At 37.7% G+C, this 72,089-nt stretch overlaps 4 protein-coding genes, 1 long non-coding RNA gene and 1 pseudogene across 7 annotated transcripts; 4 read left to right on the plus strand and 2 right to left on the minus strand.

The window, feature by feature from the left end:
- Positions 1–3,207: 3,207 nt before the first annotated feature.
- Positions 3,208–6,387, plus strand: LOC149831257 (BTB/POZ and MATH domain-containing protein 2-like). The gene is made up of 4 exons (XM_090012973.1): positions 3,208–3,587; positions 4,974–5,313; positions 5,770–6,046; positions 6,293–6,387. The coding sequence occupies exons 1-4, from the start codon at positions 3,208–3,210 to the stop codon at positions 6,385–6,387; spliced, it is 1,092 nt and encodes a 363-aa protein (XP_089869099.1).
- Positions 6,388–12,327: 5,940 nt separating this feature from the next.
- On the plus strand, positions 12,328–18,683 carry LOC149831258 (cationic amino acid transporter 1-like). Its single transcript, XM_090013771.1, has 3 exons — positions 12,328–12,593; positions 16,275–16,751; positions 17,203–18,683. Exons 2-3 carry the CDS (start codon positions 16,361–16,363, stop codon positions 18,558–18,560), a joined length of 1,749 nt encoding a protein of 582 aa, XP_089869897.1. The 5' UTR covers positions 12,328–12,593; positions 16,275–16,360; the 3' UTR covers positions 18,561–18,683.
- A 5,017-nt stretch (positions 18,684–23,700) lies between these two features.
- LOC149831259 (cationic amino acid transporter 1 pseudogene) lies at positions 23,701–25,910 on the plus strand (annotated as a pseudogene).
- Positions 25,911–28,698: 2,788 nt separating this feature from the next.
- Positions 28,699–39,809, plus strand: LOC149831260 (accelerated cell death 11-like). Of its 2 annotated transcripts, XM_090013772.1 has the most exons (5): positions 28,708–28,898; positions 31,300–31,472; positions 38,761–38,817; positions 38,906–39,051; positions 39,515–39,809. In XM_090013772.1, exons 1-5 carry the CDS (start codon positions 28,713–28,715, stop codon positions 39,619–39,621), a joined length of 669 nt encoding a protein of 222 aa, XP_089869898.1. In that variant the 5' UTR covers positions 28,708–28,712; the 3' UTR covers positions 39,622–39,809. The 2 variants fall into 2 exon arrangements, with proteins under 2 accessions (XP_089869899.1, XP_089869898.1); XM_090013773.1 differs by lacking the exon at positions 38,761–38,817 and having other exon boundaries at positions 28,699–28,898.
- Positions 39,810–41,111: 1,302 nt separating this feature from the next.
- LOC149831261 (small ribosomal subunit protein eS12-like) lies at positions 41,112–42,249 on the minus strand. Its single transcript, XM_090012021.1, has 3 exons — positions 41,854–42,249; positions 41,440–41,505; positions 41,112–41,366 (listed from the first exon to the last, which is right to left on the minus strand). The coding sequence occupies exons 1-3, from the start codon at positions 42,169–42,171 to the stop codon at positions 41,307–41,309; spliced, it is 444 nt and encodes a 147-aa protein (XP_089868147.1). The 5' UTR covers positions 42,172–42,249; the 3' UTR covers positions 41,112–41,306.
- A 9,310-nt stretch (positions 42,250–51,559) lies between these two features.
- Positions 51,560–62,455, minus strand: LOC149831262 (uncharacterized). Of its 2 annotated transcripts, none has more exons than XR_016433002.1 (4): positions 62,374–62,455; positions 62,229–62,275; positions 51,911–52,025; positions 51,560–51,816 (listed from the first exon to the last, which is right to left on the minus strand). It is a non-coding gene; the product is annotated as an uncharacterized LOC149831262 (long non-coding RNA). The 2 variants fall into 2 exon arrangements; XR_016433001.1 differs by having other exon boundaries at positions 62,229–62,283; positions 62,374–62,451.
- Between the last annotated feature and the right edge of the window lie 9,634 nt (positions 62,456–72,089).

The following is a 72,089-nucleotide window of genomic DNA, read 5'->3' on the forward strand; positions in this document are numbered from 1 at the left end:
AAAAATGTTTCCGCTAATGTTCTTGATAAAAAAAAGTTTTTAATTTTCATATGTTCCATATGTTAAAAATCTTGGGACGTTACAAGTGGGATAAGTTTTTGGCTTATGAAAGGCTTATCCAAGCATATCCATAGTTTATGGAAGGTTGTATAAGATAGGGGCTAAGAGTATAAGAAAAATGTTTAGGTTCAAAGAATCTACAAGATAGTATCTAAGGCTACGTCATCGATTTAAAAAAAAGTTTGTCTATTAAAATCTAGGATTTTGGCAAGTCATGTGATCCACAAAATCCTTCTCTAATGGTCAATTTGGTTATGGCCAACATAAATATTAGTTAAACGAGAATTTTGAAAATAAAAATGTGCAATGAAAATATTCAAATTTTAAAGGATGTGTTCTTTTCTTCAAATTGTGATATTTTTCTGAAAAATGCTACAATCTTTCAGGATAATAAAGGCTCTTTTATTTTTTAGGATAATAAAGGCTCTTGAAAGCATTGACGATAAAATCGCGATATGCTGAAAGTATCGCTTTCTGCTTGTTATGTAACAGAGATTTGCTGTGTCCAATATGGAATTAAACTTCTTAGAAATCAGAGTTTAATTAATATGCATTAAGTAATGTGCATCGTTTTAGGCTAAATAATTGTAGTTTTAATATGATTGGTACTAAATAAATTCGTCACTTCATTAAGCCAGAGATGGTTTTCCATAAAACAAACTTTGGAAAGTAGTAACTCATTAATAAAAGAAAAAACGTTCAAAATTCGTAGCCTTGGGAAGTGGAACTTAATTACTTTGATTGAGAGTTTTCAAGTTAAGCCTTTAATATTGTATATAGCTAGGTTTTTTCTTTTCCAATTTCGCCTTTTATGTTTAATTACTGCTGCTGGTGATTTTCACTAAAAGAACGTGAGGATTAATAAAATTATTCAAAATTCACCAGAAAAACTAGCTAGGGAAGTCAGTGAACCGGGGCGGGGCGGGGGCCAAGGTCTCCACCCCCTCCCCGTTACAAAATCTGGACCTCCATCCCTTCACGGGTTTGGAGTTTAACCTCCACCCCTACCTTCATCCCTGTTTTAAGTCCTCCATCTCCGTTACAAACGGGAGCGAGGCGGGGCCCCGTTTCTCCTTGATCCATTGCCGTCTCTTAGAAGGTTTGGGGATGAGGCGAAGCGGAGCGGGGGGAAGCGTAAGTCCATCCCCGCCTCCATCTCCACACGAGTTTTGATTTTAACCTTCATTCCTCTCCTCATGTCCTTCATCTCCAAACGGGCCGAGGAGCCCCATTTCCACCGGGTCCATCCATCTCTAAGAAAAGCACGTCAAATAATCTAGTTTTAAATTTTTGTCACTATGACGTACGCCTAAACTTTTTGTTATGATCAAACTTTAAATTCCAACCTAGTTTAACCAAAGCTCAGCCATATGATTATGGAAGAGCCATTGTCTACTATAAGTAGAGGTGTCAACGGGTTGAGTTTGGTTCAGATCCAGAACTGATTTGAGATGATTATACAAGGTCTGGATCTGGGATCAATTGAATTACATGAACTAGACCCGAACCATACACCGTAAAATAATATGTTTTATCACTTTTACGTTGAAAATTTCGGATCTTAGTCGGAACTCAGGTCGGACCTTGTTTAGTGTGAAATTTTACAAACGATATCCGGATCCGTATACTAATCAGACCCCTCAGGTCCGACCCAGATTCTAATCGGTCCTTCTCATTTACTACCAAACCCGGACCTTATAGTGTTTGATAAGGGTCGGGTCCGAGTCAAACTCGACCCATTGACGACCCTAACTATAAGTAATTATCAAAAAACTGAAAAATCCTTGATGTGATGGCCAAAGTCAAACTGGCAGAGATAATGAATCAATTGCACTATTGACTGTTCAATTCATGTCAACCAAAATTTGACCAATGAGAGGCTTCAAAATCGGGTCAGGTATCCGATCGACCTGAATCCATTTAATTAGTTTTGCTAGAAAGTTTCAGATCCGATTCTCGTAGGCAGGTATATCTGTGCTGCATGGGACTTTTCACTTTTTTCCAAACAAGTTCTTGAGAATTGTGGTGGAAAATAAAGGTCTTGATGGGTTTCCAACAGTAATAAATTTCAACACATGGGTTTTGATTTTAACCTTCATCCCTGCCTCGATTTTTGTTTCACGTCCTTCATCCTCGGTCTAAACTAAACAAAGCGGGGCGAGGCTCCGTTTTCCCCGGTCCATTATCATCCCTAATTTTGGGTTGAACTGGAATATCTTTTTTGCAAACCGATCCAGAACTGAATTTATTGGCATAAAACTCTAAGTCCCCTGGTTGACCAGAAAACACACCATGCAAGCATTAACCTGGCTGCAATCCTGTGAGTTTTGAATTCGTGATATTCTTACAACTTGGTAATGATGCAAGGTTTATGATATTTGGATATCTGATCCTATCATATTCAGTCTTAATCTGTTAGCTTATATGGGTACGTACACAATTTTCACCCATACCAAGACCCAAACCTGAATCGAGTATGGGTCTAACTTTTAGACCCAATTTGAATTCGGGCCTGACAGAACGTGACTTGAAACCAACCCAGTCATGCCCGTAATGCAATTCATATACATGAGCTCGTGAACTCTCCCCAAACTAAGTTGTACCGTTCTGATGGAACTCCTCTTAAATTCTTTTGAGTAGGGGGTGTGAAAGGTTCGGGCAAGGTTCGGACTCAGGTCGAACCAGGCTGAAACTATATTTGAGATGATGGTATCGAGTTCCGCTGTGGGTCTAATCGGACTCACCACAAGAGAATTCATCCCCAGAAAAATAATATTTTTTATTAATTTTTATTATTTTTACATTGAAAATTTATGGATCTTAATCGGAATTCATGTATTAATCGAATCTTTTGAGTCTCACCCGAATTCTAATGGGTCTTCTTATTTATCACCAAACCCTGACCCTATAGGGTTCGGGTCGGGTTTAGGTAAAACCTAAATCGTTGACACCCCATCTTCCAAGGCAAATCCAACCCGTTTACATCCTGACTCTATTAGACTTGGAATTTGAAATTCATTTTTGGAAGTTCCTTGCCCAAGTGAAGAAGAAGCTCCCCAGAAAGCCCTTTGGAACCCACAGTGAAGAAGAAGAAGAAGAAGATACCCCGATCTTGCTTCCCTCTACATCGTGGAGGGATTTTTCGATATGGGAATTTTCGATTACTTCTGGGCCTCATCCTCCTCCACTCCCCTCACCACCTCCACCTATCTCACCCACACCATCGATGGTTTCCACCACTTCAAGATCAACGGCTACTCCCTCTGCAAGGGCTTGGGCGCCGGAAAATACATAGCCTCCGAAACGTTCACGGTCGGCTGGTATTCCTGGGAGGTCCGCTTCTATCCGCATGGGCATTCCCCCGAAGAGAAATCGGAGTTCGTTTCCTTCTGCGTGGCCCTCGCCAGCGAGGGGACCGACGTTAGTGCCCTGATCACATTGCATCTGATCATGTTACCGGACAGGAAACATGAGCACACAGTGTTTGATGGGAGTGACGAAATACAGACGTTAAAAAATCAAGGAAGGTTCTGTTATGGCTCTTAATCTGTCGTTGGTTCTTCGCTTATATGCAAATTTTGATCCTGAAAATCTTTTCTTTTTTCGTCACTACTGTCAATAGCAACGAACTCCAGTAACTTATGGGTCATTAAATACTCATTCTCTTCTTCTTCAGCATAATCTACTGGATCATCTTCTGGTTTTGGACCACAGACAAGATGATTCGATTCATTGATTTGTTTTAACTGTATGGACTCTTGTGCATGATCTCATTCTCTGGGGTTGGTATAGTTACACCTTGTCGCCATCCAGGATCACTCGTGTAAGAGTGATCAGTGGGGAAAACAACTTTGATATGGATTTCATAGCCAACCTCGCCCTGCCGAAAATAAATGGGGGCACCCCTCTTCCTCTCCCACGATCTGATTCGTGGGAGAGGAAGGGGCAGCACTTTCAAAAAACTGTACACAAGTTTTTTGAAAGTGCTGCATCCCCCGCACCCAAGTTTTTTTAAGGTGCTTCACACCTGCACCCGCACCCATGTGACATAGGGACCTTTAGTTATTTGGTTGCATATTTTAAATATAAGTGATGATGTGTTTTAAATATATAAAAATTTGTATGTCTTTATTTGTTTGTCATAAAAAGAATAATATAAACATGATTTATCTAAGCCCGACCATATGGATTGGCCGTTAATTATCTAATATGTATAATGGAAAAAATATATATGACCATAAAAACAATAATGTATACTTAGTGATTAGGTGGCATTTAGTGACATAATTAATATCCAAGTACCAATCGTATGAACTATGGAAAAGTAAATTCATTTTTTACGAGTATATTTAGCATTACAATCAACTAATTAATATGATTTATAAACTTCGTTTTCACTAAAGTGTTGTCAGTTGTGGAATTGACATATTGATAATTCGTCAAGATTATCAATGTAAGAATTTTAAAACTTAAAACAGCAAATAATAGTAGCAGGATAAGCAAGATGGGGATGAGTGAGAGTAAAAAATTTATTGTCTAGATATTTTGTACCAAGAATATGAAACTTTTCGCCTACTTTCCCTAATGTGTTTGTAGACTTCTGCTCATTTGGAATGCAGTAATTGCATCAGTTTGACTGCCTTGACCTTTGCAAAATGTTTACATCTTTCTGATTGTCTAAAGGGTCATTCTGTTTATGACTAAATATTTTGTATTTGATCAATGTAATATTTATTTCTCTTTAGTTTTTAATATGTTTCCTTGATTTTATTTTTTATTAGCCATTTAATATATTTCCTGATATTTGATGTGTCAGGAAAATTGTTAATCCCTTGCTTGTAGTATACATGAAAAAAGCCTCACATGGTTTCTTTGTGCAACTAGTCATGATGAGTGTGCTTGGTAATGTGCAGCTGCCGCCCACGTTCGCTCCTGAGATCTTATTTAGAACAGTCGAAGTACATTCAAGATGATTGCCTTTCATTTTGCTGTAGTATTGAAGTCGTTCAATCACCCACAAAGAGAGTTACTATTTCAGTACCACCCTCTAACATTCGACACCAATTCGGACAGCTCTTGGAGAGTGGAAAGGATGCAGATGTGAGCTTTATGGTTGATGGGGAGACATTTGCTGCCCACAAGTTTGTACTTGCCACACGTTCACCTGTATTTCGTGCTTTGCTTTTTGGACCAATGAGAGATCAGAATACAAGTAGTATAGAGGTTAAAGACGTGCAAACACCAATTTTCAAGGTTGTCAAATGTCGTTTTAGAGTCATGTTTTCTTTTATTAGAGACTTTTTTGGACTTTCAATCAATTTCTAAGACTGCTATCTATCTATCTAAGTACTTTGGTGGCATTAATGGTTTCTTTATGTAAAATTTTTAGTGAACAACTCAATATGGTTCTTTTTGTTGTGGCTTTTGCAGGCTTTACGCCATTTTATATACTGGGATAAGCTTCCTGCTTTTCTTTTTGGACCAACGAGTATAGAGGTTAAAGACATGCAAGCACCAATTTTCAAGGTTGTCAACTGTACTTTTAGAGTCATGTTTTCTTTCTCTTTTACTCGAGACTTTTTTGGACTTTCAATCATTTTCGAAGACTGCTATCTATTTATCTAAGTACTTTGGTGGGCCTAATGGTTTCTATATGCAAACTTTTCTGTGAACAACTCAGTATGGTTCTTTTTGTTGTGGCTTTTGCAGGCTTTACTCCATTTTATATACTGGGATAAGCTTCCTGATATGCAAGAGCTCGCGGGTGTAGATCCAAAATGTGGTTCAACTTTAATGGCACAACATCTGCTAGCAGCAGCTGACCGCTATGACATAGAGAGACTAAGGCTGCTTTGTGAATCTAAGCTCGTTGAGGAACTCAGCATAGATACAGTTGCAACAACTTTAGCCCTGGCAGAGCAGCACCATGGTGCTCAGCTTAAAACAGCTTGTCTCAAATTTATTTCAGTGTTGGCAAATTTGAAAGGTACCTAGACCCCTAACTTATTTTCTCTCCACTTGATTTTTGAATGTTGAACAGAGACCAGTCCAAGGTTTCACAACCTGGATTGTCACTAAAAAGTTGTGAATCAGTTTGATTCACTGTGGATTTTGAACTCAACAAAATAAAAACTGGAAGATGATAAAAAAGTAGTTCCAATTAACCATTCTTTATTTTTATCCAGGACTGCAATACTAATGATATTAACATGTTTTTATCATAATGTTGCAGCTGTTATAAAAACTGAGGGTTATAAGTATTTGATGAAGAGTTGCCCATCTATTTTGGCTGAACTCTTGGAGCATGTCGGAGAGCATTCAAGATAAGCTGGATAGAAGTGATAACAATGGAAGAAGGTTGAAACCTTGAACAATTATTTGCACTCTATTTTATGAAACTGTTCAAATGTTTTGTTATTTCTCCCTTTTTTCAACGCATTAATTTTCAGTTATTGAGCATATTCTTCGTGTAGTGGGGGTTTTGGCATTAGATCTTCAAGCTTTTCGAAGTACCTTAACTGCAGTACTTTTTTTTTTGACAAATATATCTAAGGTTAGGCAGACCCCTACCAGTTATACAACCATACCATTTGTTATTCTAACTTGCAACGTCCCAACACAAGGTGATGTGCATTATCTGCTCCTGCTAGACAAGCGGAGCCCCTGTTTGTTTTTAAACCATATCTTTTTATCACCATCTAAACCATGAAATATGTATTGTACACAAGTCTGTTCTATCCCAGACATTTCATAACTCTCCATATGCACACCTAGCTATGGCAAATGCTTATAACAGTCTTCCTAGTAGGAGTCTGACACATGTAAAATTCGACACTTCAGTTTCAGATATCCTTGTCATCATTTAGTAAAGATCAGCAATTGAAGGCCGTAATCCAAAAAATGCTGGTGTTTTTGGCAATTCAAAAATCAACGGCTGAAAAGTATTGAAAGGAACAAGATCCAAGTGTAGATTCCTATTATATCAACTATCTTAAATCCTACCAACAGGGCCTCCCCCTTGTTTGCCTAACCACAGCTTTCTTCAAAAAATTGCAAGTTAACAATTTGCATCAATGAGATCCTATAGGGAATACTATGACAGGAGATGATATAGGAGATGAATGAAACCGTGATTATACATGGAGCCAGGTATAGTTTGTAAAATTTTATACTAGACCCGGGCCTGACCCGAGTTCTGATTAAGATCTGCAAATTTTTAATGTAAAAATGATAAAAAGTTATTATTTTACTGGGTATGGCCTGGTCTGATTATCGGGTCCAAGTGTGGTTTCTCTTATATTGGGTGCAATTAAACCCAATATATTGGGGACAGTTCTGGTTTTACCTGGGTCCGAACCAAACACGACCCGTTGACACTTCTAATATATTATTGTTTCGCTGAGTGCATGTTTAAGTTTTTGCGTTCTTGACATGGCTCTAACTATATGCCTAGCAACATACAAGTCAAACATTGTTTTTGAGAAGCTGGTCTAGATTTTGGTCAACAAATAGGATCGATATCACAAATAATGGACACAATTAGTTATGGTAATTAGTTTGTCTTATTTATGGCATCATGTGTTTTAGCATATTATAAAAAAAAAATGGTTGAGAAACAGATAATTAATTTTCACCTACCAAGTTCTCGTGAGAATTTTAACATTGGGTAAGAAAGAGTCTTTTAGGGTATGTTTGATGCACTGTTTTCAGCATAATTTAGACGGAAATCTTATTGAGAACTGAGATTTCCGACAAATGTTGAACGCGGGGAATGGCTGGTAAACAAACAAAACAACTCATCACTCGACTCATCCCAAGATCGTTTGTGTTATGGTCAGCCGAGTAAGAGATTGTTCATTATCAGGAGTGGAGGTAAATATCAGCCAGGTTGGGCAAGTACCCTTACCCAAATGCTGTGCCCCCCAAAAACTTACCCACCCAACTATAGATATATAAAATAATGGGTATGTGCTAAATGAAACATCCTAAATGAGTTTTTCATTTTTTTTGTTTTATTTTTAAATTCACTTATGTACTTGATTTTATACTGACTTCTTGAAGTGTTAGATACGACACATTGGTGTGTTTTTATGACATTAAAAAAATCAATGGTCTAAAATCTTTGTAAATTTTTGAGGCTCCAAATATTTTTTTTTCATCAAAAACACATGGTCCATGTTTGAATTCCTTGCAAATCGATCATGCCCACCCCTCACTTTTTCATGTTTTTGCTAGTATCAGTCCAGATGCCAACAGTTACATGAAGCAACAGGCCATGTTTGGCAGCCTTGAATTGGAGGTTGTGTTGTGGTTTCCCCCATGCTCTCATACTCTTTTGTTCTTTGAAAGCAGTGGCTTTGCGAAACAATGCATTGAAAATGGTGTTGGCATGCAGACTCCCAACACCGCACTTCAACACCATTCACAGAATCACAAGAGGTTTTTTTTGGCAAATCCATCTGTCAACATCACTCACTGGCAAAACAATATTTTGGCGACACATTGAAACCATGTTTCCATCCCAATGCAAGGCTCTCAAACATAGCCAATTGCTCTACACTCAAATGTTGTAAATAGTTCCAACTCAGTCAGATCCAGATGGGTTTCAATCTGATCCAAATATCGGAATTAATGTACCTGGATTCATGTCTCTGTAGTTGAATAGTTTATGACCTGTAGGTCCCAGGCCCTTTAGTCTCGATGGGATGGCTTTAAGTTAAAAATTTTATAATATTACCAACATTTTGAAAATTACTTTGTTGATTCCACCACTAGTTTGAAATATATCCCCGAAAACCATCATATTATTGCAAGGTTTTCGAAACCACTCTATTTCTAGCATACCACGATATTATTGCATTTTTTTATATATGGTAGTTAAACGTTTAAATTTTTTGCATGATCTTTGTTATTAGTCTTACATACTAAGAATCTTGGATAGTTTCTTGAGAAAAACTAGGGGCCCTTAATTTCACTGCAAGGTGAGGGATGGGAAAAGGCTCAAATTTCATGGAAATCGGGGGTGGGGGGAGCTGGGGCCCATACCTACTTGCATGCACTTTCTATCTCTTTAGTTTGGGTGTTTGCTTCACCCATGGTGAGAAAAGCTGGGGGCTTTCTTGCCAACGTGGGCTGCAACAAATTATCACAAGTTTTTTCTTTGCTGACAAAATCCCAAGGTTTGCCATAAGGTTACATTTATACATACAACTTGCAAAAGTCACCAGGTTAACAGGACATCACAAGCACGAAACCTACGGGTACCATCCCTTGCTACAAGGTCGAAGCTGGGTGTGTTCGTCGGTCGGCGGCGGGATGCGCCTCATGGGTTTTACAAACCGGAGGCCAGCCAGTGTGTGGTGGGTAATTGAGAGGAGAAAGGGGGGAGGGGGGGGGGGGGGGAGTTTCCCTTAGACTATGAAAAGGAAAAATGCTGTTGATTAGGAAAAAAAATCCTTTCTATAATTATAATATTTGTGCAAGATAACACCAGGGCCTGTTTATTTCAAGGCATTTGAAGGCAAAATCCTGACCTAGTGGGAAAGTGCATGCCTTTTATACATTGCTGAAACAAGCACCAAAAGATAGGTGAGAAGTTTTTTTTTTCCACAGTGAAAGCTGGAGTTAGGCAGACCCCTACCAGTTATACAACTATACCATTGGGATTCGAACTTGCAACCTCCCAAAACACACACACACACACACGAGACCCATAAAGAATGTGTATTAGAAGGCCAAAGAAACAAGAAGAACTCAACACATTCAACGCATCTAAACGAAGTTCATGCATCCTTCGGTTCTCTGGTTAACAATGCAAATGGGTTGGATTTGGTTTGGACGTAGGATCTGACCTGATCAGATTCAATATCGGTTAAGCTACACTTTTACGAGTAATGGATTTTATATGTCAAAATCAGATCTAGATTCGGTTTCGGGTTCGTATGTACAACTCTAAAACTGAATCTGACTTGTTTAGTTAATCGGATATGAAACGCTTTACCGTGTCCGATTAAACAGTAATGTGTCGGCAGGATATTCAAAGTTCAAACCAAACTCAATAGTCAACATTTCGGATCGGACCCACCTAGGTCCACACTGGTTCTGACCATTTTTCAGCCGTTTTTTTAAACCCCACCACAGCCCATATTGTGGGCTCACCCAGTTTGGTTATACCAAAGTCTAAGTCACGAGTCATGACTACGTGTAGACGAGCTCATGTACCTTTAATTATGTTGCCCCAGAGCACCGTTTGATCTTATTTTTAAGGAAAGTTTTCATTTTTTTTATTACTTTCTTAAAAGTTTGACGGCCAGATCTTGGGCTTTGCCTCAAGGTACATGAGGACAATGCTCATGTAATCACTACTCTTCTAGTCTTCTTTGTGGCCTTCCATCCTCAAGATTGACGGTCAAAATCGTGCTATCGGCATTCACATCTCTTTATTATCTACCAACCCACCATGCTCCACGTCATTATTGTCCGTGTGCATTTATATGTATCTTGTACGCAAATGACTTACGAGATGCTTCCGAGATTCCGTTTGAGAGAAAGATGAGCTTTCACGATTTTACCAAAAAGCCCACTTGCTTGACCAAATACAACAAGGCTGCCAAGAGTCAACGACTAAAAAGTTGGACCCCCTTCTTGACCTAGGCCATGTCACATTGGTCGTTCACTAAGGCTTCGTGGGTGGAATGAGATTGCTGGATGTTTAGGTCACACTACCCTAACTGTGGGGTCTTGGGTTCGAATCCCAAAAGGGGTTATCGCTCAGCTTTGACTATCACAAAAGACCTTCAGGTTAGTTGGTCTTCTTTGGTGATTAGACTTGGGTAGAGTTTCGGTCAACCGTCAACATACTTCACATTTTACTTGGCTTTCATCTTTAAGTTTGTCCGGTGGTTAGCCTTAGTAGGAGCCATAGTGACAAAAGTTTTAAACGGCAATTTCTCCGGAGATTTTTAACTTTCTGCATATATTTCTCAAGTTTTTTTTGGCAAAATCTTGAAAAAATATAAAAAAAAATCAAATAATTTCTCAAAAAATCTAAAATCACAATATTTTGTAATCTCGCAAAAAATACCATTTTTAACTTTCAAAATATAATTCGTAAATCTCACGATATTTATCGCTATGGTCGGAGGTTGAGTCATTTACAAACATAATTGAACTTTTGTTGCACTTGAGTGTATCAACTTATAAGTCTTTTTTTTTTAATCTTTATTTGCTTCTCAGGAGCTCATTTTGGTAGAGTGAAACTGAACCTTTCTCGGTTATGAAAATTTATGAGAAGCTTGTTTTTTATAATATGTCAAACTTCCTTGATATTGAAATGATTTTCTTTTGAATTTATTTTCATTTTGAAACTTGGTAGAATATTATTTTCATTTTGAATTTATCTTTTATTGTCAACCTACATATCAATTGTGTGCTTAAAAATGCCTAAATTTCAAATCAAAACATTCCATATACTTTGTATAATCAGGGCTTTGACCAGGAGGTAGTATTCTCTCAAGAGCAACTGTGACTTTAAACAAGACTCAGACCAAGACCAAGTTGACTTAGACCTCACCTAGACAAACCCCATCAGAGTCAAGTATGACACTTTGTTGTCAAGCACCCTGGACCAAGATTAGTTTAGAGAGTCTTGGATAACTTGCCCAAGCAAATTTATTGTTTCTTGTAACCCGGCCGATTTCGAGCTCTCGATGGCTTCTCATCTGCAAACTAAGTCGAGTCCAAACCTGATTTGGATCAGGAATGAGTCTGACTCTGACTTGGATCCTGCAAATTCGGGACTGATGTGAACATTCGAGACCAAAATCTATATCCAAGGTCGGGACTTGCCATATAATCGGGTTTATAACAGTTCAAGGTCCGACCCGCACGTAGCAGGCAAACACAGGTAACCTATCGAGGACAATGGTAGTTTAGTAAATTCTAGGGGCACGAAGGGCAAATGTCAGTCCTCAGTCTCCAGTCAACAAAAGTCGGAAACAAGAGCCGTCCTATTGGTGTGAAATGGATGCTCTGCCTATCTGGCAGCAGTAACCCATGGCGTCACGCTCTCAGCCGTTCGATCACAGAAGGACCTTCGATAATCAGACGTGGCAAAATCTGATCCGTCGGACTCTCGGATGTCGTTGATCTTTGAGTCAACTGGTAGCCAGAATCTTTGGCTAAGTGGGATGCATGCTTCAGCTAATTACAAGCCGACACGTATCAAGAAGAGATATTATATATATAGTTCGCCGGTTTAGCTCTGGCACCGCAAAGAACGGACTCGTGTTCTCCGGCAAAGCGCGAGAAGATCCGAGCTCTCTCCGGAGACGAAATATACCAAAAAGACAAATTTCCGGTGTTATCTGTATATCTTGCGGCATACATATTTCCGTTTCTGGCGTTTATCAAAGAATTGCTCGATTTTCCGACCAATTCATCACCGGATTCCGGTGCGATCGGCTTTCCCGGACGTCGCTGCACCTCCCGGATCTCCGTAGATCGCTCATATCGGAAGGATAGGATCGGCTCAGGTAAATCTCTCGATCTCTGACTCTTGAGATTCCATCATGTAGTTCTGTTTTAGTGCGAATTTATGCTTCTGCCCTTCATTGGCTCGTGAATTTTCCATCTTTTCCGGCAAGAATTCGACGTATATCTTTTGAATTTAGATCAGAAATTTTAAAGGATTAGTGCTGGTTATTATTTTTTTCTATATTTAATTTGATAATGGAGTCGTTTTCATCATGTTGTTCCATTCGGACGTTTCCGCTTCCTCTGTTTCTAATGCAAATTACTTGTAGAAGGTATGAACCGAAGAGAAGAAAGGAAATTTAAATATTTAGAGGAAAATGTATTAAATTAGTTCTTCTAGAGGTTTTCCTACTCAACTTGTTTGGAAATTATTAGTTTTTCTGGGAGAAGAATGGAGATTTTGTGGCTATAAAGTTGCTCGGTATTTGGTTGAGAGAGAGAGAGGTCTCTGTTTATGCTTGGTGCTTTAGGCTTCTCGATGGAGAAGTTCGGTGTTTTGAGGTGTTAAAAGAGGGTTCTGCACGGAGTTTGGAGTTGTCACGGTAAACACCGTGAAGATTTGGGCGAATCATTGTCACACATATAAGAGATATTTTGAAAATATCGTGCTATGTTGAAAATCACCTCAATAGGGAAAATATCATGATATTCCCAAGATATGGGAGATCTGAAATATCGTGATAGTACCACGATATTTTCAGTTCCAGTTACCCTTTATTCCCTATTTATTATGTTTCTTTTTAAAAAAGTTCAATTTCTTTTAACTATCCAGATTTTCTTAGAAAACCTCTAATTTTCAAGATATTCACTTTGCTGAAAATTATCCAAGATTAAGGCTTGTGACTATTGAATCAATCGTACTAAATATCTTTCATGAAATGAAACAATCTCTCTCTCTCTCTCTCTCTCTCTCTCTCTCTCTCTCTCTCTCTCTCTCTCTCTCTCTCTCTCTCTCTCTCTCTCTCTCTCTCTCTTCTTTTGGATCTCCATCTCTGAGAAGCTGTTGGAATTCGGTTTTCACATGACTTGTTGTCAGATTATGGTTTAGTTAATTGCGTTTAGGACTTAAAACTTCCTTTTTCCTGTTAGTTCGTTACTTTTCTTTATATGATCTGGAAGTGGTTGGATACACATGCATATCCAGAAACGAAGGATACAATTTTCTAAATTATCCTACTGTTATTGGTAAGAGATGCCAACCTTTTTTTTTTATTGTTACACCGAGAAACCCTGACCGCGGTGCCAGGTAGATCATAGAACACCCAGGGGTGAAACCCCGAAGCTAGGACCCTCGCTCCTTGGAGTGTCAACGGGTTTGGTTCGGACCCAGGTGAAACCAGACTTGGACCAGATTTTTAGGTATGGTATCAGGTCCGAACCCGGGTCTAATCAGGTCCACTATAAGAAAACCATACCCGGATCCGATAAAAACTACATGAACCATACCCGGCAAAACCACATTTTTTTATCATTCTTACATTGAAATTTTGTGGGTCTTAATCAGAACTCGGGTCGGGTCTGGATCTGGTATAAAATTTCACAAACTATATCCAAGTCCATGTATTAATCGGACCTTCGGGTCCGGACCCGAGTTTTCTTATTTATCACCATACCCTATAGGGTTTGGTTCAAGTCGGGTCCAGGTAAACCATGCCCGTTGACAACCCCTACTCGCACCCAGAGCCTATGCGTCACATAGGCCAAAACGCCAAACTTATCAGTATACTTCAGGAAAGCATTTTATGCTAACAAGGTCAAGGGAGAAATTGGTTGGTAGACAACAATGGCATTGCAGACTAGGGATGCAAATAGGTCGGATCCAAGATGGAGGTTTTGCAATTTTTTGGCTGTTCGGAATCGGACTCTCCATAAGTTTAGCTGTTCTGAATCCGATCCGTTTGCGTTTCTGTTGGGGACCAATGTTGTGATTTATAAAACCTTTCTAGCTTGCAGAGTATGCGGTTTTTCCCAAAATTTCCTCATGTCTTGTTAATTCTAGAAATACTGAGCGTATGCAACTGGGACATCACGTGAAACAGATCTCGACTTTTGTGCTACAGTCCGAGTCCTCAGTACTCCTCATTTACTGGATCTCTGAATTACTAAGATTTGACAAGTAATTTCAGAGTCTATGGAGTGTTAAAGTTTTTTTACTGTGACCAATTCATAGTTCTAAGGTGGATCCAGAGTCAAGCTGCTGGGTCAAAACTGGCCTCACCTATTATTCGGCCAGGGTCTCAAACGGAGAAAGGTTGACCAACCAGCGAGCAGCGTGTGTAGCCAGGAACAGTTAGTTGTCACACGTGTTGCATTTGCATTGCCCATTACCCGAAAATGAGTTTGTTTCAAATCATGTGAGCCCAATGAACCGATGAAATTACGACAATTCTTCCATTCCACATAATTGTGAGAAATTTTTTTTTTCAAAAGGCAAGCTGGGGTTAGGCAGACCCCACCCGTTATTATTCAACGTACCACTGGGTTTTGAACCTGTGATGTCCCACCACATGGAAACAGACGTGCACGGACAACTCCTACCTACCACGCGGAGCCCCATTTTTTTTTTTTTTTGTGGCAGAGGGATTCGATTCTGGGCCTTGAGCTTGACACAGGACCCTGCTTACCTACCACGTGGGAAACCACCGGGTAACCACTTAATTGTGAGAACTTCGTCGCGCACAAAGTGGTCCCAAAATCAACAGGACCTCTGAATGAGGACTGCCAATGGGTCGAGTTTACCTTGGGTAACCGACTCAACCGAACCTGAAAATTTGAGTATGGGCATAACAGAGTACTGATCCAAATGTTATTCGGATTGACTCTAACCCAAACCGTATGGAAGATGTCTCTTGTGTAAAAGAAAATCGGTATAAATTGAATGCTCCGAGAGAAAAGAATAAATTATGTTTCCATAATATGCCTCCGTTCCCCTTCCGACCAGGAATCATAGTCCAGGTGCACGTGTTTTTGTATCCTCAAGGATTGAGATAAGGTGCAATGTGATTGCACACTTTAAGTGTGCTGCTGCACCTTATCACGCACCATTTGTTGGGCTCCACAGCTGATAGGCTGTACCCCCAAATATGGTGTGTGGATATGATGCGTGATCAGCAGCATACTTAAAAGTGTGCAATCCGTTGCACCAGATCTTCCCTCGTGCTCACCTCCGGCCCGCTATTTTTGCGTCTCTGTGTACCCTGTTGTGTAATAGACCATTTAACAAGGGAGAAGTGTGCTGGTAGCCCTACTTTCCCTTGTCCCTCTATGATCTCTCGAGTTATTTTTTCTTCCTTGCATAGAAGAAATCACTTCCCTGTTGCGAACTATTTTAATCTTTCTTCTTTCGTTTGTTAGCCCTCTAAGGAGGTCTCCCCAGTTTTGCTTCCTCAGGATAGCCTTTTTTCGACTTGCATCACTTGAAAAGATATTTTTCTCATCCCCTTGTTTGGTAGGTATAGCAAGTCTCTCTCTCTCTGGAGGTTATTTACAAACAAGGGACTTGGAATCTTTCAGAGCAAAATATTACCGTTTTGAATTGAAATATTCATGTTGGTATCCCTTTTACATGAAATATTTGTTCTTTCCCTCCTCATCTTCCTTCTCTCCAGTACAAACAATTGTGATCCTCCTTGTTCAACCTCCTCCTCATTCTCTAAACACACTTCTGTCTTGTTATGCAGGATAAGTGAATCAGCAACACCGTGAAGAAGACTCTCAACCATCTCCTTTAATCAAGGGGAAGAAGAAGAAGAAGAAAGAAAAAAAAATGGTGGTGGCAAAGAGGAAGGGCTGGTCGTGCGGCAAGGATGATTTCTTCCCGGAGGAGTCCTTCAGCAATTGGGGAAGTTACCTCAACGCCCTCAAGGAGACGAAGACCCGGCTGACGGATCGGATCATGACTCGGTCCCTGGACCAGACCGAGCTCAACGAGGTGCGGGCCAGGAGCCAGCATGACATGAAACGGACCCTCACCTGGTGGGACCTCATCTGGTTCGGTGTGGGGGCCGTCATAGGCGCCGGCATATTCGTCCTCACTGGGTTGGAGGCCCAGTCCCAAGCAGGGCCCGCTGTGGTGCTCTCCTACGTGGTCTCCGGCATCTCGGCAATGCTCTCTGTCTTTTGCTACACCGAGTTCGCCGTCGAGATTCCTGTTGCAGGTTTGCCCCTTTTTCTTCCTCACCCACTTATTTCTCCCAGTAGATCCAGTGATAGAGACCGAGTACTTTACAAAGCACCCGGGCCACACAAAACATAGAAAATCGCTGCACATGTAACGATTTTCTGTATTTTGTGTTTTACACATAAATTTGTTGCATGCATAGTGATTTTTCGTATTTGGTTTTACACGTAAAATAACTGCACTCTGATTGCAAGATTCGTTTGGTTCATCCTTTGCCATTATTATTCAACAAAGGCATTTTTTTTCATCAACTTATGGGCAAGAATTCTTGCAGTTATAAGCTTATAGCTTCGAAAAATAGAGCAATAGCAGTGAGATATATCGTCCTTATTGACCTCCATCGATCCTTGTAGTACCCGAGTACTTTTAAAAGTACTTGGGCCTGCTCACATAACCATGCCTCGCGTTGATCTGATATGTCTGTGCAGGTGGTTCCTTTGCTTATCTTCGAGTTGAACTTGGAGATTTTGTAGCTTTCATTGCGGCTGGAAACATTCTTTTGGAGTATGTAATTGGCGGAGCAGCGGTAGCTCGGTCCTGGACATCTTATTTCGCCACTCTTCTAGGCCACCAGCCTGATAAGTTCCGGATCATCACAAACCTCGCCACAAACTACAACAAGCTTGATCCCATAGCTGTTGGAGTCATCATCATCATCGGCATCATCGCTTCCCTTAGCACCAAGGGAACTTCGCGCTTCAACTACATTGCATCCATAATTCATATGCTAGTAATTGTGTTTATCATCGTCGCCGGCTTGACGAAGGCCAAAACCAGCAACTACTCAGATTTCGCCCCCTACGGCGTTCGTGGCATCTTCAAGGCCTCTGCGGTGCTGTTCTTTGCATATGTGGGCTTTGACGCGGTCTCGACGATGGCCGAAGAGACCAAGAACCCGGCTAGAGACATACCAATCGGTCTAGTGGGCTCGATGACTATCACAACATTTTGCTACTGCATCATGGCCGTGACCCTCTGCCTGATGCAGAACTACAAAAGCATTGATGCTGATGCACCCTTCTCAATTGCATTTGGGAATGTGGGAATGAAATGGGCTAAGTACATTGTAGCATTTGGTGCACTGAAGGGGATGACAACGGTCCTTTTGGTGAGTGCGGTCGGCCAGGCCCGGTACTTGACCCACATCTCGAGGACTCATATGATCCCTCCTTGGTTCGCGCTCGTCAACGAGCGGACTGGTACACCGGTTAATGCAACCGCCGTTATGCTAGCGGCCACTGCTATCATTGCCTTCTTCACCAGCCTCAACATCTTGTCCAACCTGCTGTCCATTTCAACCCTGTTCATCTTCATGTTGGTGGCGGTGGCTCTGCTGGTACGCCGGTACTATGTGTCCGGTGAGACGACCAAGTCTAACCAGATGAAGCTGATCTTCTTCATTGTGTTGATACTTGGGTCCTCTATTGCTACTGCGGTCTACTGGGCTGCCAGCACAAATGAGTGGATTGCTTACTGTATCACTGTGCCCATATGGTTCTTGGCAACACTGGGCCTGGACATCTTCGTGCCTAAGGCCAGGGCTCCGAAGCTGTGGGGTGTTCCACTCGTGCCGTGGTTGCCGTCAGCCTCGATCGCAATCAACATTTTTCTGCTGGGCTCGATCGATTCGAAATCGTTCATGAGGTTCGGGATATGGACTGCATTCCTTCTGGTGTACTATTTCCTTGTGGGTCTTCATGCATCTTATGACACTGCAAAGGCGTCGGAGCCCAGCAAGTTGAACTCAGTGGAAGAGGGTCAGTCCGGCTCGGCAGGACGTAGTTGATAGTTGGTTGCTTCAATTGTTCGGATCTATTTAGCCTAGTGATTGCTTTCTTCCTTTCTTGTGCTTTCTGTTAATTATGTCTGTTGTATATGAAACAGTTGATGAAGGATTTAAAAGTTTCAATCTCTCTCTCACTCTCTCTCTATATACATAGTAACATATATATTATTTATGTGTGACTGTTGTATAAAAAACAGTCGATGAAGAAAGGGTTTAAAAGTTTCAATCTCTCTCCCTATATATATATATATATATATATATATATATATATATATATATATATATATATATATATATGAAAACCTACATATGTGTTCACAGCATGATTGCTCTACTAGAAAAGGACACTTGGATCATGCATTTTGAATGAAAAAATGGTATTTTGAGCCGGAATACCATTACTAGAAATGGACAGCATGATTGCTTTACTAGAAATGATTTTTGAAACTTTATAAAAACATATTCATGCATTAAAATCAAATGTTCAAAGAACTGATTCCTTTGAAAACAACTGCATAGATCACATCTGAAAAAATATTGAAAATCTAATAAATATTTCTTATGTAGGGTAATGGAAACCTACCCACTAGAAAACCTATATCAACCCTACCACTAAGAAACATGCCATTGGATTTTCGAGGTTTCTTCAAAATTCTAACCTTACATATATGACCTATGTGGTTGTTTTCATAGGAATCAGTTCTTGGAGCTTTTGATTTCAATGCATGGATAAGTTTTTATAAGGTTTCAAAAATCAATGACTTCAATTTTCATAAAATTTTGAGGCTTCAAATACCATTTTTTCATCCAAAATGCATGGTCCAAGTGTTAATTTCTAGTAAATCAATCACGTTGATCACATTTGTAAGGTCAAAATTTTGAAAAAACACCAAAATTTTTAAAATGTTTCTTAGTGGGTAGGGTTAGTAGGTTTTCTACTAAGTATATATATAGTGATGGGTAGGTGCCTGACACTTTCTGGTGCTTATCTCGTGCCTACCAAGCTTTGGAAAGATTGTTTCTAACTTTTTTTTAAATCTGACCATACATATGTGATATACATGCTTGATTTTGTGGGAATCAACTTTTGTATTGTCCGATTCTGACACCAAATTAGTTTTTATAATATTCAAAAATCAAGGGTCTACCCATTTTAAAATATATTCAATGCTTAAAAATTATTTTTTCTCAAAAAAAATAATCCAAATGTTATTTTCTAGCAAATCAATCACGCAGAACACATCTATAAGGTCGGATTTTTTGAAAAACAACTTGAAAACCCCTATCCAAGATAGGTAGGCACAAAAAGCTTCAGGCACATTCTAATTGGATTTTATGTATTTTCTACAATTCTGACTCCACAAATGTGTTTGAAGTGGTCTTTACTAGGACTTGACACCTAGATCATGTTTCTACGATAAAAAAATATTTGGAGCCTCAAAATTTTACAAAGATTTTGGATCATTGATTTTTCAAATCTTTTTTTTTTTTCGACAGAAAAAGCTGGGGTTAGACAGAACCCTACCAGTTATACAACCATACCATGGAGTTCGAACTCTCAATGTTCCAACACAAGGTATCCTGCACTAACTGCTCCTACCAGACAAGCAGAACCCAGGCCCGTTGGTGATTTTTCAAATTTTTATAAAAACTTACTCATGCATCAAAATCAATCTCCAATAGCTGATCCCTCTAAAACCAAGTATGTATATCACACATCTATGGTAAAAAAAAAGATCCTGAAAAATCCTTTTAACATGTTTCACTTAGCATGTTCTTGTCACTCGTGTGTGGTGTGAGCATGTGCACTGTGTACGTGTATGAAAGTATCAATTCAACAAATGAGGTGCATTCTGTTTTTTCCGTTTTCCTTATTTGGATATCTCTGAATCTCTTTCACTCTTTTTCCGTAATTATAGATTCTGATTGCCGTTACATCTGGATAAAGATGTAACGGCCAGTTTATATTTTTCACTTTTTTCCATTTCAAACTTCAATAGGTGAGAACTAAGAATTTATTGACGACCTTTTTTTTCTCTTCTTTTTTTGTTTTGTTTGATTCTACTAACCGTTGATCTCCCAGATGAAGGGTATTCAACCAATGTGATAGTTTTGCTCCTTGTTGACGGCAACCACCATGCCAATTATGAACCCACTAGACTTTGCAGGAATTGCACAAGCATCCTTTTTTGTTCTTGGGGTCTCAGTCACTGAGTTCATTGGGGTAAAACCTGGAGGCCCCTTTTGCCCACAAGAAAGTGTGAAAAGATCAAGTGCAATATGATTGCACAAAATTTGTGAATTAAGCACCTGATCACCCTTTGGGGACAAGCCTGTCAGTTGTCGGGCTCAAGTCCTATGGAGGGGGATCAGGTGCTTAATGCACAAATTTTGTGACATGTGATTGCACCCAATCCGGACTCAAACAAAGTACATTCAACCTTGGCCTCGCAGTAAGGGATGCACACTCATGGGTTTTGAACTTGTGATATCCCGTCAACTCGATGATGTTCATGAGTCGCTCCTACCAAATGAGTATAGTGCTCATCTTACACCCTCTCATCTTTTTTAGAGAGAAATTGACTATATTTTTGAGATGTTTGAGATTTCCTACGTGCAGCTGATTGAGAACATAGCAATGCCATCATGAGGGATCAAGCAGTGACAAATTTATTGCAAAAATTGATGATACCAACTTCAAGCAAATGCTGTTTTAGGTGGTTAGTACAGCAATTGGTTCACGTACAGTCCCTTGGTTTAGATCAAGTTCCATCTTAGAAATAGCCAAACAGGTATCTCTCTAGCTAACTCAGCCGACCAAATAAACCTAGCGGATACACTAGATGGGTCCAGGCGTTTTCTCACCTATAATTGGATGCGGGTCCGAAGCCGGACTTCGAAATCCGGCGAACTTCACATTTAGCGGCCAGGATGCAATTTCCTTGCAATGCATGTGCCCTTGATTACCAGTGGAAGCCCACAATGCTTAGTGAATCAATTTGAGTCAAATTTTGCCAGAACAACCAAATTGAAACTCCCACTTTTTTAGGACTTATTTTGCGTCCAAGTTCGGATGTTTGTTTCTGTACACTTACCTACCTTCTATTTTTACCTCCCTTCAAATCCCCCAAGTTTACCATACCATTCAACTGGAAGGGCTATATTCTGGCAATGGTAAACTACCTAAGTGCAACCTCTCCCTTTGAAACTGTCATTCTATAAATCCCTTCCCTTCCCCACTCTTCCTTTATGCACTTTTTTCCTTTTGGGGAGAAACATTGAGTTCTTTCTTCTTGATCTTCTTCTCCCATGCAGGAAAGATAAAGGGGAATGGTGTTCCTTCACAAGAAAGCACAGGTGAGTGAATTTCCATATAGTAAGTTCATAAACATGTTTGTTTTTTTATTATTTTTTCTTGATAATAGTTAATGTGGTTAAGTTGTGTGTTTGGAATCTCGATTTATGATATTGGAAAGCCATAGATTTGGCATTGCAGTCATACACATCCTTGGGATGCAACAGACATAGGCCATGTATTGAGATTTCTGCCTGCAGAGTATATTGAAATTTTGGTTAGGGTTCTTAGCACCAGGCATTGCAATTTCTCCCATACACAAAAAACTTGCCTTTGGCAATAGATGCAAATTTTCCTGGCTTTCAAATGACTAGGATACTAATATAGAAGCTATTGCTCCCTTACCTGGTGCAGGGGTAATCAATCTGGTTGCCGTATGGTTAAGAATGCAACGTTTAGGGTGCATTTGATTGGCCGGACAAACACCGCCTCAACACGTGGGCAGCGTTTGTTCGGCGTGTTCGAGTCCCGAGGGGGGCACATTGTCCCTGCGCATCAAATGCGGGACAATGCTGCATGGGGACCCGGTGTCCCCACACAATGTTTGTCCCGCGTGTCAGATGTGTCCTTTTAGTGACAAATGTGCTCTGTAGGATATTGATAATCGGTACCCCTAACCTAATAGAAGAATATACTGGGCCACACAAGTATCTTGCATGATTCGGAAAAACTTTTGCAATACTTATAACATCCGAACCTGTAGAATTGTTTCAGTCTTTTTTTATTACTAAAACCATACTTTCATTGAATTGATTTGATGGAAAAACTTGAATTTTGTATGAACAAGTTCTAGTGCAATACGAACACCATATGGTAATGAAAAGTGTCTAATTTAATATATGTTTCTGCTGAATAAACTGGGATAAACACATCTACAGGTTCAAATTAAGCAAAAAGCACATTCAACTATGGTTTTTGGTTGGGTCTTAATGTGCGTGTGTGCGAGCATGTGCTTATTGAAATTACTGGAACGATCACGATGTACGATCGTCCCACTTTATCACGTCCTGATCTTTAGGATCTGATAATGATCCTCTCTCTTATATATCGCAGTTTCCCCTTGGACGGTTACCACATATCGCAGATTTCCTTTGGACGGTTACCACATTTGACGGTTTCAAACCACGTTAATTCTTTGTATCTGCTGTATTTTCTGCACACACCTTCCTTTTATCATGTGTATGTATGACCTCTCTCTCTCTCTTAATTTTATATGAGGTTCCTCCTAAACAGGGCCCCACAATACGCTCAAACTGAAAGATTTTCCATTTTGTATGAGGTTCATGCTGGTACCCTTTTTCATGAATATATATATATATATATATATATATATATAGAGAGAGAGAGAGAGAGAGAGAACGCGTAACAGTGAACAAGTGTTTACTGTTAATGGACTATTTTCCACCGCCCATCGCGGCAGAACATGTTTTTTTTTTCTGCCCATATATATATATATATATATATATATATATATATATATATATATATATATATGTGTATTTTCTGCCCATATATATATATATATATATATATATATATATATATATATATTCGCTCTTTTTCATTTTGCTCCACACACGAATATATGTGATTGTCTTTGTGCAACCTCTTCTTCCTAATTTCAAAAAAAAAAAAAAAACTCTTATTCCTTCATTAAGCTCAACTTGTCTTATTGTGCAGGATAAGTGAGTGAATCAAAAACACCTTAAAGAAGACAAGCCACTAACACCAACATCACAAAGGAAGAAAAGAAAACCAAACTCTCCCCCCCCCTGTATTGAACCAATGGCTAAGAGGAGGGGTTGTGGATGCACTAACGATGATTTCTTCCCAGAGGAGTCCTTCGGTAGCTGGGGCAGTTACTTCAACGCTCTCAAGGAGACCAAGATGAGACTGACGGATCGGATCATGACTCGGTCCCAGGACCATACCGAGCTCAACGAGGTGCGGGCCAGGAGCCAGCATGAGATGAAGAAGAACCTCTCCTGGTGGGACCTCATATGGTTCGGTGTGGGGGCCGTCGTAGGTGCCGGCATATTCGTCCTCACCGGATTGGAGGCCCAGGCCGATGCGGGGCCTGCTGTGGTGCTTTCTTATGTGGTCTCCGGCATATCCGCGATGCTTTCCGTCTTCTGTTACACCGAGTTCGCCGTTGAGATTCCAGTTGCAGGTGAGGCTCCTTGGATCCAATCAACATCAATGTCATAAGCTATATCATAACAACCAAGTGTGATGTACAATATAAACCTGAATGCGGGTTGTGTGCTAAAGTGGAGCAATGTGATTGCATACTTTTAGTGTGATGCTGCACCTGATCATCCACCATCTTTCGGATAAGTCTCTCAGCTTGTGTGGTCTAACAGCAGACAGTGGGTCGAACAGCAAATGGATGGTGATTGGGTGTTGCAGCACATTGCATCTGATTGCACCTGATTCCCATCACCAAATCTCTATCTTGGGATCTTCTCCCCCAGAGAAAATTCTTACTATAAATTAGAAAACCTTGTTTTTGTGGCAAGACTTGGCACATCCTTCTTTCAGTCTAGTCATGTATAGCTTAAGCTTTCATTACACAGTTTGGGCTCCTTTAGGCAATCTGGTTAGCTAATGGTTTGTGTTTTTATGTGCTGATGCTGATCTGATCTCTCTCTGCAGGTGGCTCCTTTGCGTATCTCCGAGTTGAGCTCGGAGATTTTGTAGCTTACATTGCAGCTGGAAACATTCTCTTGGAGTATGTGATTGGCGGAGCGGCCGTCGCGCGGTCCTGGACATCATATTTTGCCACACTCCTAGGCCATAGTCCTGATCGGTTCCGGATCATCACTGATCTGGCCACAGACTACAACAAGCTTGATCCCATAGCAGTTGCGGTCACCATCCTCATAGGTATCATTGCTTCACTTAGCACCAAGGGGGCTTCGCGCTTCAACTACATTGCGTCCATAATCCATGTGTTAATAATTCTATTCATTATCGTCGTCGGCTTGACCAAGGCCCAGCCTAGCAACTATACAGACTTCACCCCCTACGGCATTCGCGGCGTCTTCAAGGCCTCTGCAGTACTGTTCTTTGCATATGTGGGCTTTGATGCTGTCTCTACCATGGCTGAAGAGACCAAGAACCCAGCTAGGGACATACCAATTGGTCTAGTAGGCTCAATGTCTGTTACAACATTGTTCTACTGCCTCATGGCTGTGACCCTCTGCTTGATGCAGAACTACAAAACCATTGATGCAGATGCACCCTTCTCAATTGCATTTGGGAATGCAGGGATGGACTGGGCTAAGTACATTGTAGCATTTGGTGCACTGAAGGGGATGACCACGGTCCTCTTGGTGAGTGCGGTCGGTCAGGCCCGGTACTTGACACACATCTCCCGGACCCATATGATCCCTCCTTGGTTCGCGCTCGTCAATGAGCGGACCGGTACCCCGGTTAACGCTACTGTGGTCATGCTAGCAGCCACTGGTATCATTGCCTTCTTCACCAGCCTCAACATCTTGTCCAACCTGCTGTCCATTTCAACTCTGTTCATCTTCATGTTGGTCGCGGTAGCTCTGCTGGTACGCCGGTACTATGTCTCCGGTGAGACAACTAAGTCAGACCAGAAGAAGCTGATCCTCTTCATTGTTTTGATACTTGGCTCCTCTATTGCTACCGCGGTCTACTGGGCTACCAGCAACGGGTGGGTAACCTACTGTGTGACTGTGCCGGTATGGTTCTTAGCTACACTAGGCCTGGCCATCTTCGTGCCCAAGGCCAGGGCTCCCAAGCTGTGGGGCGTACCGCTTGTGCCGTGGCTGCCATCGGCTTCGATCGCGATCAACATCTTTCTGCTGGGCTCGATCGATGTAGCATCATTCATGAGGTTCGGGGTATGGACTGCATTTCTTCTAGTGTACTATCTCCTTGTGGGACTCCATGCATCTTATGACACTGCAAAATCCTCCGAGCCCAGTAAACTAAGCTCAGTAGAACAGGGTGGACAAAATTAAAGCTGGGTTGCATAAATGGCTCTAGACGTTTTATGTTTGATGCAACTCTCTCTCTCTCTCTCTCTCTCTCTCTCTCTCTCTCTCGGTGTGGGTGTGGGTGTGGGGTCAGGTGGGTGTTAATCCACCTCACTATCCAAGTTGAAGTGCCAACTATTGGAAAGTTGAAATATTTGTTTTCACAAACATTAGGCTGCAATATTCCCTATAAACAATGGGAAACTAGAATTTTTATTTGATATTTTAAAAAATTATAAAACTTATAGATGTTTAAGAATGTAAATCTTTTTTGGGGATATTGTTGCAATTCCTCTTCTTTCTTTTACCTTTTCCCCTTTTTCTATTCAAATATAATTGCAATCATCTTGGCTAAAAAAATCCATTAATGTTAGTGGATTTATAATATGAAGTCTGAAAACAAAAGATCGAATAGTAGTTTTGACCCAAAAAACTATCAAAGGCTTGAGAGGAATGTTAGCCTACTCCAAGGAAAGCAAGATAACAATCTAAAGAAAGCGACTGTCAGGATCGAATTGATGACTTCCACCATATGAAAATCCTTCTCATCGAAGGAATGTCTGTTCAGGTTATGGACTATTTGGTTATCTAAAAATATCATAACTTTATCACGATATTTCAAAAGCCAACATTATTCGAAAAAGACATGATATTTACGAAAATATTGCTTAATTTGCAAATGTCATGATTTTAGTATGGTGTGGAAGCGGTAAGAAACACTTTTAAAATATTTTAATATTTTAACTTTACGTTTTTTATATATTTTAAAAAACATTATTTGCTGATATTTTTTCGAGATTTTTCATAAACTAACTTTTCCAATTTGTAGCAAAAATTTTGCTCATCGAGATTTCACCAATACCAAGATGTGACATTGGTTATGGCTAAACATAAGTTGGATGCAAGTTGGATCGAGATCCAGATGAGTTGTATTTGCAACCAATATCAACCATACAATTTGTCTAGGGATGGCAGTGGACCAGGGGCGGGGGCGGAGGACAAGGTCTTCACCTCCTCCCCGTCTCAAAATCTTGCCCTCCATCCCTGCACGGGTTTTGATTTTAACCTCCATCCCCATTTCAGTCCTCCATTCCCGATCCAAACGGGGTGAGGCGGGGCAGGGCCCTATTTTCCCCTAGATCCATTACCATCCCTAAAGAAGGATTGAGGACAAGGCGGGCGGGGCAAGGTGGGGATCGGGTTGGGGACGGTTCTGGGCAGGAGAAAGTGTAAGTCCATCCTTGCACGGGTTTTTATTTTAACTTAACCGGGCCGGTTTAGATTGAATGAGTCCTTAGCGTATTCACCTGTCATTTCAACTCAAGTTTTTTTATATTTTTTATGAGAGTTAAAATTTTGTTAATATTTTCAAATGGTTTTTATTTTTAAATAACATGTGTCATCCAATGGTGAAAAAATAAGGATTCACAAACTATTCGATTCATAGTTTTTTTTAGAAACCCATTCACCTACTAAACCTATTTTAACAACATTGAATTTGATTACTACATACCAAATGTGTTATATCTAGGGGTGGCAATCGGGTCGGGTTGGTGGGTTGGCGGGTCAGCATACCTCAACACGAATCCAACCTGTTTATTAAACGGGTCGGCTGTGGCAAACACGAACCCGACCCATTTATTAAACGGGTAACCCGACACGACACGGTTAACCCGTTTAATAAACGGGTCGGGTCGGGTAAATGGGTTAGCGAGCGGGTTGGTGGGTCGGGTTCGGGTAAACGGGTTGGCGGGCGGGTTCGAGTAAACGGGTTGGTGGGCGGGTTGGGGTCGGGTAAACGGGTTGATGGGTCGGGGTCAGGTTGACCCGCCCGCCTAACCCGTTTATTAAACGGGTCAGCCGGGTTGGCATACCCCTAACACGAACCCGACCCGTTTAATAAACGGGTTATGCGGGTCGACCCGTTTATGACACAAACCCGTTTGAGCCAAACCCGAACCCGGCTAAGAAGTGGGTTGGCATCGTGTCAGATTTTGCCACCCCTAGTTATATCCTCTTAAATGGACAGAGATCAGGCAAACTGATCCATATAGCCACAATTAGTATATGCCTTTCTACGATATTTAAAAATATCTCAAATTTATTGCGGTATTTTCAAATTTTGATAACATTTCAAAATAACCTTTATATCCCAAATATCATGACAACCTAATGTTAACAATTGTTGACATTAACTTGTAAAAAGATATATCAACACTTTTTTTATTTGTTACATTTTCCTTTATTTTCATTTTGACAAATTTTATATAAGCCGATATTTTCTCAAGAAAAATAAATGTTTTAATATATTGTGAGATTTCCCCTGCCAAGAAAATCCTGATAACGAGGTCTGTAACATTGGTTCCAATTAGGGCTGTCAACGGGTCGGCTACCCGATCTATTAGTGCATACCCAAACCTGCCCATATAACAAATCGCGGGGTTTGGGTTCAAGTCAAGGTTTTGTAATTGGGTCGCGAAAATGAAATCTCAGACCTGGACCTGCATAATTTTAATACTCGGGTCAGGTCGGGTACCTGGCAAAAAAAGTCGGGAAGAATGGGTACCCTGCAAAAAAGACGGGATGAATCTGGTATCCGGTAAAGATCGTGACCTAAACCCGATCTGCATATTACTCGGGTCGACCCGAATATTATTAGGGTTGGTGTTTTTCATGCCCATATCCGAGAATTCGAGTTCGGATCAACTCGGTTACCCGATACAATTCCGACCCGTTGACAGCTTTGAAAGAAATCGGTCAGAAAGAACGAGAGAGAGAGAGAGAGAGATGGGTGAGGAGGAGAAACCTCTGAAGAGGATCGCGGAGGCCTTCAAGGATCTCTCCGTCGCCGTAGACTCCCAGAACGTCGACATCGAGGTCGCTCCCTTCTCTCACGCCTGCTCCCTCGTCTCCGTTCTCTTCGGCCACCTCGGTATCGCCTTCAAGTTCGCTGAGATGGACTACGTTGCGAAGGTGAAAAACAACGACCACCCATTTCACCTCTAGCTCGTATTCGCTCGTTTTCCTTTGCATTTGTGATAACTATCTGACACCATGATCAGATTTTTCGGAATTGGTGATAAATTCATCTGTTTCCATGTGATCTTTTGGCGGATTTGAGATTGTCATCGTTCCGTTCGTGACGATTTTTTTGTTGGTTCTTAGAGGAATGGAGAATTTATGGTATTCATCTTGCGAATTTTCCTTCTCGGATAGTGGTGGATTTGAGATTGCCATGGTTATCGTTTCGTAACGATTTTGTTGTTATTTCTGGGATAGTGGTGAATTTTCCTTCTCGGATATTTTCTTTAATTTGTTTATTTCATATAGTAGATTGAATTGTATAGTCGAAATTTGATTCTCGTATTATGATACGAAGAATTAGAGTACACACCTGTTCTTGTGGCATTTTTTTAGATTCAGAGACCTATCGGGGAATTTTTCAATGTATTTTTGGAGGGGTGCTACTGTTTAAGAAATTTTCTCTCAGTTGCTTGGGATCTTGGAAGATCTTGCAAAAATATGAAGGCAATAGCGTGGGATTGCCGGCTTTACTGCTAAGCATTAGCTCACTGTGAACACTGCTTGATTCGGCAAATTTATAACGAGTTTTCCCGTAACCCACTGTGAAGAAATGCATAATTTGTATATAGTTTTTTCTTCTCGACAGAATCCACGTTTTATTTTCATCTTGAGCATGCGTATTGCTTGCTAGAATGTAGTTGAAGCGCATTATAGTTTATAATACCAATGATTGCCATGTATTTCTCTCTCTCTCTCTTACTACTTATTGCGTTATTTGAGACATGTTTCTCATTGCATGAATACTAGATATTTTTTTGATCTATTTCTGCTGCATGGAGTTCTAGTCAAAAGGTAGCTATTTTTTTCTAAATTCATCTCTTTAATCAAACTCTATCGCTCAGCATAAATTTACTCATTTTAAACACATAAAATATGGCAAAAGAGTTTGGAAATTCAAGTAAGTCTTTGAATATGCAACAGTACTTTAGTTCTTCATCTACAGTTGATTTAATTTGTGAGATGGTTTAATACAATGTAAGCTATGGACCGAAAGATACAGGGCAGTTTCGAACTATCTTTTTTGAAGAACCATCGGGCACCAAGGATAAAGACTTATTTTCAAGACATATTATGACCTAAAAGAGAAAGTTGCAATTGATCCAACGACATATATTATACGAGAATTTCCAATATGATTTACATGGGAGGAATAGATGAGAGAGAGCTTTATCTTGAATTTGATTAAGCTATTAAATTTAGATTGCAGTCTAAAACTTTAAATTTTTTATATCAAAGGATGGTTTTTTTCTAACAAGGAAAAGAACTTTTTAAATGTATCATTCATGATAAAAAGAAGAAAAAGTACCTTTTAACATTTTCAAATTATTCTAAATTTAAAAAACTCATTTTGATCTATTTTGAACATGTCTGGTTTCTTTATGTATAAGAAGCATTTCTCTTCAGGCTTAAGGTTATCTTTATTCACCAGTATTTCCATTAAGCTCATAAAATGGAAGAATATGAAACTTTCCATGCCATAGAACTGCCACAGATGCCAACAGGTGTTTACACATGCACATGCTGTCATGCACATTCATACAAACACATACACACGCACACAAACCTATTCTAGAGTGAAACATAATAAAAAGCATCATACTGGAAGCGTTATGTAAAACACTATTCAACTTCAATGGCTATTGAAAAGAAAAAAGGAAACAACACTTGAACTTCAACTTAAGAAATACTTTTGTTTCTCATCAAGTTTCAATTGAATTAACTGTACAGGAACTTTGGAATTACGAAACTTCCGATAGGAACACGTGTCCCAAGCTGATTGGACAAATCTAAAGAGTAAAAGGCTTTTAGCTCTGTTGATTTTCTCCGGAAAGAAATTTAACACTAATATCTAAATATCTTTTGTTTAATAGCAAATTTTATATTATCTAAACGGTTTCTAATGCTAAAAATAGTGTTTGAAAATTTAGTCCTAAAGGTTTTCATCAATCCAAATTCTTTGTACATACTAGTACACGAGTATTCATTTTCTTATAATGAAGAGAGAGAAATTTAATCTGTTATTCTAAATGCATTCCATAGATTACATTCAAATGTGAAAGTAAACCGGTGACCAGATACTTCTGCACATGGCATCAGGGCCATTCTTCTGAAATTGGCATAGTATTGAATTGTTTTGTCATTGTGATATATTGCAATTGTATTCTTATATGATTGACATATATCTGCTAATGTCAATAACAAGTGCATGAATGCAGTAACAGTGTTGAGCTTTCTGTGTCATCCTTCTCTCTGCGATGCTGATGTAGAAATTTATATACTGTATAAATAGGTAGATGATCTACAGAAGGCATCAAATTCAATCAACACGTTGCAATTATTGCTTGATGATGATGTCAAGCAAAACTCTGTCAGGAGAGCTGGGAGCCATTCTCGCAACCTTCTTAGAGTGAAACGTGGACTTGACATGGTTAGGGTTCTTTTTGAGCAAATTCTAGTTAATGAGTATGTCTCTGTATCCTTCCTTTTTTTATTCTGGGGATGAACATTTTCTTTTTTTTTTCCTTATCAAGTGCTTTGAGTTTCTAACAATTCTTTCAGATCATTACACATTGCTTAAGGGTTACAAGAACTTCAATGAACTTACACTTACCTTCATAATGTAGATGAAATATAACATCAGGGAGGATATGCAGTACACAGTGATCAACTTTTTGGTCACTTATGAAATTGTTGAAGCTTTTCCTTGTAATTGATAATTTATAACAGAGCAGAGTTAATCAACAAATGCATAATGTGGTTTTTTTTTTTATATCTAGAGTGGCTAATGCTAAGCTGCTCTTACGCCATCACAACTTTGATCTTCCAACATCTATGATATTCTTGTTAAATTATGTATCAAATATTGTAATCTCATATATATTTTATATATATAAAAGGTTATACATATACATATATGCTATATATGTATATGTCCTAATTATATATATAAAATTTATATTTCTTTATTATTAGCCGTAGGGGTAGTTTAGTCATTTCTCTATTCTTGCACATATTCAATTTACGAATATGCTTGTAATTTTAGTTTTCTATTTTCTTTTATTTTTATCTTTTCTTTTCTTTTTTACTTAAATCAATGCATCTTGGGGGGGGGGGGGGGGCACTCTCATAGACGTTGGGCCCCTCCAACGGTCACAATTGTGACCGTTGGAGGGGCTCCAACGTCTATGAGTTGGCCCCTCCAAGGTCCTCCTCATTGTATAAATAGGGGCATTCCCCCCCTTGTATCTTCATGACTTTGGGACAAAGCCCAAGTGTTCAATAAAGGCTATATTCATTTTTTTAGTTTGCAATTGTGAGATTGATTTGTGCACAAGTGTTCTTATTGTGCATGTGTGCACTTATCTTTCGTCAAGAATATTGGGTCTTGATTATAGTATCTTGTTGAAGATACTTTTACATGGTATTAGAGCGAAGTTTTTGAGGAAGGAAGATCGTGTGTTTCTCCACATTCTTGGTTACCTCGAAAAACGTGCCTTCAAGCTATTCAAAATTGTAGTGGATCATTTCCTTTGGCCAATATTTTAGCAGTCTTCCTTGTCAAGAACGACTTATAAATCTTTTAAGGTACGTGTTCTTTTTTATTTTCTATCATCTCTAATGGGCAAAAAAGACTCACTTCTCCCTCGGATTTAAACTCAATGGTTCAAAGTATCATGTTTGGGCCGGTAATATGTAAGCCCATATTAAAGGAAAGGGGCTTTGGGGGTATGTTCAAAGTTTGATACCGGAACCCAAACCAAAAATTACCATTTTGAAGCTATCGAGCTTAGACACAAACAACTAGAGGAAGATCGCTTTTTTAACTTTCTAAATGGTCTTAGACCCGAATTTGAACAAATTCGGTTGTCTCTTCTTTCTTCTTCACATCTTCCGCTATTGAAGATGTTATCACCAAATTAAGTGGGGAAGAAACCCGTATGGGCATTAGTAAAAGCAATCCTAGCATCCTTACAACCTCCTCTATTCAAGAAGAAAGTGAAGGAGTAAATGTCGTTTCAAGACCGAGTAACCATGTGAAGACTTACAAACCTCCTCATTTTAAGAATCAAAATCAAAGAGGAAATTGGCAAAATGGAAAAGAGACTATAGCAAACTAACTTGTCATTTTTGTAAAAAACCGGGGCATATCAAACCTATTTGCCCAAAATGGAAGAAATTGCTTGCAATGGCTACCACATCTCAACCGGAAGAACGGCCATCATCTTCCAATGGGTCTCTTTCTCTACAACAAATTATGGAAGCTCTTCAACCTCTTCTCAAGGGAGGAACTTCCGGAGCCGCTATGACAACCTCTTCACCGGGTAAGATATCTTGGCTTTTAGATTCCGATGCATCATTTCATATGACCCCAAGTGCTTGTTCTCTTTCCCAATATTCTAAAAACTCGTTTTCATCTTTTGTCTCAACGGCGGATAGAACATCTCAAGAAATTAAAGGAATAGGCAATTTCGAACAACAAGATTTTTTTATTCCAAAAATTAGATTCATACCAAAACTAAATTTGAATTTGCTTTCGGTTTCACAACTCTCGGACCATGGTTGCGATATAAAATTCTCTTTTGATAAATGTTGGATACAAGATCGCCGGTCCGGGAGGTTGATTGGGGAAGGCTCTAGGAGAGGAGATTTCTACTATGTTGACTCTCTCCAAGTTCCCAAGAATCAATTTTGTAATGTTGTCCAAAATAAGGATATTCATGTATAGCATAAGAAACTTGGACATCCCAACATTATTAAAATTTCATATTTATCTTTTGTTAAACACCTTTGTAAAGGAGATTTTGTATGTAATGAATGCATTCTTGGGAAAATGAAAAGTTTACCCTTTTATCAAAGATTCATGTTTACAACAAAATCTTTTGAAATTGTTCATTCCGATGTATGGGGTCCGGCTCCTGTGATACGTAAAGGAGGATTCTCATATTATGTGATTTTTGTTGATGATTACACTAGGTATTGTTGGATAAATTTTCTCAAGCATAAACATTAAGTTTTTTCGACTTTTAAAACTTTTCATATGATGATTTTAAATCAATTCAATGGAAACTTGAAAATTCTTAGATCCGACTCCGGAGGAGAATACCTCTCAAATGAATTCAAGGGTTATCTTGAGAGTTGTTGTATTATCCATAAAAAATCTTGCCCAAAAACTCCTCAACAAAACGGATTAGCCGAACGAAAGCATAGGCATATTATTGAAACAACTCGAACTTTACTTATTTCATAAAACATTCCAAAAACCCTCTGGGCTGAGGCGGCTCTTACTTCGCTCTATCTGATAAATAGACTTTCATCAAAAAATTTGAACAAAATTTCTTCTTTTGAAAAACTATACGAGAAGGAGCCTGACTATAGTGGTTGAAGGGTTTTTGGTTGTAAATGTTTTGTCTTCACGGATAAAAATGCTAAGCTTTCTCCAAAGGCCATTCCTTGTGCCTTTCTTGGTTATTGGGAAACCCAAAAGGGTTTTAGGTGTTATGATGTTAGAAATGACAAATTATATGTTTCCAGAAATGTGAGTTTTTTGGAAAATCTTAGTGGTTTCGAAAGTCTTATATCTCATAATGAGAATATGGATTATTCCTTTCTATTTAAATTGTTAGTCAATAATGATGATGCAAGTGATGATGAGTCAACTCAGAATGACTCAAGTGATAATGAAATCGAAGAAACTATCACCCCTATGCTCCCCCCTCCTCATCAACATATCGATGAGGGAACATCTAGAGATCCCATCACCTATGTTCATAGAGATAAACATACCTTCAGAAGTGCTCTTGAAAGATATGATGACACCAGTAGGACTGTCTCTCCTAAAGAGAAGAACCTGCGAAGAACTGAAAGACCTAAGAAAGCTCTCTCTAGGTTTATCTGATATGACTCTTTTTCACCTAAATATAGGGTCTGTCTTAGTGTCATTCATTCTTACGTAGAACCTAGAAATTTTGAGAAAGCACAAAAATGTTCTGAATGGGTAGAAGCTATGGAGAATGAACTTGGTGCTCTAAGAAGAGCCAAAACTTGGGAGTTCCAAGATCTCGGTAAGAAAGCAATAGGATGTAGATGGATATTTAAGGTAAAAACTAAGAGCGATGGATCCCTTGAGAGATATAAGGCTCGATTAGTTGCAAAGGGATATAGTCAAGAATATGGGATTGACTATGAAGAAACTTTTGCTCCTGTGGCCCGAATGGTCACTGTCCGATGTCTTATCATTGTTGCCTCCATCAACAAGTGGAACATCTATCAAATGGATGTTAAAAACGCATTCCTAAATGGCGATCTAAATGAAGAGGTATATATGGATGCTCCACCTGGAATGGAGACTCCCAAAGGGAAAGTGTTTCGCCTTCGAAAAGCACTTTATGGTTTAAAACAAGCCCCCAAGGCTTAGATGATAGATTTAACTCCGTAATGTTATAAAATGATTTTTATTCCTGTTTCACTTACACAGCCTTGTTTTTTAGAAAAACCAATACAGGAATTGTAATCTTACTTTTGTATGTGGATGATATGTTTATAACCGATAGTGATTCTAAAGGGGTTAAAAGCATAAAATCAATTTTGAAAGATAAATTTGAAATGTCTGATTTGTGTTTTCTAACTTATTTTTTGGGTATTGAAGTAGCATACTCTCATAGAGGGTATTTTTTATCTCAAACTAAACTTGCCTCCGAGATTATCGACAGGTCAGGTATTACCGATGATAAGGTTTGTAAAACTCCTGCTATAGTGGGAGCCAAGATGGAGATTGATGATGATATTCATCTCTCTGATCACACCCCTTACAAACAGCTTGTGGGATCATTGATGTATCTAAGTATTACTGGACTTGATATTTCTCATGCAGTTTATACTGCAAGTCAGTTTCAACATGCACCAACATCGGTTCACATGAGTGTCATCTTGCGGGTCGTAAGATACATAAAGGGTACACTAAATAAGGGAGTATTTTTATCCTCTTCTTTTGAATTAAAATTAATTGCTTATACTGACTCTGACTGAGAAGGTGACCCAAATAATCGTCACTCCACCACTGGTTTTTGTGTGTTTTTAGGAGACTCACTGATTTCATGGAGATGCAAAAAGCATCAGAAAGCGTCTTTATCCTCAACTGAAGTTGAATATCGTGTCATGGCAACTACTACCATAGAAATCGTATGGATTCATCAACTACTAGAAGACATGGGGATCACAATAGAAGGACCCACTAAGCTATGCAGTGACAATAAGAGTGCAATTTATATTGCTAAAAACCATACCTTCCATGAGCAGACTAAGCACATTGAAATGGACTGTCACTATGTTCGAGAAGTCTACCTGAAAGGAGTCATTGATCTTCCATATGTCACTTCGGAATATCAGTTGGCAGATTTCTTCACCAAAGCTTTTTGTGCTCCGCGATTCAACTTTCTCCTTGGCAAACTTTCGGTCATCTTGCCCAAGTTTGAGGGGGGTGTTAAATTATGTATCAAATATTGTAATCTCATATGTATTTTATATATATAAAAGGTGATACATATACATATATGATATACATGTATATGTATCTACCTAATTATATATATAAAATATATATTTCTTTATTATTAGCCATAGGGGTAGTTTAGTCATTTCTCTATTCTTGTGCATATTCAATTTACGAATATGCTTGTAATTTTAGTTTTTTATTTTCTTTTCTTTTATTTTCTTTTCTTTTCTTTTCTTTTCTTTTCTTTTTTACTTGAGTCAATGCACCTTGGGGGGGGGCCAACGTCTATGAGTTGGCCCCTCCAAGGTCCTCCTTATTGTATAAATAAGGGCATTCCCCCCCTTGTATCTTCATGGCTTTGGGACAAAGCCCAAGTGTTCAATAAAGGCTATATTCATTTTTTTAGTGTGCATTTGTGAGATTGATTGATTTGTGCTTTTGTGCACGTCTTCTTAGTGTTCTTATTGTGCATGTGTTCACTTATCTTTCGTCAAGAATATTGGTTCTTGATTATAGTATCTTGTTGAAGATACTTTTACAATTCTTTCATACCAAACTTGCTTTTGGTGTTTCACAAAATGGAGTGAGAAATTTGTCATAAAGGGAACACAATGCATCCCTTTGGATATCGCACCATTGAAATACAAAGCATGCTTGCTTAGTTAAGATTTTATACATACTTGTGTTAAAATGTATATATATATATATGAGTGTATATGTTATTATATATATTTTTAATTGTTTTATTATTGTAATAGATTTTTCCCATGTAAGGGCATTTTGGTCATTTGTACACATGTAATAAGTACTGCCCATTAGGGACAGTTTTGTCTTTGTACAAATTTTTATATCGTTTGTCTTTTCCCTCTTATATGAGGGTATATTGGACTTTGTCCAATATAGTCGTTGGGATCTCCCCAACGGATATATTTATAGACATTGGGAGCATCCCAACGACTATATGGCCTCTTGTAATGCCTATATAAATGGGTTAAAATCCACTCTTGTTGGCTAATGCTTTCCTTAGCATTCTATCTCAATAAAGATTATTATTTTTATTTTTTTTGTGTTCTTTTGTTTATGTTTTATTATTGTAATAGGTTTTTCCCATGTAGAGGCATTTTGGTCATTTGTACACATGTAATATGTACTGCCCATTAGGGGCAGTTTTGTCTTTGTACAAATTTTTATATCTTTGGCTTTTCCCTCTTATATGAGGATATATTGGACTTTGTTCAATATAGTCGTTGGGATCTCCCCAACGGATATATTTAGTCATTGGGAGCATCCCAACGACTATATGGCCTCTTTTAATGCCTATATAAATGGGTTAAAACCCACTCTTGTTGGCTAATGCTTTCCTTAGCATTCTATCTCAATAAAGCTATTATTTTTTATGTTTTTTGTGTTTTTTTGTTTATGCTCTTTGGTGTCTCTTATGATGTATTTGTCATTGATTGGCTTGTGTATTGTCCCTTTGTGGACTTGTGGTTGTACACATTTAGGCTCTCTGAAGCCATTGTATGGCACTTAAGTGTTTTTGTATCGTCTTTGACATTTGTATTGTCCCTTGTAGAACTTGTTTTTGTGCTTATGCACATTATGATTTTGCTCTGTTTGATTTCATTACAACATGCACACCCTGAAATTGCTTTCAACAATTTATGTTAATTTAGACATAAATTTTTTTGTTGAGAAACCTGTGAAAGTCTTTGCATTTTTTAAATGGAAAATGATTAAAAATGTGTAAAAGAACAAAAGGACCTTATCAATGTTTTTCACAATGTTATAAAAAGAGGCAGATTTTTTTTTGTTGGGGTCTACCGTCTACTATTGACTTCTGATGTATCACAGGATGGAGGTCATGGAACAAACTTAGAATGTCTCTAGATGCATGAATACTGAAAGAACCTCCCAGTTGTGTTGGATGTTATGCTCAACAACCAACTTCTAATATCCTTCTGATTAATTGTGTTTGATAATCAGTCTCACAGTTCCCTTTCCCTCACATCAGCATCATGAGCATGTCCATTTGATGCCTTCAAGGGTTCACTTACAGTAATTAACTTCATTTTTTCTATTAGTCTCTCTCTCTCTCTCTCTCTCTCTCTCTCTCTCTCTCTCTCTCTCTCTCTCTCTCTCTCTGCTATTTAATGGGTTATCGCATTTAAGTTTTACGAAACCAGAAGTATTATGTGTTACCTTATTATTGTGTTACCATTGCTGCATTTGTTCTTACGTTTCAAATGTTTTTAATAGTTTTCTGGAAAGAGAACTTTTCTGCCCATTCAACCATATAGTGGTGAACAAAGGAAAGTGAGATTCTAGTTGCTTTCTAACTTGATGGAATTATCTAAAATGGGCTCTTGGTATAATGATCTTATTTGTGCCTTTATTTTGTTAGGGGAAATTCTCTCAAGGATCCTGCTTCAGTGGCATATGCGCAGGCTTTTGCTCCTTACCATGGATGGGCCATCAGGAAAGCAGTTTCTGCAGGCATGTATGCTCTTCCTACCAGGTCACAGCTCTTGGCAAAGCTAAATGAAGACGGTAAGTGAAGCTATTCATGGAAGAATGATAAATTTCTGTACCCAAGTTCACTGTTAATAGCATCATGAGTTTTCTTTGTATGCAGTTGATGCACAAACTTCCTTTCAGGTATTTATAGTTTATCTTAGCGGCTGCTTATCCTGCAGACGAGTATTGTAATTTAGCTTTCTAGCACTAGTACATTTTAGAAACAAAGAAAAAAATTATTTTCTTCATTCTGTGTTGATCCCAGCTTCATCCTATTATTGCTTATCCATGTTATGGCCTCAACTTGGGTACAGTGGATCCACTCTTGTTCAAGGGCTGTCTAACCACTTTCTCTGTAGATGTGATATATCATAAGACTTCTGCCTTGGGCCTAATTAACATGGATTGAGTTTAGCTTTTATCTTTCACATAATTGGTATCCCACACGGTATTGTTGGTTTTATGGGTATGATCTAATGAGGTTTGTTTCTTGCAGAGTATTCAGCCCGGATCCAGATGCAAGCTTATGTGACTGCATCTGCACCGGTTATAAACTACATTGACCAACTATTTTCATCGAGAGGATTAGGGATAGATTGGTGAATTATCTGCTGATCCACCTCTTTGGTTGAAAATTTTATTTAATTCATTACTCCAAGGACCAAATTTAAATCTCACTGCATTCTTGGTCAAGAGAGTGATTCTAGGAAATCTTTCTGTAAGCTATGTTTGTAATATGCTGATAATGTAGTATGCAACATCTATTCCATTAATAAAGAAACTAGTCCTTATAGATTGTGCATTATGAATGCTACTTTTTCTTGAATTACTGTGTTGCACTTTCCCAGGAAAAAAGATCAGGTGCAATGTGATTGCACCCATCTTTCTATCGTTAATCAGCATTTGAGATAAATTTGTGCTCATGTCCCATTTCCGTTATTAGGGATGCACACAAGCCGAGCATGGCCTGGCTCGGCTCATGAAGAAAATTTGGTTCAGGCTTGAGCTCGAGCTTAAACAACCATGGCTCGGGACCTGCTCCAGTCGAGCATGGCTCAGCTCAAGCTGAAAACCTTTATTTTGAAAATGTTTTTAAACTTTTTGAAAATTGTGTAAAATGTTTTTTGCAAAGAGGAAAACTGTGAGAATTAAACCCATGACACCTCCGCAGATGACCAATGACTACTTGTCCATTAGGGTAAGACCCTTCTTTGTGTTTACATTATGAACAAAATATATACATATGTAAGTCTAATATTTTTTATAACTATGTAAGCCGATCTTATTCGAGCTGGACTGCCTGTCCAAGCTTGGTTCATTTATTTTTTTGAACGATTTCGAGCCAAGCTTAAACTGGTTGAGCCTAAGCCGAACCCGAGCTAGCTCGGCTTGTACATCCCTATCCGTTATAAGCATGAAAATGTAAATCTAAATGCAAATTTATATATTCAATTTTAAATTTTGATATGAACAGTTTATCATCCTGAAAAGGGTTGTTTTCCAAGTTACGCCTACATGTATTGCTAGTGTCTGGCACACTTAATTTAACAAGAGAAAATTTCATGATGTTGGATCAGGTCATGCCCTCTCTGACCCAAGTCAAGGTCAGCCACCTTTCCCAAAGTTCAATTCCCATGTCTTCCAGTAATCTATGGGCACAAATTCTTGGCCCAAGTTGTGTTAGATTAGACTCCATACCCATTTGTCTTTTAGTAATCTAGGAGCACAAAATCTTGGTCTAAGATGTGCTAGATTAGACTTCTAGCTCCTTAATACCTTGGGTGTTACCCCGAATGGATACATCCAAGAGGACACACGACACTTTATTTGTATAATTTTCCATTAGGAATAGTTTACAAGAGGACACGACACGGGCCTAAATTTAGATGAATCACTTACAATGTTGGATAGAAACAAGGAACACAGATTTATGTTGCATTTTGATGCAAAAGTTCCCCAGTTAGGGTTTAAGCATCCAGAAGTCTTCGGCATTCTGCTAATTATAAATCGGCAAGGCAATTATTAAGCCATAAGAACGTGCACGATTGGATTGCAGCTAATCAATAAAATGGCAGGGAAATGTAAGATATCACCCCCAAAGGTCTTATAGCTTGATCTATAAAGTTGTAGAAAATTTTCTAGGATGGTTGATAAATTGCAAACAGATTCTCAATCCAATTTGTTTAAAGCATAGCAATCATCGCTAAAGCTCAAAATACAAAATTGGTAACCCCTAAAACGTCCTCTTGATGTGGAGAAATTTCAGAAATTTTAAAAGGTACAGTGGCTCAGTGGGATTTTACATATTCCTGAACAATATGAAGTCCCTCGGATTCTTCCCCATAGTCCTGGAAAACCAAAGCATTAAATAAGAATAAAGAAATTCAGGGGCGCGCACCAGAGAGAAAGAGAGAGATTTACCTTCACAACAACACAAGAACAACCAATCACCTTCCGAGCTTTTCCTTCTGAATCAATCTTACAAAACTGTAAAATAAATTGAAACAGATTAGAAATTAAAATCATTCAAAAGTCATCAAAATTCAATTAACAATTCAAAATCTATGGACCAATTTCATGAACATGCAAGAATGGTGATTTTTTTCCATGGACAGAAAAACCACCCAAGGGGTGTAAACCTGGTAGAACTCCTCAACCCCAGGGAGCCACGGCTTCGGCTTAATGCCAGGGGGATAACGCCCGCAGGAATCGAACCCTGACTGCCCGCCTGACAGCTAAGGCCCATTCCAACTACACTAACCCATCAGGTCTGCTAAGAATGATGAATTGGAAATTGGAAAACCAAACAGAGCAGTAGGGTGCAATTCTGTTTACCCCAGCCCATTCACCAAGTGTCTTGGCACTAGGCACCGACAACAAGCGCACATTGTGGTCTGCACAAGGGGCTCGGACCAGCTTTACATAGTCAGGTTGGTTGCAGTCTTCAGCAAGGACGCATAACTGTGCTGAGTGCTGCTCAATCGCCTTTGCAGCTTCATGAAGGCCACGAGCAAGCCCATCATGAGCCAGAGACTTTTTGAGAACAAGCTGCAGAGCTGTCATGATGTCCATTGGATCGGCCAATGCTGGGGTTGATGCCTCAGCAACAGCAGCAGAACCATCTGTGAAATTGTCTACGAAGAGACAATGCATAAACAAGCATAAAAACCTTATAAAAGAAGTGCACGAAAGCACTCTCACAACACTTGAACAAAATACACAAAAAGTGTATAAATAATAAACATGCAATAATGCATGTATTTCAATATATAAAAGCAAATGCTTGAGACTCTCAAGCTTCAGGAAATACAAAGGGGAAACACCCCTATTTATACAAGAAGGAAGGAGGCAAGAGGGGGCTCCCCAAAGGAGTCGTTGGGGAGCTCCCAACGGTCACAATTGTGACCGTTGGGGGCTCCCCAACGACTCTATTGGGGAGACCCCCAATGCACTTTTTGAGAGTGCAAAAAAGAAAAAATAAAAAATAAAAGAAATACAAAGATAATGGAAAAATTACAGCATATTCCAAATGGAATATGCGCAAAATGTAAAATGACAAAAATACCCTTTCGGGTAAAAAAAGGATAAAAATGTATAAATATATATACTTATATATAGAGATACGTATACATATAAAATATGTATACGTATCTCTATGTATATAAGTATATATATTTATACTTACAATATTGATTTTGAGTGTACATTTTAACACCCCCCTCAAACTTACGGTGTGATAACCGCAAGTTTGTCCAGAAGGAAATGAAATCTAGGCGAACAAAGAGCTTTTGTGAAGAAGTCCGCAAGTTGATACTCAGACGTCACGTATGGTAGATCAATGACCTTCTTCAAGTATTCTTCTCTGACATAATGGCAGTCCATCTCTATATGCTTTGTTCGCTCGTGAAAGGTGTGATTTTTGGCAATATAGATTGCACTTTTATTGTCACAACACAGCTTTGTTGGTTCTCGGATAGGTACTCCCATATCTTCCAAAAGTTGTCGAATCCATACAATTTCCATGGTAGTGGATGCCATGGCTCTGTATTCGGCTTCAGTGGATGACAAAGAGACTTTCTGTTGCTTTTTACATCGCCATGAAATCAAAGATTCACCTAGAAAAACACAAAAACCAGTGGTGGAGTGACGGTTACTAGGGTCACCTCCCCAATCTGAGTCAGTATAAGCAAGTAATTTTAAATCAGAAGAAGAAGATAGAAATACTCCCTTATTTATTGTGCCCTTCAAGTATCTGACGATGCGAAGAACAGCACTCATATGAACGGTTGTGGGAGCGTGCTGAAACTGACTGGCGATGTGTATAGCATGTGATAAGTCAGGTCTAGTAATACTAAGATACATTAACGAACCTACCAGCTGCCTGTAAGGGGTAGGATCGGTTAAAGGAACACCATCGTCAATTTTCATTTTTGCTCCCACAACTTCAGGAGTTTCGCATATTTTGTCATCAGAAATCCCGGATCTGTCAATAATCTCACAAGCAAGTTTAGACTGAGATAAAAAATAACCACGTTGCGAATAAGCAACCTCAATTCCAAGAAAATATGTCAGAAAACCCAAGTCTGACATCTCAAATTTTGAAGTCAAGACGGACTTAATACCCTTGACTCCTTGAACATCATCACCTGTAATTAACATATCATCAACATAGAGCAATAATATTACAATCCCTGCTTTAGATTTCTTAGTAAATAGAGCAGTGTCAGTATAGCATGAGAAGAAACCATTTTCCAACATTACACTGGTAAATCTATCATACCAGGCTTTGGGAGCTTGTTTCAATCCATAAAGAGCCTTTCGAAGACGAAGAACTTTGTTTTCAGGAATCTTCATGCCTGGTGGGGCATCCATATATACTTCTTCGTTAAGATCACCATTTAAAAAAGCATTTTTCACATCCATTTGAAAAATGTTCCAATTTTTAATAGATGCAATAGTAATGAGACATCTAACTGTAACCATTCGGGCTACAGGAGCAAAAGTTTCTTCATAATCAATCCCATACTCTTGCCCATATCCTTTTGCAACTAAGCGAGCTTTATACCTTTCAAGGGATCCGTCACTCTTAGTTTTAACCTTAAAAACCCATCGACAACCTATAGTTTTCTTTCCTATGGGTAGAGTTTCGAAATCCCAAGTTTCAGCCCTTTTAAGAGCATTAAGTTCATTTTGCATAGCTTCTTGCCATTCTATACATTTTTTAGCTTCTTCAAAGTTTCTAGGTTCAAAATAAGAATGAATGGCACTAAGACAAGTCCTATATCGGGGTGAAAAGGAATCAAAGGAGACAAAACGAGTTGGAGGTCTCCTATTCCTCTCAGATCTACGGTGATCGAGAACAGGAACAAGTTCACTATATTGATCAATAGCACTTCTAAAGGTGTCTTGGTTTCTACGTGAGTATGTTATTGGATCACTTGAACTCCTGCCTTCTTGTTGGTTATGCTCTTCGACATTACCCTCAATGTCCTCATCATGGTTTGATGATACATCATCATCACTAGATACATCATCATTACTAAACAATAAGTCAAAAAGGAAGGAATAATCAAAATTTTCTTGTTGCAAAACATTTTTTTCAAATCCACTTTCATTTTCCAAAAAAGTTACATTTCTAGAGACATATAACTTATCTTCTCGAAGATCATAACACCGAAATCCCTTTTGAGTTTCAGAATAGCCAAGAAAAGCGCAGGGGATAGCTTTGGGAGAGAGTTTGTCATTCTTATCCGTAAGTATGAAACACTTACACCCGAAGACTCGTAATCTATTATAATCTGGTTCAAGTTTATATAAAATCTCAAAAGGGGATATTTTTCCTAATAATCTAGAAGGCAAACGATTTATCAGATAAACAGAAGCAAGAGCAGCTTCAGCCCAAAAATTTTTTGGTATGTTTTGGGAAATAAAAAGGGTTCTAGTGGTCTCAATAATATGTCTATGTTTTCTTTCGGCCAACCCATTCTGTTGGGGGGTTTTAGGACAGGATCTTTGGTGAATGATTCCTTGATCTTCAAGATATATTTTAAATTGGTTGGAGAGATATTCTCCTCCAGAATCACTTCTAAAAATCTTTATGTTACTATTAAATTGATTCTTGATCATCGAATGGAAAGTTCTAAAGCATGAAAAGACTTCATGTTTGAATTTAAGAAAAAAGATCCATGAATATCTAGAGAAATCATCCACAAAAATAACATAATAAGAAAAACCTCCTTTTGAGACAACAGGTGCCGGTCCCCAAACATCGGAATGAACAATTTCAAAGGGTTTTGATGAGAACATAGTTCTTTGCTCAAAAGGTAAACTTTTCATTTTTCCGAGAATACAGTCATTACAAGAAAAGGAACTTTTACATAGGTCTTTTGCAAAATGTAAGTAAGACAACTTGGTGATATTAGGATGACCAAGTCTTTTGTGCCACATGTTTATATCTTTGTTTCGGGCAACATTACAAAAAGATTTTGGAACTCGAAGAGATTCCATGTAGTATAAATCGCCTTTTCTAAAGCCTTCCCCAATCAATTTCCCGGACAGGCGATCCTGTATTAAACATTTATCACATGAAAATTTAATATCACAACCATGATCCGAGAGTTGAGAAACAGAAAGAAGATTTAAATTAAGTTTAGGTATAAATCTAATTTTTGGAATAAAAAAGTCTTGAGTTTCAAAATTACCTATTCCTTTAATTTCAAGAGAAGTTCCATCCGCAGTGGAAACAAAGGATGGAGAAGCATTTTTTGAATAATCGGAAAGTGAAAACATGTTTGGGGACATATGAAAGGATGCACCTGAGTCCAAAAGCCAAGGGACTTTACCTGGAATAGAAGAAGTAGACACGGCGGCACCGGATGTAGCTCCCTTGAGAAGAGGTTGAAGGGCTTCCATTATTTGGTTCAACGAGAGTGACCCACTTGATGATGCCTCTTCCTTTTGTGGTGCGCCGGTAGTGGCCATAGCAAGGATCTTCTTCCATTTGGGACATACCGGCTTGATATGCCCCGGTTCTTTACAAAAGTGACATATAGTCTTGCTATAGTCCCGCTTCCCTCTTTGTCCACCATCTCCTCCTTGATTTTGGAATTTAAAGTGAGGAGGACGATAGGTCTTTACATTATTTCCGGGTCTTGATACGGCATTAACCTCATTATTTTCTTCATAATTACAAGGAACCATAAGAACACTTGGTCCTTGTTTACATAAATTCATACGAGTCTCCTCACCACTTAATTTGGTGAGAACATCTTCAAGAGAGGGAGGAGTAAATGAGGATAGAAGTGATGACCTTATTTGCTCAAATTCCGGTCTCAACCCATTCAAAAAATTGAAGAAACGATCTTCTTCAAGTTGCTTGTGGCGGAGTTCAATTGCCTCTCCACTACATTTTGGTTCAAGCATAGAGAGCTCATCCCAAATAGAGGAAAGATCGGCAAAATATTCCCTAATAGACATTTCACCTTGAGTAAGGGAGAGGGCCTTCTTTTGAAGGTAATACTTATGAGATAGGTCTCTTGATGTATACATCTTCTCGAGATAATGCCAAGCTTCCGATGCCTTTTTGAATTTGATAATGTTGGCATTAATCTTCGTTTCGACGGATGCGAAGAACCAAGAAAGAATCTTGAAATTCTTCATTTCCCATTCGTCGTGTTTCTTTGAGTATTCTTCAAGAGCTTTGATCCTTTCCTCTCCCTCAAGAATCTTGATTTCACTTCCGTCTATTATGGTTATCTTGGGTTCCGGTTCCGGAATTGTTCCTTGCACATAACCCCACAATCCTTTTCCTTTTATGTGGGCCTCCATATTCCCGGCCCAAATATGATAGTTGGACCCATTCAACTTGAAGCCAAGGGCAAAGTGAGACTCTTTCTCACCCATTAAGACGTAGAGAGAAGAAGAAAAAAGACGTACCAATACGATGTTTCCACTTCTTCTTAGCACAAGATCCTTCTAAAATATTTGAGAAGCAAGATACACCACTTCAATCTCAAAAAATCCGAAGGCACGGTTTTCGAGGCACTCGAACAAAGGCGGATCTCACAATCTCCAATCAACAACCGAGCTTTGATACCATGTGAAATTGTCTACGAAGAGACAATGCATAAACAAGCATAAAAACCTTATAAAAGAAGTGCACGAAAGCACTCTCACAACACTTGAACAAAATACACAAAAAGTGTATAAATAATAAACATGCAATAATGCATGTATTTCAATATATAAAAGCAAATGCTTGAGACTCTCAAGCTTCAGGAAATACAAAGGGGAAACACCCCTATTTATACAAGAAGGAAGGAGGCAAGAGGGGGCTCCCCAAAGGAGTCGTTGGGGAGCTCCCAACGGTCACAATTGTGACCGTTGGGGGCTCCCCAACGACTCTATTGGGGAGACCCCCAATGCACTTTTTGAGAGTGCAAAAAAGAAAAAATAAAAAATAAAAGAAATACAAAGATAATGGAAAAATTACAGCATATTCCAAATGGAATATGCGCAAAATGTAAAATGACAAAAATACCCTTTCGGGTAAAAAAAGGATAAAAATGTATAAATATATATACTTATATATAGAGATACGTATACATATAAAATATGTATACGTATCTCTATGTATATAAGTATATATATTTATACTTACAATATTGATTTTGAGTGTACATTTTAACACCATCTTCCCTGGCAATAGTGATTAGATTAAGCATGTTAGAGAAATGTTGTTTGTGTTTGGGGGAAATCCTATTTTGTAGTTATGTGACATGGCTTAAGGCTATTTTTATGAGGTTTACGATATGACTGATATATATAAGGAATATGGAATGGGAGTCAAAATGGAGTATCAGCATGACATAGTTTTATAGAACAGAGGAGAATGGCCTACGCCTAATAGATGAAGTGAATCCATAAACTTTGAAATCCACCATATAAAGGATCCTTGGGATAGACACATTCTTTTAATGATACTCTTGAGTCTCTTGGTCATCAAAGACTAACAAAAGCTTCTCTTAAAAGAAAAATATGCCAATCAAGGACTCAGCTTTTATCAAATAATGTTTAACAAGAGACCCTTGGGAGTGAGTAATAGATTCTTTCAATTGTGCTCTTTGAGTTTCTTTTTGGTCATTACAAACTAACAAAAGCTTCTCTCAAAAGAAAAATATGCCAACCAAGCCCTCAGAGCTTTTTTATACATTGGAGGAAATACTCCTCGATCTAACTATCGACAAATTGCAGACAAACATACTGTCCATTGCAACCAGCAAAAAATGAATAACTCTCATGAAACTTGTTCGCAATATGCCTAAATGCATCAAACAAAAGATATGGGGTTTAGAAAATCTACAAATCAACATAAATTTCAATGCCAACATGAAACTGCCTTCAGCATTATTTGCCCAGAGTGTTTTAAGAGGGATACAATTATCATCTTTTGGAAATGATTCAATATACTTTGGTTGGCAAACCAGAGAGCTGTTATGGGACTGACAAAGTTTGACTAGTTGACTGGGGTGATGGTAGAAATAGTGCTTATTAAACTTATATCTAACAGAGAAATGTTAACTTAAAAAAAACATGGAACACTGGATCAAATATAAAAGGGAACAAGAAAAAGGAGAGGATGAAAATCGAAAATTTTAGATGAAAATGCTTTACACCAAATTGCCTTAAAAATGACTTATGTTGATCAATTTTCCACAGTGAAAATCCTCCAAAAATGATTCATGTAATGTATGATGGACGCCACAATAGGGGGCAAAATATAGAAAAGAAGGAAACGTATAAGCATATGCTAAGAAGAATTCTTGGATCATTCAAATGACCTAAAAGAAGACAATAAAACAGAGCTGATGAAGTGGGTGATAGCCATTGATGTTTCATAATTGTAATTATCAATCCCCTTCAGATGTGTGAATGGAGAGCAATCCAAGTAAAACTCCTTGAGTTTAATAAGTTATTTTTAGGATATGAATTAGGGTTCAATGACAGGTGTAATTCCGAAAAAGAACAGATGTTCATCAATCTGTGTGAAAACAAGCTGAAAGTGAATTACATGATTAAAAAAAAACCTTCCATCTCATTTTACAGTTTGAAACAAGCAATAGCTATTTCAACTGGTAATAAGAAGCCATGGAGAAATCTGGAGACTCCATTTTGTAAATACGATATCACCTTATATACTAGTTGTATTGGAAAGCATCATAAAGATGGCCGGACCCAGTATTCACAGCCATACCTGTGTGATATGCAGCACAATGAATGATTTCCATGAGTAAGATATTGATGCAATGATTGTTAAAATATGAATGTTTAAATATGTATTTATATATATTTATATTCTTAAATATAAAAATATATATATATAATACCCAACAGGGGCATTTTGGTCATTTCACATTATGTAACTAGGTTAGGATAGGTGTGGCAATCGGGTCAGGTTGGCGGGTCAGAATACCTCAACCCGAACACGACCCATTTATTAAACGGGTAGGATGTGGCAAACACGAACACAACCCATTTATTAAACGGGTAACCCAACACGACATGGTTAACCCGTTTAATAAATGAGTCGGGTCGACACGGGGACCCGTTTATTAAACGGGTCGACCCGATAACATAGACACGATAACCGACCCGAGTAACCCGAATAACCTGTCTAATCATACTGGCCTTCAGACTGATGAGTTAAACTAAAATTGCCAATTGATGAAGCAGAATGACATGTACGTTTCCTTTTTTCAAAACCTCGTACCAATAACCGAGAAGATCTAGGCAATTTTGTGCAGGAAATGGAGTAACAAGAAACAAGCTGATGAGTAATTAAGGACCATGCAAAGCAAGAGTTTTATCATTTATGATGGTTGAGAAATCGACATCCACGCACAATAAGCACACAATCAGATGGGAGATGTTACATGTAGATATAGACAGCAAAAGAGAAGCTCATGAGCACTGCATCCCTCCAATCCCCTTGTTGTTTTGGGGACATGCATCTCTGCAAAGCAATCCCCATATTCTCAATTGAACTCACTGCAAGCCTTAGCATGGAGGATGGTGATCTACCTTCTTTCTTCCCTTTCCTCTCTCTTCAGAACGATGATGAGTAGGGCGAGTCAGTGCCTTTCTGGTGATGACAATGGAGAGAACTGGGAACCCTAAGGTTGGTCTTGGCCCTCATGGATTTTAAGGTCAGAGAAATCCTCATTGGTCTGGCCAAGGCAGCCATGGTTTACAGCCAGCCTTGAGAGAGAACCTGAAATGCTGGCCTTGAGAGAGAACCTGAAAATGTGTATATGTAGAGAAGATTTGAACCTGACGCAGAAGTCAATGAAGATATTTTCATCATCTGTAGATGAAACGTACTAAAACATCTTTTGGCAGTCTTTTGTCCTTGTTTGCTGGAAAAAAAACCTTGCCTGTTCTAAATGCATCAATGACCAACATTTTAAGAAAAGGATTGTCTACACAGGCAACAAAAACCCGATCCTCATATTACAAAAGAACAATTGAAATAACCAAAATAATAAAAGTATACACATGAATGACACGAATGATTCACTAGATGCCTTACTAAATTTCAAAACAAAAACATTAAAAACCAAACTAGATGCAATGCCTTCAACATATTACATTATCCATGATAATTGTAAAAATCAGCTACATAAACAATTTAAAACCCATAAAAACTAAGAACCAAATTCAAAGTTAGTGTGCATAAATATAACTGCTCACAATCAGTAAAAATTGCAATCCAACATTAGCTGAAAACGCAACTAATCAGCAACAAAGGTTAGGAAACCTAAGGCACCAATAAACAACAAACTTATTCCAGATGCATGGAGGCGAAAAATGCAATTGATCAAAATGATTTGTTACACTATTGAAAAGAAAAAAACACTCACTATTAGCCAGAACTATATCTTTTAATTGTGTGTTCATCATATACAATAACTCGATACATGCACAAAAATGCATTTTGAATAGCAAAAAGTTTGATAACTGAGAATTAGAAAAAAGGAAAAACACACACCTCATTAACTGCAAGTGTTTGCCCATTACTCTTCACTTTCTTCAGCTTCCTCAAGCCTAACCAAAATGCAGTCTCCAAACCAATTAACGAAACAAATAAAAATAAGAAAACAGAAAAGACTAAGGGAATATTCCCTCAAAAAGCCCACTGAATCTCCCAGCATTGCATATTCTCTCAACATTAGCTCACCGCCAGAAGCATATTCCATTACTATGGCTCACTGAATTGGTGTAAGCAGCACCTGGAACAGTCAAGTTGGTATTCCACTAAGAATACCAAGCTACCAACGGAGGGATAAAATACAGGACTAAAAATCAATCATCCATGTGCATTAATTGATGCCACTGGACCAAGCAAGGCACATCCTTACTCAACATAAACACAATGTGCATGGGTAATTACATGGATAGATATAAAACCTACGGTCCCGAATAACACAATTAGAAACACAAAAAAAATACATATTATACTTTTTTTCTGCAAATCTCAATATGAAATTGTACTACCAACATTAACATAAAACTTCAACATAAAGTCATAAACATAAAGACAACATCAACATAATTGTCTTACAAATTACAACCATACTACAAACATATCCACCAAGTTGTCTTACAATCATCAAGATAAACATAAATAATTAAACTTCTACATCACAATAACATTTAAACAATAATCATCAGATACATTGTGTCAACAATCAACATTAACATCAAATCATCAATTGTTTCAATCCTCCAAAGATCATGACCCTACACAAAAAAATTAAAAGAGTAAGTTAAATTATTAAGATACAACATATGAAACAAAAAAACATAAGTATCAAGATTTTTACAAGTAACTTACAAAATATTGGTATTTTAATTTGAGCATTCAAGAGATTCTACAACTTCACTCGCGGTCACAGTTGGGTTCAAATCAATAATATCCTCCGTCAGCTCCTCCAATAATACTAAATTTTCTGTTATACCATAAAATAGTTAGTTACATCATAAAATAGTTAGTAACATAGAACTCACTAATCAAACTCCACAAATTATTCGATACTTTGTATAAGAAAAAAAACATAAGATTATGGATTACCATTAGCATGAAACAACCAATCTCGAGTGCAAATTAACGCTTCTACCGTATCAGGTTTCAAAGAGCTTCTATATTGATCATATACTCTACCACCAATGCTAAAAGCAGATTCTGAAGCAACTGTGGAGATAGGAATACTCAATACATCACACGCCATGAGAGCAAGATCTGGATATCGAAATTTATTTGTTCTCCAATAATCAAGAACATTCAATTTAGAATTCCAATCAATTCGAGGCTCTTCTAGATATAATTCTAATTGTGACTTTTGTGCTTTATTCGCACTCCCAGAGTTCTCAAATAAAGTAAACTCCTACACAAAAAAGAAATCTTATTAAAAAAACATTGACAAATATAGTAATGAAAATATATGTATTAGAAGTAATTACCATAAAAAGTGAGTTATCATTTGAACCACGTTCTAAACCTTTATCCAGAGGAATTGAAGATTTGACATTTGAAGCTTTAGGACTGTTCTGCATATAAATATCAAAAAGAGCAAATATCTTCTCACGAACTTGTATCGCCTCACAAGGAACTCCTGCTTTATTATATAAGAATTCCACAAACTGTAGCTTGTATTGTGGATCCAAAACAGTGGCCATAGCTAAGATCAGACTGTGATGTTTCCAATACTTCTCAAATTTAAGATTCATCTGTGTTGCCATGCATTTAATAAACCTATCCGAGCTTCGCATACCCTTGACTATGCTTAAGTGGATTAGAAACACTTCTTGAAAATATAAATTTGATGTAGAACATGTAGATCCAGAAAATAAGCATGTCACACGATAAAACAACTTCAAGAAGTCACAAATCTTTTCAACTTTGTCTCATTCTTCTATCGACGGACAATGCTTGTAATTTGAATCATTCAACTGTAAATGAAGAAATGCATGACGATATATAATAGCACCTTCAAGCATTAAATAAGTTGAATTCCATCTTGTAGGGACATCTTGTCTCAATCCTTTACTATTATTCAAAGAAACTTGCCTAACACACTCCAAAAACTTTTGTTTTCTACCTTGTGACCCTTTCACATATTTTATGCTCTCTCGGACTTTTTTAACAGAATCATCCATCTCTTTCAGCCCTTCTTGAACTATCAAATTCAGGATATGAGCACAACAACGAATATGGAAGAATTCACCATCACATAATAATACATCCTTCAATGTAAGCTGACTCTTCAACAACTCAACAGATACATCATTTGCAGAAGCATTGTCCAGTGTAATCGAAAATATTTTTTTCTCTATACCCCATTCAGTCAACAATGTATAAATTTTCTCAAATATAACTATTCCAGTGTGTGGAGTTGGAATTGCAGAAAAATTTAGAATTTTCTTTTGCAATACTGAATTTTCATCAACAAAGTCTGCAGTGAGACATATATACCCATCAGTAGTTATAGATGTCCACAAATCAGATGTTAAACATATCCTTCCTGGAATAGATTGCAACAAATCTTTGAGTTTGTGTTTCTCTTTTTTATACATCTTTAAAACATCTGCCTTAGTTGTGTTTCTGCTAATGTGTTTGGCCTCATCACATACATAGGTAATCAATGAACGAAATCCATCATAATCAACAAATTGAAAAGGCAATTCATGCTTAAGAATCATTGTTGTTACCAATTCTCGATACTTTTGTTGATCGAACTTAGAAACTTGTAAAGACATAGTTCCCTCTGATTTTGCAAGGAATAATTGACCTATGTCTTTAGTTTTCAATTTTGGACATGCAAGCATATGACGCTTTAAATTTTTGGTCACATTCTTGCTATCTGCTAGGTAGGGTTTGTTACATAATTTACATACAACTCTCTTTATCCCATCTTCTCTAATTGGAAGTTGCTTAAATACTTCCAAAACATTAGAGGTTAGTTTTCTTTTCCGTCTAATACTAGAACTCTCTTCACTTAATACTGTAGATGGCGTAACACGAACATCCTCAGAAATAATTTCTTCTGGACCTTCAGCAGATATATCCACAACGTTGTCCATTACTAATTGAAAGTAATATTTAATACTACCTGAATAGAGTAAAAGAACATAGGGAAAAAATAATAGTTGTCAGTCAAAGGTATCATACATATGATCATACATAATAAATGTGTGATCAAGACCATAAAGCTTAAGTTGCTTAATCACCACACTACAATAATCAATTAGTCGAATAGCAACAAAATTGATAAAATATTATAGGTCACTAATCTCATCTGCATGCAAAATATTTTAAGTAAAATACAAAGACTAAATCAAATACTCGAATAGCAAAAAAATTTCCTAGAGGAATATGAATCCTCAAGGTCAATCAAATCTTAATACAATTCTGCAACAATGAATTGAACTATTTCAAAATATGTTCTCTAATGTTCTAATTCAAAACTATAGGAAGTCCACCAGTAGCAGAGATTGAGTAATCTCCAATACATCTAACTTCTTCCCATTCAGATCCAGACATACTTTCTAGATGAGGATCTGGTCCCAATAACAATATAAATTCACTCCTAAACACAAAAACAAAACCAAACTATGCCCCTAACCCAATTTAGTCTATGATCTGAATGTCGATGACCTTAAGTACGCCAAGATAGAGATTCAGATTGACCAAATCCAATCTAGGTATTGAACACTTGTGGACTTGACTCAGTTGCAGTTTTGTAACACCAAGCTCATCAGTCCTACTGGTTGGGTTATCTCAAGTTTCACACATATCCAACCCAGTGGACCAACGAACATGGATACTCGTGTGGAACCCGCAACAGGTCCCCAGCTCTACAAGCCGAATGCAAAGGACTATCACCCCTCTTTATTGATAATTCTCTTTTGCCCTTCTTGTCAGGGAAACTAAGCTGCCTTGCATTTGACAATTCTTTGGTGAGCTTCCTTTCAATGAAACTAGGCTGCCTTGTATTTGGTAATTCTCTGGTGATCTTCCTTTCATGGAAACTAAGCTGCCTTGCAGTTAATAATTCTCTAGTGCTCTTTCTTTCATGAAAACTAAGCAGCCTTGAGGTTGATACCATAGAACCAGATGGGGAAAAGGAACTATGGAAAAGGGAAACCTTTCGGGGGCTTCTATAATATATCCCAGTTTCAAAGGATCATAGAAACTAGAGACCCAGAATAAGAAGAAAGAAAAACTCTGACCCAAAAGATAATCTCTTTAAAAACACCCAATTTCTAGTTCGTCTTTTACAATCAAAACCCATGTGCCATGTTTATCAAATTTTAAGAGGCCTAATTCCTCTCTTTGGCATAAAAAAACAAAAAAGAAACAAAAACAGGAAAAAAATGGGTGTCCCAACAACAGGATAAGGAAAAAGACTGCTCCCTTGAAGAGCCTTCAAAATACAATTATGCTCCTTCTCAGTAATAAAAGCCCTAGTTTAACAATCAACACCCTTACACGCATTCAGAAAGCCACCATGGTTTCTCAACAAACCAATCAACCTGTCCCTATTATCTTTACCAATCATGGCAGCTCAAAGACTGAAATCAAAACCAGGGATAAAACCAAACAAGAAAAAGAAAATACTTGTTTTTCTATCATTTTTTCTTTTTTCTGAATAAAGATTTTAAAAGATCCTGAACCCCAGAAGCCCCCAGAAGAAAGCAACCCACAAACTAAATCCTGAGCCAGAGAACTCCTCGCTTCCTCTTAGGATGGGAAAACCAACATTTTTTACTTGCAATCTTTTGGGTCTCTAAAAGCCAACAGAAGAGCTTTTACAAGTTGGGTAATAAGAATTTCTTGGGAATATAAAACAAGGTTTTGACAGCCGTTTGGGGGGACAATGAGAGTTTTTCATAAGCTTTGAGGAATGCAAGGCACCCATGAAAAAACCAAAATGTAGGCAGAGAGGGGATGCATGCTGCCACCAGTCGTGCCTCAGACCCTTGGTGATCCTGGTGGCCTATTATGGAGAAAAATAAAAAGACCCAAGCATTACCGTCACAAGAATTCAACCAACACTAGAGAGAGAGCAGTAATATAGCAGTGTGACAGTGTTGCCAAACGATGGGAATGGGAAGACCTTTAAAAAAAGTGAATAACAAACCACAACAAATCAAGACAGACAGTAGTAATATACCTATTACTTATTCTAGCCCCTCCTTCAAGATCAAAAAAATGAGGTGCCTTCAGCGGGAGAGACGAAACGTTGGACTTGCTTTGCTTGGGTGCCATTGTCAAACCAAGAGGAGGAACAAGACGGAGGAGAGAAGAGGGTGGTGGTGTGCGCCTGTGCAGTGATGGCAACGAGGTGGAGAGGAGAGATCTCGGGCTCTCGGCTGCGGATGGGTAGGAAGGAAGGACTGAAAGTCTGGAATACCTAACTTTACACTTTAGGGTTAGATAAGTATCATAAGTTAATATATATAAACAGGTTGCGGGTTCGTGTAAACGGGTTGACCCGCCCGCCTAACCCGTTTATTAAACGGGTCAAACGGGTTGGCATACCCCTAACACGAACACGAACACGACCCGTTTAATAAACGGGTTAGGCGGGTCAACTCGTTTACGACACGAACCCGCTTAAGCCAAACCCTAACCCGGCTAAGAAGCGGGTTGGCGGGTCGGGTCAGATTTTGCCACCCCTAGGTTAGGAATAGGTTAGTTAGGTAGTTTTTTGTTTTTTATTAAATGTATTTTTTATATAATATAAGGGGCTCTATGGGAGCTCCCAAGGCTCCCTCTCTTGTGTATAAATAGGGACATATTGTCCCCATTTATTCTTATGCTTCTTACTAAGCATTTTATCAATAAAGTATATTTTTTTACATTATGTTGCAAGCCCTAGTTGGCTTATTGTGTTATCCTTAAGTGGATTTGTGGCTGCGCACATTGTATTGTGTGTTTGTATGCCCTTAGTTGGATTGTATTTGTTTTTCGCTCATTTCATTACATGGTATCAGAGTTATAGGGCTCTCAATCTTGAGGAAAGTGTTTGTGTTCATGAAGAAGCATCCAAAAGTGTTTGTGAGATCGTGGTACTTGCAAGTGGTCATAGTGTTCTACATTTCTCTTGTTCTCTTTCCTTATCATTCAAATGGGGCATAAACAAAAGATTGATCTTTCTTTCAAATTCAATGGTACCAACTACATGATGTGAGCCTCTACTGTGGAGAACAACCTCAAAAGAAAGAAGCTTTGGGGATATGTGATGGGCACGATTCCTGAAACTCAACTCAAATTCACCAAACTTGAAGGAAGTCAAGAGAAGGCTCTTGAAGGAGATGTTCGATCCAAAGCCATTGAAGATCATCAATCAAGAATAGAAGATTGGGAGAGTAATCATGCTAAGATCCTTCCATGATTCATGAATAATGTAATAATGAAAATTTGTGTTAATATTGCCAAATTTAGAAAGGCAAATCAAGCTTGGTTGTTTATAAAAGACATGTACACTAGAAAAGATCTTGCAAGACAAAATTACTTGCAATAAAAAATTAGAACCAAGCAAGGGGACATGAGTGTCTGTGATTTCTTTAGTGCATTATCTCCTCTTTGAGATGAATTGACACTATTAGAGCCTAAGTGGGTGGCCATCAAAGACATGAAACTTAGGCGGGAACAAATGGAAAATGAATATTTTTTTTCAATTTTTGTATGGATTACGTTCGAAGCTTCAACAAGTAAAATCTTCTCTTCTTCATAAGACATCTTCACTTCCCTTAGAAGATGTCGTTGCCGAAGTATGCCAAGAAGAAATTTGTTTTGGCATGGCTAAAAGAGAAGATGAAATAATGATCATATCTAGGCCCGAAAACAATGTTAGAGCATATAGACCTCCACAATTTGGAAGGCAAAATGGCTCATGGAACAACAACAATGGAGGATCAAAAAAACCTATTTGTCATTTTTGCAATGAGTCGGGTCACATTAGATTTCTTTGTCCAAAGCTTAGAAACTAGGTGGCTTCCGTAGAAGTATCCACACCAAAGAAAGAGGAAGAAGGCAAAAGTGGAGGAGAGCTAAAGGACACATTTTGTTGATTAACTATTGCACTTTAACGAATACTCAAATCTTCATCCTCTACATCGGGTGTCGTCATAGACTCCTCTTCATATTCCAGTGAGGGCTCATGGATTCTTCACTCAGGAGCTTTCTTTCATATGACTCCACATGAGATTACTTTATCCGACATATGCACTAACCCAAATTTTTATTGTGTTTCCACGGCCAATGGAATACCTTTAAAAATTAAAAGTATTGAAAATTTAGATTCTCAAAAAAAAATTGTTCCAAAAATTAGGATTGTTCCTAAGTTGAATTTAACTTTTTTTTTCTCAAATTACCGACCATAGATGTGAAATCTCTTTTTCATCTAAAAGTTGCTTTGTGTAGGATCTCCGATCCGGAAAACGGATTGGGCAAGGGCATAGGATTTTTTGTTGTAAATGTTTTGTAGTCCTATAAAAAAGAGATAAATTATCCCCAAGCTTATTGAATGTGTCTTCATTGGATATAAAAAAAATCAAAAGGGATATAGATGTTTTGATTTTAAGAACAACAAACTTTATGTTTCTAAAGATGTGACTTTCTTAGAAAATGAGAATGGCTTTAATCAAAGAAATGAAAAAGAGGAAGTAGACTATAATTTTTTATTTGATCTCGCTCCAAGGAATGATAATGAGACTTTAAATAATGATAATGTTGATGATAATTATCCTAATGATGAGAGTATAGAACCTTGTGATCATCATACTATAGATAGTGATATTGATATAGTAGATGAGAGATCTAGTGAAGGCATACGTGTTTAAATCAACGTAAGAAAAATAATCATCAAAATGCTTTAAAAAAGTATTCTTCTCTCGCCATCCAATACACCTAATAGGTTTATGTCTTATGACTCCTTGTCTCCACACTATAGAGCATGCCTAATAGCATTACCTTCTTATCATAAACCATCTAATTATAATGAAGCCAAAAAAACTTCTTTCATTGGAATGAAGCTATGAAGGTGGAATTAAATGCCCTTAAGAAAGCCAAAACATAGGAAATAACTACTTTACCGTTAAGAAATAAAACCACAAGTTGAAGATGAGTGTTCAAAGTTAAAAACAAGAATGATGAAAGTCTAGAAAGATATAAAGGAAGGGTAGTTGCCAAAGGTTATTCTCAAGAATACGAATATGACTATGAAGAAATTTTTTCCCCTTAGCTAGGATGACTATTGTTAGAACCCTAATAGTCGTAGCTTCCATACAAAAATAGCTTATCTATCAACTAGATATCTAAAATGCATTTCTTAATAGAGAATTAAATAAAGTTTATATGGACCCCTTATTAGGTTTTAGTATTGACAAAGAAGAAATTTTTAAATTAAGAAAAGCGTTATACGTTCTCAAACATGCCCAAAAAGCCTGCTATGATAGATTTAGTAGTGTCATGATTCATTTGGGATTTCATTATTGTTATACTGACAATGCTCTTTTTGTTAAAAGTAAGTATCAATATTGTTGTTCTTGTGCTATACGTGGATGACATGATAATAACAGGGAATGATGAACAAGGAGTTAATGAAATTAAAAATGATTTAAAAGAAAATCATGATATGTCTGTTTTGGGATTTTTAGGATATTTTTTAGGTATTGAAGTTGCCTACTCTCCCAGGGGCTATATTCTTTTTTAGATGAAGTTTTCTGCTTATATTTGTGCTAAGTCTGGTATTACAGATGACAAGAAAGTGGATCTAACGCCCCAAAATTTCAAACTTGTAAACCTTTTTAAAATACTTAGAAAACCTTTCATTTTTCAAAGTTTTTATCAGCGAAAATGATTTTTGAAAAACAAAACAAGTTGACAACTTTAGGCACGTTAGTATAAAAATCCATCATCAAAACCATCATTATCAAAAACATTTTTATCAAGACAATTAGTGAGTCAAATATTCATTAATGATAAACTTTCAGCTGAACAAAATTTAAGATTTCCCCTTATACAAAACTCAAAACCAAAATAGGTAACCAGGGCTTAAAACTGCAAGCAGGAGAGTGAGATCTCAGGCCATCTCGCATCTTGCCATCGGCTGTCTGGTAGACCTACTTGTCACCTGCGCCCATAAAATGGGTCAGTTTCACGAAAAATTGGTAGGTACGCAAGCAAGACAATAAGGAACCAAAATTAAAGCAAAACATTATACTAGCATGATAAGCAATTTTAAACAGTAATTCAAGCTATAATAACATGAGCAGTTAACTGTGCAGAAAATAATCTATTTCTAGCATGTACAATTGATTCCACAAGCAGAGAACAGTTAGCTGAAGCAATTAACTGACACAGGATATAATCATATATAATACACAGTTCATCCATCTCAAACATGCACGTTCAAACAAATATTGTGAACAGGATATTAATTGTTTCGATATTAGCTGGCATGTGGGTACGCACAGACGCAAAATGTAGAAACAGCCGAGACAGATCAGAAGGTTTATTATGTTATGTATTTTGTGATACCCCGGATTGCTAGCTGAGTCTGCTCCTAAGAGGACGGTCAGTGACCAAGAGAGGATTTCCCAAAGACATTCGTGGCCACGGATACATCCTACTTCTGCAGAAGTCCCTGAGAACTACCACCTAGGATAATTTTCAGTAGTCCCTTTCCGCTAAATTCGATGACTGGGGAAGCCGAGTCATTTGCTCGTGGGGTAGTTGTTAACAACTTGTCCATTGAAGTTTTTATACCATCCATTCTCTTTCTTGATAAACCGCAAGAGGCGAATGGGCGCGATAGGGGTTACTTAACTGCCGCCTCATTCTACATAATCTGGTCTTTACAAATACCTGAATGATAATAAACTTAAGTATGTGGCCCCCATAGTCACATATATCGTTCAAGGTAATTTCTCAGCGAGGGTTTCTCTCGAAGAGATTTTCAAAAGGTCATTTTTCTCGAAAAAACCTTGAGAATTTAAAAAATTGAAAAATAATAATAATAATAAAGATAAGAAAATAATAATATTTCATTTTTTCTTGAAAAAAATATAAAGAATCAAGTTTTAAAATATAAAAGAAACAAAAAAATAGATGATGCAAACTTAAAATATAAACAAAATGACTTTTTCCAACAATACCACTCGCTTTAATATTGTGCTATTTTGAAAATATCATGATATATTTTCGATAATATTGGATGGCCTTAAATCACCGATATTATCATGATATTTTAAAAATATTGGTGACATTGCTGGCTCCTAATATGTCAAAACATTATGGCATCGAGATTTAGAATCCACAGCTGCCATAAATCTGATAAAGACATCCCAACATTGCTAACTTATGATTGTAGAAAGCAGTGCTGATTTAATGGTAAAAGAGATGACTTTCAGTTTCCACTTTCACTTTGACCCAATTTGATAATATCATGAAAAGGGCATCGTAGAAGCAACTGGCAGGAAAATTATAGCCACGAAATTATGTTGTGGTTGAGTCACAACGTTCTCTCTTTTTCCTTTTTGCACTCCAATTTGCCATGTTGGAGATTGAATTTCAAGCTGAACGAGCAAAGAGGCAAATATGCTGCAATGTTGGCTGATATCATATACATTTTCTCTGATAGGAAAATGTTGAAATTTATGGTTGAGACCTAGAATACCAAATACATATTTTAACTAATGTTTAGTAGGCTCTTCAATCTTCATAAATAGTAGCCAACATCAATAATCACAAACTAGAAAAAAGGAATAAAGACACCGAATATTCCCAATAATGTAACGAAGTAACATTTTTATGATGGAAACATGAGCCTCATTTATATGATCACCAAAAGAAAAATCAGCAAAGAAACTACTCGAATCACCCACTATCAAGTCAACACTAAAATTCAAAACAAATAAGAAGCACATCTTCAACTTCCATCCCGAGTTCAATTACAATAAGTACTTCACAAAACCAGACACTATTAAATAGAAACAAGACTAAAAACAAAACCCAGCAACCCCATCACACAATCAAGAGGAGAAACAACAAATTTCCGCAACACCCACCAAGAGAACAAACAAAATCTTCGACACCACCAAATAAAAAACGAAGAATATGAGGGTAAAAAGTTGAAAATTAGTACCCGGCAGACATTTTAATGGCTGAAGGATGGCCTCTGAGCGTCTCTTCCTGCAATACTAATTGAAAAAACTCAGAAAAAACGCCAAAAAAATAGCAGAAAAAGAGAACCAAGATAATTATTCGACGGGAAGAGTGAGAAGAAAAACCTGCGAACTCTTGAGGAAGAAGCGCGAACGGTAGAGAGAGACAACGCAACGATTACGGTGCTCTCTTAATACATAGAGGAGACTTGGGGTTTTAGGGTTTCTAAGAGCCAAGTGGGTGTTCGTTAGGAAACCGGTTCGGTTAAATGGATCCATGGTAATGTAAACGGGTCGGATATGGATCTGGTTAAGCTTGAACATACAACGGATCCAAAATTTGAGGGTCCACACTTGTACGTGGATCCAACTCGGATCTTGCAGTATACTTTTGTGCCCGGTTACGACTTGAAGCTTTACTTTGATTTTTTTTATAATCCAAGGAAAACCCTCTCCATCACCGACCGCACATTGGTTGGCCTGCAGTCAGTAAAACCCTTGAGGTCCCTCCCTTTCACCAGGGAATACACCCAGCTTACATTGAACAGATCGGATATGGATCTGGTTAAACTTAAACAGAAAACGGATCCAAATGTGGAGGGTCCACACTTGTATATGGACCCAACTCGGTGGACCTGGTTGCTACTTGAAGCTTTACTTTGTTTTTTTTCTGGATAATCCAAGGGAAACCCTCCCCCATCACCGACTGCACATTCTCAATTCTTAGTGAATCCATTTATTTTATTTATCCAGTAATGCCGTTGAATTTTGTTTATTTAATTTTCTGAGAAATAAAAATAAATTTATGTTTAAATACGTGTTTGAATTTTAATTTGGATATTTCAATGGTAGTATCAGATCTAGTAAATGGATCTCAATTTTTTGTAAATGGACCCAGTGGGACCCAAGGGTGTAGCTCCCCATTGGATTTAGAATTTTCTCTACTTGAAATGCGAATCCAATTGGAGAGGGTTTTAAGTGAAAAAATATGGGAAGTGGGGCCCACGCCTAGGGCAACCCCAAAGGGGAAGGAGGATGGTTTTGCTTGAAGGCCATCTCCCTTTCCCTCTTTAGTTGTCTCTCTCCTTCGCTATTCCCTCTCTCTCTCTCTCTCTCTCTCTCTCTCTCTCTCTCTCTCCGGCCTTTTGGAAGCGACTCCATTGGCATTTTTGAAGGGCTATTGATTCCAACCTTTATAAAGGGCTCTTGATTCCAACGTATTGTAGAGGTAGGGTACACTCTAACCCAAGGTTTTAAAACCCAGTGACTCCTCACTCTGCTCATCCTTGAGTGACTCGTGACTACTGGGTCAACTCGATGACTCAGCTGGGTCATGTTAACTTTATATTTTATATAAAATATATAAATATATGTATATTTTATGATTATTATCTATATTATGTAATATATTACCAATATATTATATATAATATATATTATATCATATTTTTATAATATATTTACATATATAATCATATATATATATATATAATATACATCATATTTATATTATATAATATATGTAATTATATATAATATATATGTAAGTATATATATAATATATTATATATGTATATATATGCATGACTCACCGATCACTCGACCGAGTCATGGGATGACTCAATCGAGTTCTGTTAAAATGGAGATCAACCTGGTTTTTGACCCAATGACTAGGTGATCTCGATTGAGTCACCGGGTCAACCCAACGAGTTTTTAAACTATGCTCAAACCTTGAGTGTGAAGTATAGAACCAGTACATTTGCTCAATAAATCTGGATTTACATTGTGTATATGTTGATTTTGGGTTTCACTTAAATCTAGAATTTATGTTGTGTTGGATTTGAGTTTTATGCAAATCTAGAGTTTATATTGTGTTAGATTTGGGATTTATATAAATCCGGATTTTGTGTTGTATTGGATTTGGGTTTCATGCAAATCTAGAATTTATGTTGTGTTAGATTTGGATTTTACGCAAATATGGAATTTATGTTATGTAGGATGAGAGCATATCTTGTCAAACGTTGGGTGAGATTAGCAATCTCACTCAACGTTTGCAACTATAAAATCCACCCCTTTGTGGGTCCCACTTTGTACATGGCTATAGTAGAGAGGGGTGGGTTTTGTGGTTGTAAACGCCGGGTGAGATTACTAATCTCACCCAATATTTGACAGGATCTGCTCTCGTGTTGGATTTGGGTTTTACGTAAATCTGAAATTTATGTGTTGGATTTTGGGTTTCACCCAATATGATTATATCCATGTGTTTTTTATGGGTTTTTATGCACAAAAAAAATTGTTTTGGTGATGGGTTTTTGTGCACAGAAAAACTATTTTGGTGGTGTATTTATGTGCACAACAAATATGATTATATATATATATATATATATATATGTGTGTGTGTGTGTGCGCGCGCTTTGTTTTTTTGCACAAAAAATCTGATTATATATGTATTTTTGTGCACATAAAATCTTTTTTGGTAGTGTGTGTTTTGGCATAGAAAATCTATTTTGGTGGTGTATTTATGTGCACAAGAAATCTGAATTTTATCATGGTATATGTATAGGGATTATGTGCACAAAAAATCTATTATATATATATATATATATGTGTGTGTGTGTGTGTTTGTGCGCATAAAATTTATTTTGGTGGTGTATTATTGTGCACAAAAAATCTATCGTGGTGGTGTGTTTATATATATAAAAAATCTAAATTTTATCATGGTATTTGTATAGGGATTATGTGCACAGAAAATCGGTCTTGATGGTGTGTTTATATGTATAGAAAATCTAAATTTTATCATGGTGTTTGTGCAGAGATTATGTGTACAAAAAAATTGATTATATGCATGTGTTTGTGTTATATTTTTGTACACAAAAAACTGATTTTAGCTATGCGTTTGTGAAGGGTTTTTATGTACAGAAAATCTGATTTTAGTTATGTTTGTGATGAGTTTTTTTTTCATAAAAAATATGATTTTAGCAAGATATATGTGCAAGGATTATATGCACAGAAAATGTGTTATAATTGTCATGCTTTTGCCAAATTTAGTATATAAAAAAAATATGTTATAATTGTCATGCTATTAATTTGCTAACATAATATTAATATGTTGTCATGATATTAAGCATGACGTGAATATAATATCATGATATTAAGCATGATGTTAATATATTGTCATAATATTAAGAATGGTGTTAATATATTGTCATTATGTTAAACATGATGTTAATATGTTGTCATGATGTTAAGCATGAACTTGATATGCTATCAAGATTTTAATATGTTGTCATGATATTAAGCATAGTGATAATGTATTGACATGATGTTAAACATGATATTAATATGATATCATGATGTTAAGCATAAAATTGATATGTTGTCATGATATTAATTTGTTATCATGGTATCAATATGTTGTTATCATGTTGATATGCAGCATGATGTTATATGTTGTTATATAATGCTATAAAACATGAAATGCATGCACTTGTTGATGCTCATGAACGAACTTGTGGTTTAAGAAACCAATGTAGTGTCGCAAGTGCACAAATATGATATGTTGCATATGATTATGTTATGATGCAATGTAAGGCATGAAATGCATGTATGTCAATGTTGATGGTTGAGTTTATAGTTAAACGTTATCAATGTGGTGCCATGAGTGCACGAATATGTTATGTGTCATGTGATGTTGATGTGTTATAAGGCTTGAAAAGCATGCATGCACATGGGACCACTCATGAATAAACAAGGGGTTGAGAGAATCCATGGGTTGATAAAAGTGTACAAAGTTGTAAAATGAATATACATGCAATATACCTCAGAGTAGATATAGGGGTATAATTGCTCAAGGTCACCTCAAAGCGGATATGGGGGTGCATACCATTCTTAATGGGTTATTAACATAAATGAATAAATGAATTGTGTAACTACCTCAAAGCGAATGCGTGAGTATGATTGTTCAAGGTCACCTCAGAGCGGATACGGGAGTACGTATCAAGGGCAGTCTAAATGAATGAGCAAATAAACTTATAATTATCTCAGAGCGAATGCGAGGGTATAATGCTCTTACTAGAAAGACAATTTTGTAAAGTTACCGCAGACCGAATGCGGGGTACTTAGCAATTTTTGAAAATTACCTCATAGGAGATGGGGGTAATCAGCAAGAAAAGGGTCGAATGTTGTATAGCATATATGATAAAATGCAATAAACCCTTGCTGAAATAAAAAAAAAAACCTAATAACTTATTTAGACCGAGCTTACCTTAGAGAGGGTAGGTGGTACAAATTTTTGTTGGACTGTTATGTGTTTGTGAGAGCAAGGCATCTCATTTTGTGATGCCCAAAATTTTATGAAAGTTTTTTATATTGAAATTCATTTAAAACTGTGAATAAAAACTTGGTTTTAGAAAACCGAAACTTGGTTTTAGAAAACCGATTCAAGAGAATGCATTCTCAACTCTGAATTGAACTCAAGATTCAAAACCAACTAATCTTTTTTATTTCATTTAAAAGAGAATTCATTTATACATACTTCAATTACAAACAACAAAATTCATAACACGTAGAAGTCCCAAAAGACACAAGTCCCAAGACTAGAAGGGTCCATGATCCAACTTTAGAGATACACGATCCATACATCCATCACCACCACAACATACCTACTGGTGAGTACCTAAAAAGAAAAAGTAAGCAAGAGTGAGACCATTGTCTCATTAAGTAACTTGATCTCTCATCTCACAATAGCGAACATGACTAGGCCTACAAGCAATAAGACCTTTCAAGGGTCTACAACACAACTACGAGTCATACTCTCATCTCTATGTGGGATTTGACTCAACACATCCTCAACTCAAGAGGAAACACCAGCAATAGGTCACACCGACCAAGACATGCTCAATCCCAAATGCATGCACATATTTTAATTACTTTCTTCATTTAAGTTCATCTTTTGTTTTCTATATGATGCAAATGTAATGAACATGTTTCAATATTTTTTTTCCACAAAGACACCACCGCTTCGGGCTGATATAGGCAAACCGGTCTATATGGGGGGTGTATTTTTAAGAACTAGTATTTTATGTCTTTTATTAACCCCAAGAGCAGATGATTACATAAACACTAAGGTCTAGAACCCTTCCAAACAAAGTCATAGTGCACTACTATTAGCGTACGTAGTATAGACCTCCTGCTCTCAGGAGTCTTGTCCCCTAAGCAACCATGGTTGAGGACTGGTACACCCTCAATGACCAAGATGGGGTCACCAACAATACGCCACTATCGCTGAAAAGGATTTTGTCAGCAACTCAGTATCCCACAGGGTTGCTGCAAACTTGCCCTCTAGACGAGTACAAAGTCACTTAAGGTAACAGATTACCTCATCTTTCATGGCGTAACTATATATCTCTGTGTAGCTTGTTTTACTTTTTTTTTTTTAGTTTGTATGCATTAATGCAAAATTATCTAGGTGCTCATACCAATACCATGGGCCCTTGCAAAACAAGCTATATAATTTATTATTTAAGCAATTATGCTAATTGTACACAATTTTAATTGCATAAATGTGGTCACACTCGTACCTCAATTGGCATCATGTCATCCATACAACATGTAGTGCCCACATCAGCACCACCACTTCGTATTGCCATATTTGTAAATACGAGTCAAACAAAATCATGCATACTTAAACCACACAATGCCACACTTGCATTGACATAACAACCTTTAAATCAACAATATTGGAAGGTAAAGAACATGAACATACTCATGTGCATCATTTCATGAATGCATGCTAACATACTTATGTATTTCAACACAAATTGAGTCACTTCCTGGACCAACAAGCACGAATTGGCGCATCTCATCCAAAAATACATCACACGCAGGTCTCCCAACCTGTTTCTAGGGTGATTCACTTGAATCTCAGGTTTCACAGCCTTTACCTGGGCTCCAAATAGCATAATATCACATTCTTGTGCACATGATTCAACTCTCTTGAGTACAAGAGTCGACTCACATGTCAAACTGAACATATACCATACTCAGAAGTTGACTCTCCTAGATTTGGGAGATGACTCACATGATTAGGGGCCAACTCTTCACAGATTGAGTCGACTCTCGGTATGTCAAGGTCGACTCTACAGTGAGCAAGAGTCATCTCTTCTGAAAAGAGTCAGCTCAACAAAAAATATGGGTCGACTCTTTTTTGAAGGAGTCGACTCTCAGAGAGAGAGAGAGAGTCAACTCCTCTAAACAAGGGTTGACTCGTTTGAAATGGGTCGACTCTTTTTTTAAAAAACATAAGTCGATTCTATCCACAGAGAGGAGTCGACACCCAGAAGCAAGGGTCGACTCTCGGGTTTGCCCAACCTTCTGTAAAGCAAGATCGACTCCTACTTTTTGTAGAATTAGGTAGCTCCACCAAAACATGATTATGAGCTACACAACTCTACCAAATGGTGGTTTCACCCTATCTAATTTTATTCCAACATGCTACACATAATTTCACAGACATTATTCATAAAAACCCCAAGCTTAACACAAATTTTAAGCAATCATAACATGAATATGAACTTGGGCTACTTAAGATAGCACAATTGCATATTTCAACACAAGATTTATCTCTAACAAGTTTTCAAACATAAATTTCATTCTCAAAACCAAAACATATCATTTCTAGCATAACTTTTACCCAAAAGGCAAAACATCAACACAATTAGAAGCATGTAAAACCAAGAAACATGCTCAAACATCCATTCTCACATGAAATTTGTTGCACTTTCAGTTTATGAAAATTTTATCTTTAAAACATGAGTTTTTCTTAAAAACAATAGGCTTGATTTCAAATAAAACACTCTTGAAACAACCATCAAGTTAAAACAAAATTTAAATTCATGTATTAGGTACTAAACCATATTTTCAAACACACTTTGCAACAAGAACAGACTATAAAAATTCTCGTTTCTCTAACATGTACAAAATCAAATGTGTAAACACTTTGGAAACAAGGAGCTACAAATTTTTTTGTTCCTAAAATAGTTACAAAAATCAGTTTGTGAACACCTTATGTATTAGCAAATGATAGAGATTTACCTATACACACTTTTCAATAGCTACAAAAACATATTTTTGTTCTTCAAATATAATTTGAGCAAAGAGAAAAGCACATAATTAAATTAAAAACACATGAAAAACATGACTACAAATCAAAAAATACTGCAACACTAGTCCAACCAACCATTGCACGTTGGCTTCGGGCTAGTTTCACCAAAACCAAGCGAAACAGTCCAAACATCACACACAATCTATCATATCCATCATATAATACACTCAGAAGTTGACTCTTCTGCGCATAGGAGTTGACTTTGAGCTACACATAACATAAACAATGCCCAAGAATTTACTCACCGAGCTCAAGAGTCAACCCTCAGGCTAAACTATACTTAAAAAACATATTTGAGTCAACTCTCCTAGTTTCAGGACTCACTCACTAAATGAGTCAATTCACAGCCAAAGGAGTCGACTCACATGGTGCATGTGTTGACTCTTCCAAAACAAATGAGTCAACTTATGCCACAAGAATAAGTCAACTCTCCCCTAAAAGGAGTCTACTCACAACCTCTCTACAACATTGTACAAAGCACAAGCTGGAGTTGTCGATCCCCGACCTGCAGGAGTTGACCCTCGGGTCAACAGAACATGAAGTTTTCACATTAGTCAACCCCTGAGACCTTCTAGTTTGATTCTACACTTTTTGAAATCCAAAATCAGAGGGTTTGAAGCACCCAACTTGAATGAAACATATCTCCAACACATCTAGGGGTGTTTCAAATTCATAAATTAGAACAACCACCAAAACATCACTGAAAACCTCGATTCAACCAACACACCAAATCATTGTATACATGTTTTTCTACTAACATCACAATAAAACTACTTATAGTCCCAACATGCTCACTACCTACAAATCAGGGAATCAAGCACCTACCTTTAATTGTTAAATTCGGCAGGTATAAGTCCACTAAGCACTCAACCACGAATACTAACGACTATACATAGCTCCCACACGTGACTCACATTCCCAAAAATGTCTACACCACACCACAACACAAACACGGGCTCAGCACCTCCACACGATGACTCCAACTGCAAGCAAGGAAAATGTCAAAACTGCAACACAGCTCAAACACGGACTCAACACCTCCATATGACTGCTCCAACTGTAACAAAGCTCCACATAGGTGCAACTTGATTAGGATAGTGGTGGAGCAACAGATGGGTCATCCATCAAGGGAGAAAAAATGTGAGAGTGTAGGGAGAGGGTGAGAATGAGTGTGTAGGGAGTGTAGGGAGAGAGAGAGTACAAGAGGGGAAAAGGGAAATTTGTGGCCTTAAAGGGGTTTAAATAAGATCTCAATAAAAGGGTTTGAATCTGGCCCCTAATGGGTCTAGATCTGAGCAAAAAGTGGTCAAGATCTAGTTAGGTTCCAACCAGATCCCAACCATCCAAAATTGTGGGTGCCTAGTTAGCCCACTAGTTGAGTTAACTAGGTCCTAACCTAGTTCGTTTGACAAAAAAAACTAGCCAAAAGAACGCCAATCATGTGGCAAGGTCCAACTGTCCTTGGCAGGTCTGACCTGCTAGGGTTGGTTGAGCTGCTAGAATAATCAAAATGCTCTCTAAAAGCAACTTATGGCTAAATGAGCCCGTTTAGCCCAAATCTCGCCTTCTCTAAAATAAGAAACTACAAACATGTCATCCAAACAAAACAAATAATTTTGGATATGCCCCCCATGCAATTGACTGACCTGGTCAACTCTAGGTTGAACAATATGTTCTCTAGGACAAAAATACCCTCAAAACAATCAATAATTAACAAAAATACCCCCAAAACTTGTTGAGCACATTTTAAACTCGTTTTAACTTCAATTTTGATGAAATAAAGACTATTCTTCTCAAAAAAATACATAAGAACACAACTAGATACATCAATTGCACAAAAAAACTATCTATATTATCATTTTTTTAGAATTTACAAAAATCAAGAAAATATTGAATATTACACATTTGTTTTCTAGTCCTCAAAGTTAGGAGGTCTGACCACCAATGTGTCCTAGGTGGTATGTCAATATATTCTACAAAACTGTAGGATGCATCCTATTTTTGTACTACCTCTACGGTGTCTCTCTCGGCCATGAGTCGCCTGCTTTGGATTTAATTCAGTAAGACAATCAGGTTATTAAAATACATAGCACACTAAACCTCTAAGTGGGCTCGTTTGTCTCAACGTTGATGCCTTGTGTGTACCCGTAAGGATGGTAAGCAAGAGAAACAAAGACCTTATATTGGAGCAGATTTGTTTTGTGTTAAACATATATTAAAAATACACCCTAATAATGCAAACACTCAATCATAGATATATGCATGTTTTGAAAGATGATGCATGATATTAAACAAAAATATAAAATTACAGAGAAAATTACATGTTAGATTCTGGATTGACTTTGGTTAAAAGCTGCCACAATATGCATCTATATTGCACTTATGTTTTGAAAGCATGCCACTGATTAGTCATATGCTTAATCATGAATATGTTTTTATCTTGCAAACTGATGCATGAATTATCTATTACAATTATTCAATTGATGCATTATGATATTGAGATGGATATGTTATGAATGGATTAGGATTATTTGTATTTTTAGTTCTATATAAGCACACAATGTTATTGTATTCCTATTCAGACTTGATGAGTCTGACCCTATATTATAAACACATAGGTACGGAGTAAACAAGCTAGAGTGATGACGAGATGCAATAGTTGATGCCAAGAACCAATTAT

The sequence above is a fragment of the Nuphar pumila genome, chromosome 7 (assembly GCF_984573655.1).
Source record: "Nuphar pumila chromosome 7, dmNupPumi1.hap1.1, whole genome shotgun sequence".
Lineage (NCBI taxonomy): Eukaryota > Viridiplantae > Streptophyta > Magnoliopsida > Nymphaeales > Nymphaeaceae > Nuphar > Nuphar pumila.

Bases quoted from the DNA above. Each gene is read 5' to 3' on its own strand.
- LOC149831258 (XM_090013771.1), top strand. From the start codon at position 16,361: ATGGTGGTGGCAAAGAGGAAGGGCTGGTCGTGCGGCAAGGATGATTTC. The intron at 16,752-17,202 runs GTTTGCCCCTTT...ATGTCTGTGCAG, and splicing joins CGTCGAGATTCCTGTTGCAG to GTGGTTCCTTTGCTTATCTT.
- LOC149831257 (XM_090012973.1), top strand. From the start codon at position 3,208: ATGGGAATTTTCGATTACTTCTGGGCCTCATCCTCCTCCACTCCCCTC. The intron at 5,314-5,769 runs GTTGTCAAATGT...TGGCTTTTGCAG, and splicing joins TGCAAACACCAATTTTCAAG to GCTTTACTCCATTTTATATA. The intron at 6,047-6,292 runs GTACCTAGACCC...ATAATGTTGCAG, and splicing joins AGTGTTGGCAAATTTGAAAG to CTGTTATAAAAACTGAGGGT.
- LOC149831260 (XM_090013772.1), top strand. From the start codon at position 28,713: ATGGGTGAGGAGGAGAAACCTCTGAAGAGGATCGCGGAGGCCTTCAAG. The intron at 28,899-31,299 runs GTGAAAAACAAC...CTGTATAAATAG, and splicing joins AGATGGACTACGTTGCGAAG to GTAGATGATCTACAGAAGGC. The intron at 31,473-38,760 runs GTATGTCTCTGT...TGTTTTTAATAG, and splicing joins GAGCAAATTCTAGTTAATGA to TTTTCTGGAAAGAGAACTTT.
- LOC149831261 (XM_090012021.1), bottom strand. From the start codon at position 42,171: ATGCATTGTCTCTTCGTAGACAATTTCACAGATGGTTCTGCTGCTGTT. The intron at 41,506-41,853 runs GTAAACAGAATT...TTTATTTTACAG, and splicing joins CACTTGGTGAATGGGCTGGG to TTTTGTAAGATTGATTCAGA. The intron at 41,367-41,439 runs GTAAATCTCTCT...TTGGTTTTCCAG, and splicing joins GTTCTTGTGTTGTTGTGAAG to GACTATGGGGAAGAATCCGA.